General features: G+C 36.0%; 1 protein-coding gene across 1 annotated transcript; it reads right to left on the minus strand.

The window, feature by feature from the left end:
* Positions 1-31,350: 31,350 nt before the first annotated feature.
* On the minus strand, positions 31,351-38,204 carry LOC131029866 (probable 1-deoxy-D-xylulose-5-phosphate synthase 2, chloroplastic). Its single transcript, XM_057960521.2, has 8 exons — positions 37,874-38,204; positions 37,157-37,315; positions 36,853-37,017; positions 36,374-36,745; positions 33,373-33,954; positions 33,004-33,288; positions 32,172-32,456; positions 31,351-31,729 (listed from the first exon to the last, which is right to left on the minus strand). Exons 1-8 carry the CDS (start codon positions 38,033-38,035, stop codon positions 31,574-31,576), a joined length of 2,166 nt encoding a protein of 721 aa, XP_057816504.1. The 5' UTR covers positions 38,036-38,204; the 3' UTR covers positions 31,351-31,573.
* Between the last annotated feature and the right edge of the window lie 33,885 nt (positions 38,205-72,089).

Consider the following 72,089-nt stretch of genomic DNA (forward strand, 5'->3'; position numbering starts at 1 on the left):
GGGTGCTTGCCCCACGGGGGGCGCCAGAAATGTATGTGGGAAAAATGGGTTGTTAAAATTAAATATGTGAAAATTACGATAAATATCAATCCACACACACACACAGGACTTCTTGATGCAAGCTATGGAGTAACGTAGTGTTACTCAGCTTCCCAAGGAGGGTCCCATGGTTCTCTATCTCACAATGTCCCTCAAACCAATGTTTTTCTCTCAGATTACTGAGCAAAATGGTTTAGGGATGGCAAATATGAGAACGAGAGAGATTTTTAAGTGATTTTGTATGAGATGCGTTATAAGCTAGATGAGATGCTAGAAATGCAACAAACTAAATGATAAGATGACGAGGTTAGTATGAAGATTATCCTAGCATACTATATTTACTCTATGATTAACTAAAATGATAATAAATTACTCTAAACATGCATATTCGTGATTAATTCTGATCTAAAAAGAGGCTAAATGATGAGCATAAAATGATATGAAAGCTTGAAACAATTTGAGCATAAGTGTGATGCTTCAAATTTGAAAGATGATTGTTAAGAATGGAGGAATGAGAGCTCTATTTATAGCACAAACAGGGCAATGGATGGTCAGGATTGAAAGGTTTAATCAAGGGCCAGGTTTGAAAGTTGGGGATCCATGTGCACAATTTGCACCAATGAAATGGTGACAAGTGTCAACATAGGATTGGGTTGAAAGAAGAGGTTGGAGGCATTAAAGGCCTGATGAGACCTCATGGTTATCTAAAGGCTAAGGGTCAAGTCTAAGTTAGGTTTACCCACTGAATTAGGATCTAATCCAAAGATAAACCTTTGTGCAAATGATTAAGAGATAATCATGGTCAAAGCATTAATAACCTGATGAGACCCTTGGGTTGGATAGAGGTTGAGTCAAAACAAATGTTTTAACCATGTGGGAGGGTTTGAAATAACCATTAATGGTTATTGGAGACTTTGGGGATTAAGTGGTTGAAGGTTGGAAGCCTTCAATGGTTTTCAAAGACTTTAGGGTTTTAGTGGTTGAAGGTTGAAAACCTTCAATGGTTATCCAAGACTTTGGGCCATTTGAGAAGTGACCTCCCTTTGCTTAGGGATGTGACAAAGTTTAGAGGAGGGTTAGGTTAATTAGAATCGATTAGAAGATTCTAGAAGGGGTTAGGAAGGGGTTTGGGATTTTGCAAGTGGATGAGGGGATAATAGGATTTAATTGAATTATTTGATTTTCATTCAATTTGGTTGTAATTCAATAAATTTGATTTATTCAATTTAGGATAACTACTTAATTAAATTTGAATTTAATTAAAAATGGCTAGGGGGATTTAATTGAATAAAATGATTTATTCATTAAATGGTATAGTGAATTTAATCAAGTGATTTACTTAATTAAATAGAAGAATGTGGATAATTTAATTAAATTGGATTTAATCAAATAGAAAAATGAACATAAAATATTCATTTAGGAATATGGTCATTTTTATACGTCTACAGGTACATTTGGAAGGAGAGAAATAATAGAATTTTTAGGGAGGCTAAGTGTATGTCTCAGGTGGTTTTTGAAAAGATCTGGAGGGCAATTAAAGAAAACATAAACACTCTTCACAAAAACAAGTAGTGGAGTTATCTTAATATGAATGATAATGAGAAAAGTATTCTCACCAAATGGAGTTTGATTCACAAGATTTGCAAATATGACATTAAGAGTAGGAGAGAAAATGTTGTTTGGATATTTCCCTTTCATCATTGGGTTAAGGTAAATTTTGATGGTGCAGCCAAAGGCAATCCTAGGAAGTCGGGAGGGGGAGGATTCATCAGAAATACTCATGGTGTTTGTATTGCTGCAATTGCCTCTCCCTTTGGGGTTCATAACAATCATGTTGTTGAAGCTTAGGCAATGTTAAAATGCCTCCAGCTTGCTCAGAGTTTTAACTTTAAAAAAATATGGCTGGAAGGAGACTCTCTCAATATTATTCAGGCTATCAAAGGCACTAGTTCCCCCTCTTGGAACATTTACAATATCATTGAGAGTGCCAAAAAATTATTAGATGCCTATGATAGTGTTTTCATTTCCCATACTCTAAGGGAAGGTAACAAGGTTGCTGACTTATTAGATAATGAGGGGGTTTATTTAGAGGAGGACACTAAATATATCGAAGAAGTCTCTTGTAATAAGGATGTCCACGCGCAATTATTATTTGATCGAGTCCATGGTACAAGTTAAGTTTATCATTACTTTTATAGGTCCGGATATCAAAGACAGATATTGGAGTTATGTGAAGTGTCAATTGATGATCATTTTTAGGCATTGTGATTATGATAACTGGTGTGACGAGGCTAATCATTTTAATTGTTGGTTCATTGTGAATGTCATTAAAGACCTTTTCAAAAACAAGGAAATTACCCTGTTTTTCGAGCCTAGCATTTTCCAGAGTTTGAGCTTAAGTCTCGGTGTTCAGTATTTGAGTATCTTGTGCTCTGTTGAAGGCTTTGACTTGAATTACAACATGGGAGGCAATCTTAATCGAAATGAGCCCTCTAGCTATGATAATTGGAAAAGTGAACGAAAAATTTGGCGGAGGCTGCACAAACATGGTTTCACAAACTACATGGAAAAATTGCATGGTAGTAAAAATTGAGTGTCTCATGGTTTCGCCAAGGGATGGAGCAATAACAAAGTCACTCTGTTTAGGCAGAATTGGAAGCTGGATGAAGATTTGGTGGTGGAGGTTACAGGTTTACAGAAGGAAGGTACCAAATTTTACAGAGATTGAAAGTTCTCAACGGAAGCCTTCAAGAACTTCCCTAAAAGTGATGAAGAGAGGGTTCGGCTCACCAAGAAGGATAATGTATCTTACTATCTCCCTCATTAGGTAAAATCCTTCTGGCAGAAGATGTTAAGGTTTTTAATGGAATACTTCACAGTTGATGGTAGGTTTACGAAGGTTTATAATTATCATTTTGCTATTCTAAACCATTTCCGCCATGGTTTTAAGATCTCTCTGCCTTTTTATTTAGCTTCTTCCCTGAGTGAAAGGTTGGCCGACCATGTCAAAAAACCCAAATCCTATCCCATAGCTCACCAAGGTCTCATTCTACTTATTTATGAGTATTTGAAGAATAAAGCTAGGGTTAATAGGGAAGATCCTTTGGTGGCAAATGCCCACATTTCAGATAGTCATGATGATACTGAGCCTGACGAAGATTTGTCTAACATTCCACTTCATAAGAAAGGGAGGGTTGGTGATGGAGATAAAGATGACATGAATGTGAATGCTAGTTCAGAGGAGGAATAAGGGAAGGTGATTGATGATGAAGCGGAGAGTGAGAAGAAAGAGGTTGTGGGAGAGGAGGAGAAGGTATAGAGAAAAGAGTATGTTGAAGAGACAGATTCAAACCCTATTGTATTAGATAGTAGGAATGAATCTCAACATACTACGGAGGAAGTTAACCCTAAGTCTGTGAGCTCTACTCAGGGTATGGAAATGACAGATTCCATTTTGAACGCTGCCAAAAATAGCACTCTGGAATTTTTCAATTTCTAGAAATGGGTAATTGAAAATATCTCCAATATTTAGAATAAATGGAGAGATTTGGATTATAAGATTCAAAATTTGATTAAGGATACCAATATAGGTAAAGAGGATGCAGAGGTGGACACCAATGAGGTAGATGATGAAAAAGAAATACAGGATTGGCCAGAAAAAGAAATGATTAAGCGAGACTTGAAGCATCTTGAAGATGTGATTAGAACCATCAAAGATAAGGGAGAGGTTGATAATAAATTTATTATCAACCGGATTACTAAAACCGAGAAGGCCTTGAAGAAATTTATGAAACATAGCCTTGAGTTTTTGAAGGTCTCGTCTCAAAATATGAACGCCCTGGTTGATTCTCTAGAGAAGAACCAGCAGAACCAAGAGATGGTGATTATTGACGATGTGCCGACCACCAGCTCTTCTCCTCAACCTTCCAGACGAAGAACAAGGCAGACTACCATCAATTTAGAGATGAAGACTAAAGACACCCATCAAAAGAAGGATAGCAAAGACTCGAGAGAATCTACTAAGGATATGATGATGTTGGTTAAGGACGTGGAAGAGTCTATAAAGTTTTTATCTGAAATGTAATTTTGGTCTTTGGTTGCCAGTCTCTCACTGGATTTTTGTTGTCCTTTTCCTTAGCTGTTGTTTTCTCTGTTGGTCTTTTGCAGCTTTCCTTTCTATGTCCTATTCTCTCTAGTTTCTTTCATGCTTTTCTTCTCATTATGTAAGCAGGTTTTGGGTCCCTTAAAACCCGTTTTTCCTTAATAAAAAACAATAGTGCTAACAAATTCTCTCCAAAATGTTTGTGTAACATTTCCTTCAATCAACATTGTCCCAACAGCATCCAAAATCATTTTGTTCTTCCTTTTAGCAACTCCATTCTACTGAAGAGTTCTAGCAGAAGATAATTGTCTTCTAATTCCATTCCTCTCACAAAATGTATCAAACTCACCTGATGTGAACTCTCCTCATTTGTCAGATCTTAGGCACTTAAAATTCAACCCTATCTCATTCTCCACCTTAGCTTTGAATATCTTGAATTTCTCCAACACTTCTGATTTCTCCCTTAGAAAAGTAACCCACATCATTCTAAAATAATCATCAATCAGTAACATGAAATATCTCACCCTACTTGCTTCTCACTCTGGTAGGACCATATAAGTCAATATGCACAAGATCTAATAGACCATTAGATTAATACAACTTACTTTTGAATGTAGTTCTTATTTTCTTTCCCATCTGACATTCCTTACACACCAGATTACCAGGCTTCACAATTTTAGATAAATCTCTAATAGGTTGATTAGAACTTATCTTTATCATGTAGTAAAAATTAACATGACACATTCTTCTATGCCACAACCTTTCATCAATCTGGGCAATCAAACAAATTTTCTCACTAGCATTCAAGTGAAAGATATTACCTTTATTCTTAGTCCTTGATGCAATCTCTATACCAGAGGCATTTAGAATCTTGCATTTACCATTCTTGAATTTCAAATCATATTCCTTGTCAACCATCTTCCTAACATTCAAAATATTATTATTTAAAGCTTCAACATATAAGACATCATCAATACTATGCTTACCATCAAAAGAAACTAGACCTCTACCATGAATCACACAAGCTTTATCATCTCCAATTCTCACTATAACACCATCATACCTTTCCATATTCACAAATTTTCTTTTATCACCTGTCATATGATGTGAACAACTATTATCAATTACCCATTCATCTTTTTCTTCAATCTTAGCAGCCAAGGATTTCTCCTCAATAATGCAACTTGTAGAATTCACTGATACCACATCATATTCTTGATAGCAATAAATACAAATTCATCTTCTGAATTTCCATTCTCTGATTCTTCATCTATTACACCTTCATCAAAAACATAGTAACATCTGTTTTGATATCTGAACTTCTGGTTAGGCTTATAGGGTTTATCATTCTTCTCATACTTCTTATATCTATCATACTTATTAGATCTATCATGTTAATCATATCTAGACATTCTTTCAGGACACCTAGAAGAAAAATGTCCCATCTTCTTACATGAGAAACATTTCAAAGGTAACTTTCCATCATACTTACTGGCTCCCTTAGGCAATGTTCTAGCAATAAGTGCTTCAAACTCATCCAAATCCCTTTCTTTCTCTTCCATCTCTCTCTTTTCTCTTTCATATCTGGATACCCAGCATGAACTTTCTCCCAGACCATACTTATGCTTCCCAAATACAGAGGCTCTGAATGCAGTCTCAAATTTACCACGTGATTCTCCAAATTCACTCAATTTGAATGAAACAAGCTTACCAACCAACATGTCTCTTGTCATAGTAGTCACACTTCGGATTTCATCAAGAGCAGCTACTTTATGCTTGTAAGAAGGAGACAAAGATCTCAACACTTTAGCAACAATTTTATCTTCCTCAAGAGTTCAACCAACACATCTGATGTTCATGAAAAGCTCATTCACCTTAACCATAAAGGATATTATGTTTTCATCTTCTCCCATCTTTAATGCCTCATACTTTCCTTTCAAACTATGTAGCTTAGCCACTTTATCTTGTGCATCTCCTTCATACAAGGTCTTTAACTTATTCCAAATCTCACGTGTAGTCTTCAAACCCATCACACTAGTTATCTCTGAATCAGTCAAGGCACTCAGCAATGCTTCCTTATCTCTTATGTTATGTTTAGCATCCTTGATCTCAACAGAAGTAACCAGTCCATTCTGAGGAACATTGTAGACATTCTTTGTAATCTTCCAATACTCATCTCCAAGACACTTTAGGTGAACTTCCATCCGGTCCTTCCATATAGTATAATTGCTTCCATCAAATATCAGACTCTCCTTCTTGAACACATAAGTTGTCATCCCAAATCTCCTCAAATGGTCAAGCTTCTTCTGGAGTATCTATCTCTGATACCAATTGTTGGCAACAACAATGAAGGAAAATTGAGAGAGGCCGGGGGGGAGAATCAGTTTTCATCGGATTAAACAAATTAAGCACAACCTCATATCTAATCAAGTGGAGCAAGAAGAAAGATAAATACAATAACATCAACACACACGACACCAATATTTTTGACATGGAACACCCAGTTAAGAGAAGAACCACGGTGGGAACCTACCCACAATAAGATGATACTACAGTAATATGTGTAAATATTGCAATGGTGAATGCACATGCATTCAGGTACACTGCCTATATCTCACTGATCAAAATATGATGACCAAGAAGTCTCCAACCCTTAGGGAAGGTTCATTACCTTACAATAATATTCAGACTACAATCTGGATTACATGAAATGCAAAGATAGCATCTGCTAATGTTTGATGATAGATTTGGTTAAGGTCATTTGTCTACCCTGCAACAATCTCTTCTTAATAGACTATACCAAAAGATAGATTCACTTATTCCTACATACACCACTCTTTGATAATGCAAACACAACACCCACACCTAAAATATATGAATATAACACCTATTTATACAATTCATCAACCTTGACTATAAGGTCAACCAAACCCTCAACCTTTAATTACAAAATTACATCACACGATACAAAGATCAATCACCAGATCAATACAATGTCATAGATAACATATCATGGACCCAAATTAACTCCTTGAACACACATTACCACTATAAATCTTGCCAAGATCAACTGCAACACGTTACATAACAAAAAATACCACATAACATGAAGAATATCACCGAACCCATAAGATATTCAATAAAGTGCACACAGATCAATGTAGACCATAAAAAAATAGGACATGATTAGGAAACACCAATAAGAACTTCAAAATGATCCACAATAGGTGAACCAACACCACTTAATCAACTCTTCATCGATTAACACGCTAACACTCAAGAACACTTAGCAGCAACAATTCAGACTAGAAAGATAACTTGCAGAGCACCAAATCACAAACCATCTAAAATGAAGATACACATGAACATCCCAAACATTCACCCAAATCCATAACCAAAGATATGATCATATCAGAGCACAACAAATTAAATACCAAATTCTGCCAACCACTGAACACAAAAAACCAATCTCCATACCAGAATCCATAACTCGACCAAATAACCACATAGCATCATGAAATCAATAAATATTGAAGTAGAGATACTAAAGATACTTCATTAGTGAACCACAAATCCTCATCAGCAAACCAAACCAAATCAATTCTATGTAGTCACCGAAACACCAAAATGACTCTCTGTAACACCAAGACACAAGAATATGTTGACATCAATGACAACATATCCTAGCAGCAACAATATCCAATAGTAGATGTTAAAAGAATTTGTACATATTTGAAGGGAATTGTTGATTTTGGTCTATGGTATCCTAAAGATGATGATTTCACTTTGAGTGCTTTTACTGATGCTGATTGGGCAGGAGATGTGGATGAAAAAAAGATTACTAGTGGTGGTGCACTTTTCTTGGGAAAAAGATTGGTCTCTTGGTTGAGCAAAAAGCAGAATTCTATTTCTTTATCTATTGCAAAGGCAAAATATACTGTTGGTACTAACAATTGTACTTAGGTGGTATGTATGAAGTGGATGTTGAAAGATATCAGAGTAGTGTATGATGAGCCTATTGCTCTCTACTATGACAATTCAAGTCCGATTAACATTTATAAGAATCTGGTGTTGCATTCAAAGGCTAAGCATATATCTATCAAGTTTCACTTTTTGAGAGATAAGGTAAATGAGAAGGAACTCAAATTGGAGTATGTGCCTACAAATGAACAAATTAAAGACATTTTCATGAAGCCTTTTTCTAAGGTTACTTTTGAGTATCTCAGAGGGAATTTAGGGGTGATTGCCCCTCTAGATCATAACTAAGATGCATTGGTATGCATTAGTCTAGTGCATTTCATAGTCATATCTTGTGATTTGGATTGATGAGTGGAGGATACTACTCAGGGTGCATAGTTAGTGAGTTAGTTTTGTGTTTTGATTGCAAATATGTGCCTTTGCAATTGATGTCAAAGGGGGAGAGATTCATGTGAAAAACTATGTTGGGAGAGTCATGAAAAGGGGAGAGAGTAATATGGGAGAGCTGTTGATTTCATTGTCATTGATTATTTTTCACATCATATGTTTCCATCAATGCCAAAGGGGGATATTGTTATAGATTGTTGGCAATATGCTACAAATATGTTCTTGAGAGATGTTTGACAGATGTGTTGTCAATGATGTCAACATATTTCTCTGTCTGTGAGAGTGATGCAGTGAAGTTCGGTAAGTGAGTTGGTTTGTTCAACATGATGATGATCATATTTTGCAGATTAAAGGGTTTGTAGAGGATTGTCTATGGTTGATTCAGTTGAATTTTCAGAGGTCCACATGAAGATTTAAGTAAGTTATGGATATCTATGTTGTGGTTGGTTTTTGAGTTGTTTAGTGGTGATAGAGTGTCAGTATTTTGATCCGCATTGTAATATATTGATCTGCGGATTTGGTGGAATGTTTGGGTCATTGATATGTGTCCTCAATTCAGCTGGTTCGTGGTTTGGAGCTCCGCAAGGTATTTTCTAGGTTGACAGTCATTGCAATTAGTATTCTTGAGGTTCAGTATGATGATGCTAATGATTCTAGTAATTTGTGTTGATGCGAATGTTGTGGTGGTAATTCATGGTTCCTGTGGATGAATCTGGATCATCTGCCTTTTGTGTTGGTGGTCTACATTGATCGTTGTGCTCATAATTGATGATTTTCTCTAGTGCATTAGTGTTCTTCATGTTTTTGGTCGACCAGATGCTTGTAGCATGTTCTAGATGTTCAATGCATAATTCTTGGAGGTGTTTTGCATTCGAGGTGTATGATATGGGTCTGTGCTATGTTTTGGCCAACATTACTTGGTTTGCATGTGATATCGTAGCATGTGGTTATATTTTTGTAATTAGATGATGAGTGTTGAGTCGTCCTTGATGATCTTCACAAGGTTGATGTCATGTATAAATAAATTTATTATCCTTATATTTTAGAGTGTGTATGGATGAGAATCAGAATGTATGTGTGTTGAATGTATACATCTTTCAGGCGCACAAAAGAGTGAAGACGAAATTTTTTATGTGCTTAACTGGAATTGTAACTAGGCATTAAGTAGATTTTATTCTTCAGTTCATGATCTTCCGGATGTGATCGAAATCTGTTTGTAAGATAGTGATTCTTCCTTGGGTTGTATCCCTTCTTGTTTATGAGTAGTGAGCTCTTGGAAATGTGCCTGAATGCATGTGCATTTTCCATTGTAATATTTTTAACTTCTAACAGAGTATAATCTTATTAGGGGTGTGTTCCCACCATGGTTTTTCCCTTGATCAGGTTTTCCATGTCAAAAATATTGGTGTTATGTGTGTTTATGATGTGTTGTTGATTCATGCTTTCATCTTAATTATCAAATCTAAGAATAAGAGTAAGTTGTACACATTTTTGAGACAACTGATTCACCCCCCCTCTTAGTTGTCTACCCTATTTCCATCATGGTCTACTTAGGTTTCTTTGCCTATATACACATTTAATTAATCACTAGAATCTCTTGTGTTTTAAATATAGATATATCCCTTCTTGGTTACTCTTACGGACAAGCATCTTCTCCAATTAGCAGTTAAGTAGCCAAAGAGAGTTAACAAAAGAAAGTATATATGGCAATAGTAAATCTACAAATAAGCATAATGCAAGGGAACAATAAACAAAACAAAAAAGAGCATAGAGGGAATGAGAGATGAGGATATCATTTTCAACTCTAGTTGCCTATGTCGACATGCCCCACATAATCCACAAGCATTGTTGGGTGCTCAAATTTGATAAAGAGACTGGAGATCTCCTCTCAAAAGTCCAATCCTTCTCTAAACATCCATTCTCTCTTTTTTATGCATGAGGAACACAAGAAATAGAGAAAAAAATAAATAAAAGAGAAAATATATTATCTATTTGTCAGGTTTTATATATATATAACTGGAGTAGCACATATACAATGTGAAATGGCGCATACGCTGCATAGAGAAGCGCATACACCAAATAGTCTGGCACTTATGATCACCAGATTAGCACATATGTCAATTAGTTTGGCACTTACAATAACTTAAACAACTCATTAGAACCTTGTTTTAGCACATACATGACAGACCACAAAACTCAACACAAAAAAAGATGAATAATTTGACTAACTCAAAAAATATTCAATAACGGTTTCTAATCTAGACCACATAAAAACAAAAATCATTTTGCGACCATCAAATAACTCAACACCGAAAAACATAATTTTAAAAAGTCCCAAACAAATATTGATAGATTGAAAACCAACTAATACACTAAATACTCAGAATATACAAAAGTTGCCTTCAACACACACAATATCCAAAGAAAATAATAACAAAGATAAATCTATTATCCAATTACTAGACATAAGAAGAAAACACACATGGTGGCCAGAGTAAACGATAGACATTTTTCCAAAACACACATAAAGTATTTTTTTTTTCAGAATCACATTGCATAAGTAAAAGTTAGATCCAAAACCACAGATTTAGAATACAAAGAATGAAAAAATGAATCTTGAAGTAGAAGTTGAACAACAAGTCTAAAAACGGAGCTCAACAAGCTCCTTCCAACAAAATCATAAAATATAGATTTGAAAGGCAACTTAGATCTCCCAAATTATATGCAAAAAAATCCTCTTTTAATCCAAAATCCCAAAATCCAAAGGCTCCTTCAAAAAACTTTCACGACAAAAACCTTTACCAGTAAAATTGCATAAACATGGTAAATCATCACAATCATAACCCCAATAATAATAATAACAACAACAACAACTATACCCAAAAACCGAGAAAAGTAACAATAAAATTAAGTGAAAACCACCAATTACAATTCCAAGGATCAATAATAAAAAGGGGTAAGTAAATAAATAATAAACAAATAAATAAGTAAACAGATTAATAAATTATTAAACAATAAATAAATTAATAAACAAACAAATAAATAATTAGTCAAATGCACAATAACCATAAATTTGCACAACCAATATAATTGTTAATTTATTATAAACTCCCAAAAAATAAACATATATATATATATATACACCTACCATCAATATGGATTTTACACCAATAAACCATGCATACTAATTTAATTAATCAATTAATAAATAAGTTACCACAACTCCACAAAATCAACCAAAGATAAAATTAGATAAAATACCACTTAACACTAGAACTGACAAGACACCAACTATGCCTAGAGTGTGATAAGACCTTATGCCATCTCCGATTGACTTGCCATTGGGATTAAAGACACGCTCAAACTCGTGGAACCAGGTGGAGTCTACGTCTAGTAGCTACAACCTGCATAATACCAAGCATCTATACACAACATATAAACATAAGTGATCAAACAAGTGAAAGAGAATCACACCCTCCTCATTAATGAATTTTGTAATATTGTCCCTTTCACATCCACAATAGTAATGCAAACATAGCAAATATAACATCATCCACAAAATCATTAAATCCAGTATAAGTATGAAGTAGGTTTAGCACATAGCACAACATCATCATAATAGATATATACCACAACATGCATATAATAAGTTCACATAACTAACCAATCATGTTATCTAACATCATAATAGTCTTGAGTATATCGTCATCTACATAAAACTAAAATGTATCAACTATCAATATGCAATGTCTATCATCTAACTAGAACATCAAAAATATAAATAAAGCCATAAATATCTATCAAGGGTATTATAAAAGAGTGTGGTATGGGAGGGCACTACAAACCATCCTTAATAAGAACAGATTCAGCTGAGACAAATGATCTGTGTATTCTTGGGCAACATGGGTGATTGTACTATCATTGATAGTCGGGTATGTGCAAGATCAAGGTGGGCCAAAAAGTGGAAATAGAGAAAAAAATGTGCTTTCAACCTTTCCAAACATGCCAAAATCCTCTTTGACTTTTTGTTTGGGTCGCGCGAAATTTGAATTTAGTTTGGTAATACCAAACCAAATCGGTTATCCGATATTATCGGATATCCGATTTGTGATGTCACTATTGCGATGTCACCATTGTGATGTCACTAGTGTGATATCATACTGTTCAAATTTATCAACATAAAAAATATAGTTTAGTAAAATGGCCATAACTTTTGCATTTCTTATCAAAATTTTGATTTTTTACAGGCGTTGGAAAGGTAATTCATAGAACTATCAAATGGATGAGGTAGTATAATGATTTTATAGACCAAAAATTAATTATAATCATTTAAAGTTAGTCCTTCAATTTTAAAACTTTAAATACTCACAAATTTTGCATACAAAGTCTCATTTTTTTTCCTATCACCTCCTTTATCTATCACTTGTCTATCTATACTTATATAATATATTTTATATATCTCTTTGTTCTCTACTTATGTCACTTATTTTCTCATTCCATGTAGATAAATAAATTCCCAAGTTACATGCATCTTTGCATATATCTCCATCTTTCTATTCATATCTCTTCCTCTCCCACTCCATCATTGTCACTCCTTATTTCTATATTTCTCTCTAATAATCTCTCTTCTCTCTATTTATCTCCCTCCTTTACCTTATCCTACCTATACTTATATATTACCTGTCTCTATCACCTCCTTTCTCTCCCTATCTTGTCCCCTCTCTCTCTATATCCCTATAGATCTATCTTCATGTATATTTATATTTCATTATCTCTAAATCTCACTTATTCACTCCATCTCTCCCTCCATTTATCTTACTCTCTCTATCATGTTCTATCCATATCTATCTATATCTCCATCTTCACATCTCCATCTCTTTCCCTATCAATATCTCTTTTTATATGTTCCTCTATCTTTATATATACTCCTCTATACATGATTAATCTACTTCTCTATCTCTTACTCTATCGCCCTCTTGAAGTATCTTTCCCTTTCTCTACTTTTATCTCTTTATTTAGTCGATCTTTATATATCTTTTACTCTCTCCCCACATCCTTCTCTATAGTGCCTTTATATATCTCTATATCTTCCTCTTTTTCTCTATCCCTCTCTATCTATCCCTATCTATAATCTCTATCTCTCTTTCTCACTCTCTTGCACTATCTTTATATCTCTATCTATCAATATTTCTCTTCCTTTATACCTCTCTATCTCTTCCTTTTTTTATCTCTCTCTTTACCCCTCTCTATCCATTTTTCTCCATCTCTTCATATATTTATCTTTGTCTTTACCTCTCTCTTTCTCTATATCTATTCACCTCCCTCTCCCTTTATCTTCATCTTTTATCTCAATATTCCTCTCTCATTTTCAATATCTAGATATGTCTACCTCTTTCTATCCATCCTTGTCCTTTAGTTTTTCTCCCTCTCACTTCATACTCCTTAATATCTATATCTCTATTTATGTCCTTGTCCTTTAGTTCTTTTCCCTCTCTTTACTTCTTCATCTCTCTTCACCTTTATATCTCTCCTTATTTGAAAATTAGTATATATGGTCTCCTAAGGGGTTATATCATGTCCTAAGGGGTCATAGAACATCATATGACCCCTTAAGACACAGTATGACCCCTAACGACACCATATGGTCTCCTAACGGGTCATATGGTGTCATAAGGGGTCATAAAACACCATATGGCCCCTTAAGACACAATAAGACCCCTAATGACACCATTGTTACTACTTATCAAATTTCCATTAGTTTCATATCCAAAGTCATACTATATTCTAGTCGGTTAGTATTACCGAATCATGCAGTCGGTACACATAGAGAAGTTGGTATGAACAGTCTAGTCGGTTACTGAAGAAAGCAGTCACAGAACACAGTATTCACCGAGCTGTTTACAGAGTAAAGTTTCATGGCTACCAAGTGGTAAAGTTAACTCACTGAGTTGATATTCACCGAGTGAAACATTTTACCAGATACATTGAACCTGGACATGCACATGAAAACATGTTACAAGATCGAGGCACATCTAACCGTTTTTGCATTGGGAATTGCATTAGAAGATTATGTATGATTACAAGGCCAATCTAACCTATGAGATATTTTGTTTAGTTATTCATTTGAAGAATCTTTTTGTAAGATTGAAGCAATGAATCAGATTGCCGCTATAAGAGATCTATATATACAACATGATTCTAGGGTTAGAAAGATGAGATGACAAGATGTGATATGAGATACAATGAGATAGCAGTGTGTATGCATGAAGGAAGACTATTACAGAGACACAAAGAGGTCACCAAGAAGGTTATCAGTGAACAGTCGAAGAACAGAGTAAACAAAAGGGTTTACCGAGTTTCATTATGGGTTACTAAGGTATGCTACAAGCTAGGTAATCTTATTCAAAGCACATAGAATCTGCTTTAGCATTTCAGATGTAAAGTTGTAGATATTTGTAAAGATTATATTGAAATATTTTGAAGTTGTAAGAGAAACATTTAACAGGGTAAAAGACTCTAACCAAGTCTATAAATTGTAAATCCTTTAACCAGGTGCTACACTTATATAGTGTTGTAAAAATCCTTTAGTAAGGTAGATCTAACTGATCTTAATACTCCTAACAGGGTAAGCTATCAGAAATAGCTAAATGTAGCTCTAACCGAGCATTCTTTATTATTGCAGTAGTGAAGTTGTGGGTGCCATCCCCACCGCAGTTTTTCTCTCTAACCAAGAGTTTCTGCATGACCAAAATATATGTGTTATGGAGTGAATCATGTATGATTGTTATCTGTTGATTATAGTTTTATTTTATGTTACTGCACTATTCTGTTTATGCATAACAGTAAGGTTATTATCAGAGAAAAGTTTTGGAGTATTGATTCAGCCCTCCCCTCTCAGTACATTAGCTTTCTATATTGGGCCTAACAACCATATGGTATCCTAAGGAGTCATAAGACACCAAATGACCCCTTATGACACCATACAATCCCTAATGACACAATGTGGCATCCTAAAGGGTCATATTGTGTCCTAAGGGGTCATAGGACACCATATGACCCCTTAGGACACCATACAACCCATAGCACCATATAGTGTCCCAAGGGATTGTATGGTCTCTTAAGGGATCAAAGAATGTCATATGACCAATTAGGACACAATACGACCCATGACAACACCTAAGGGGTCATATAGTGTCATAAGGGGTCATAGGACACCATATGAGCCCTTATAACACCATGTGATCCCTTACGACACCATATGGTGTCCTAAGGGGTCATATAACACCATATGACCCCTTATAACACAAGAAGACCCATAATGACATGATATGGTGTCCTTAGGGGTCATATGGTGTCAGGAGACACCATATGACCCCTTAGGACACAATATGACCCCTAACGATACCTAAGGGGTCATATGGTGTCCTAAGGGGTTATATGATGTCCTAAGAACCTTTGGGACATAATATGACCCCTTAGCACACCATACATCCCCTAATGACACCATATGGTGTCCTAAGGGGTCGTAGGACACCATATGACCTGTTACGACACAATATGACCCCTAACAACATCTAAGGGGTCATAGTGTGTCCTAAGGGGTCATAGGACACCATATGACCCCTAACAACACTATATGGTGTCTTAAGGGGTCATATTGTGTCCTAAGGGTTCATAGGAGACCATATGACTTGTAACAACACAAAATGACACCTAACAATACCTAAGGGGTCATATGGTGTTCTAAGGGGTCATAGGACACCATATGACCCCTTAGCACACCATACAACCCCTAATGACACCATATGGTGTCCTAAGGGGTCATAGAACACCATATGACCCCTTAGGACACCATACAATGCATACTGATACTATATGGTGTCCTAATGTGTCATAAGACACCATATGAGCCCTTAGGAGACCATATGACCCATAACAACATAATATGGTGTCCTAGAGGATCATAGAGCACCATACAACCCCTTAGAACACCATACGACCCATAACGATGCCATCTAGTGTCTGAAGGGGTCATAAGACACAATATTACCCCTTAGGACATAATATGACCCCTAACGACGTCATATAGTGTCCCAATGGGTCATAGCACACCATATGACCCCTTAGGACACCATACAACATCATACCACCCTTTACGACACCATATGGTGTCCTAAGGGGTCATATGGTATCCTAATGGGTCATATGGTATCCTAAGGGGTCATATAACACCATATGACCCCTTAGAACACAAGAAGACCCATAACGACATGATATGGTGTCCTAAGGGGTCATATGGTGTCATGAGACACCGTATGACCCCTTAGGAAATAATATGACCCCTAACAATACCTAAGGGGTCATATGGTGTCCTAATGGGTTATATGATGTCCTAGGAACCTTTAGTACACAATATGATCCCTTAGCATACCATACAACCCCTAATGACACCATATGGTGTCTTAAGGGGTCGTCGGGCACCATATAACCCGTTAGGACACAATATGACCCCTAACAACACCTAAGGGGTCATATCATATCCTAAGGGGTCATATAACACAATATGACCCCTTATAACACAAGAAGACCCATAACAACATGATATGGTGTCTTAAGGGGTCATATGGTGTCAGGAGACACCATATGACCCCTTAGGACACAATATGACCCCTAATGATACCAAAGGGGTCATATGGTGTCCTAAGGGGTTATATGATGTCCTAGGAACCTTTAGGACACAATATGACCCCTTAGCACACCATACAACCCCTACCCCTTAGGACACAATATGACCCCTAACGATACCAAAGGGTTCATATGGTGTCCTAAGGGGTTATATGATGTCCTAGGAACCTTTAGGACACAATATGACCCCTTAGCACACCATACAACCCCTAACAACACCATATGGTGTCCTAAGGGGTCGTAGGACACCATATGACCCATTAGGACACAATATGACACCTAACAACACCTAAGGGGTCATATTGTGTCGTAATGGGTCATAGGACACGATACGACCCCTAACGACACTATATGGTGTCTTAAGGAGTCATATTGTGTCCTAAGGGGTCATAGGACACCATATGACCCCTAACGACACAAAATGACACCTAACGATACCTAAGGGGTCATATGGTATTCTAAGGGGTCATAGGACACCACTTGACCCCTTAGCACACCATATGACCCCCAATGACACCATATGGTGTCCTAAGGAGTCATATGGTGTCCTAAGGGATCATAGAACACCATATGACCCCTTAGGACACCATACGATGCATAATGACACTATATGGTGTCCTAAGGGGTCATAGGAAACCATATCACCCCTTAGAGGACCATACAACCCATAATAACATAATATGGTGTCTTAGAGGGTCATAGAACACCATATGACACCCTATAACACCATACAACCCATAACGACACCATGTGGTGTCTTAAGGGGTCATAGGACACCATTTGACCCCTTAGCACACCATATGACCCCTAATGACACCATATGGTGTCCTAATGAGTCATATGGTATCTTAAGGGGTCATAGAACACCATATGACCCCTTAGGACACCATACGATGCATAATGGCACTATATGGTGTCCTAAGGGGTCATAGGACACCATATGACCCCTTATAGGACCATACAACCCATAACAACATAATATGGTGTCCCAGAGGGTCATAGAACACCATATGACCCCTTAGAACACCATAAAACCCATAACGACACCATGTGATGTCTTAAGGGGTCATAGGACACCATTTGACGCCTTAGCACACCATATGACCCCTAATGATACCATATGGTGTCCTAAAGAGTCATATGGTGTCCTAAGGGGTCATTGAACACCATATGACCCCTTAGGACACCATTTGATATATAATGACACTATATGGTGTCCTAAGGGGTCATAGGACACCATATGACCCCTTAGAGGACTATACAACCCATAATAACATAATATGGTGTCTTAGAGGGTAATAGAACACTATATGACCTTTTAGAACACCATACGACCCATAATGAAACCATGTGGTGTCTTAAGTGGTCATAAGACATGATATTACCCCTTAGGACATAATATGACCCCTAACAATGTCATATAGTGTCCTAAGAGGTCATAGGACACCATATGACCCCTTGCGACACCATACTACCCTTTACAACACCATATGGTTTCCTAAGGGGTCATATGGTATCCTAATGGGTTATATAACACCATATGACCCCTTAGAACACAAGAAGACCCATAACCACACGATATGGTGTCCTAAGGGGTCATATGGTGTCATCAGACACCATATGACTCCTTAGGACACAATATGACCCCTAAGGATACCTAAGGGGTCATATGGTGTCTTAAGGGGTTATATGATGTCCTAGGAACCTTTAGAACAACATATGACCCTTTAGCACACCATACAACCCCTAACGACACCATATGGTGTCCTAAGGGGTTGTAGGACACCATATAACCCGTTAAGACATAATATGACCCCTAACAACATCTAAGGGGTCATATTATGTCGTAATGGGTCATAGGACACCATATGACCCCTAACAACACCTAAGGGGTCATATTATGTCGTAATGGGTCATAGGACACCATATGACCCCTAACAACACTATATGGTGCCTTAAGGGGTCATATTGTGTCCTAAGGGGTCATAGGACACCATATGACCCCTAACGACACAAAATGACACCTAACGATACCTAAGGTGTCATTTGGTGTTCTAAGGGGTCATAGGATACCATTTGACCCCTTAGCACACCATATGACCCCTAATGACACCATATGGTGTCCTAAGGAGTCATGTGGTGTCCTAAGGGGTCATAGAACACCATATGTCCCCTTAGGACACCATACGATGCATAATGACACTATATGGTGTCCTAAGGGGTTATAGGACACCATATGACCCCTTAGAGGACCATACAACCCATAATACCATAATATGGTGTCTTAGAGGGTCATAGAACACCATATGATACCTTACAACACCATACGACCCATAACAACACAAAGTGGTGTCTTAAGGGGTCATAGGACACCATTTGACCCCTTAGCACACCATATGACCCCTAATGACACCATATGGTGTCCTAAGGAGTCATATGGTGTCCTAAGGGGTCATAGAACACCATATGACTCCTTAGGACACCATACGACGCATAATGACACTATATGGTGTCCTAAGGGGTCATAGGACACCATATGATCCCTTAGAGGACCATACAACCCATAACAACATAATATGGTGTCTTAGAGGGTCATAGAACACCATATGACCCCTTAGAACACCATACAACCCATAACGACACCATGTGGTGTCTTAAGGGGTCATAGGACACCATTTGACCCCTTAGCACACCATATGACCCCTAATGACACCATATGGTGTCCTAAGGAGTCATATGGTGTCCTAAGGGGTCATTGAACACCATATGACCCCTTAGGACATCATTTAATACATAATGGCACTATATGGTGTCCTAAGGGGTCATAGGACACCATATGACCCCTTAGAGGACTATACAACCCATAACAACATACTATGGTGTCTTAGAGGGTAATAGAACACCATATGACCTCTTAGAACACCATACGACCCATAACGACACCATGTTGTGTCTTAAGGGTTCATAAGACATAATATTACCCCTTAGGACATAATATGACCCCTAACAATGTCATATAGTGTCCTAAGGGGTCATAGGACACCATATGACCCCTTAAGACACTATACGACCCCTTGCAACACCATACCACCCTTTACGACACCATATGGTTTCCTAAGGGGTCATATGGTATCCTAATGGGTCATATAACACCATATGACCCCTTAGAACACAAGAATACCCATAACCACACGATATGGTGTCCTAAGGGGTCATATGGTGTCATCAAACACCATATGACTCCTTAGGACACAATATGACCCTTAATGATACCTAAGGGGTCATATGGTGTCCTAAGGGGTTATATGATGTCCTAGGAGCCTTTAGAACAAAATATGACCCTTTAGCACACCATACAACCCCTAACAACACCATATGGTGTCCTAAGGGGTTGTAGGACACCATATAACCCGTTAGGATATAATATGACCCCTAACAACACCTAAGGGGTCATATTATTTCCTAAGGGGTCATAGGACACCATATGACCCCTAAGGACACTTTATGGTGTACTAAGGGGTCATATTGTGTGCTAAGGGCTCATAAGACACCATATGACCCCTTAGCACTCCATACGACCCCTAACGACACCATATGGTGTCCTAAGGAATCATATGGTATCCTAAGGGGTCATATAAAGGACACCATACGACACATAATGACACCATATGGTGTCCTAAGGAGTCATATGGTGTCCTAAGGGGTCATAGGACACTATATGACTCCTTAGGAGACCATACGACCCATAACAACATAATATGATGTCCTAGAGGGTCATAGAATACCATATGACCCCTTAGAACACCATACAATATATAACAACACAATGTGGTGTCTTAAGGGGTCATAAGACACAATATGACCCCTTAGGACATAATATGACCCCTAACAATGTTATATAGTGTCCTAAGGGGTCATACAAAACCATATGACCCCATAGAACACCATATAACCCCTTAGAACACCATACAACCCTTTACGACACCATATGGTGTCCTAAGGTGTCATATGGTATCCTAAGGGGTCATATAAAACCATATGACCCCTTAGAACACCATATAACCCCTTACAACATAAGAAGACCCATAACAACATGATATGGTGTCCTAAGGGGTCATATGGTGTCATGAGACACCATATGACCCCTTAGGACACAATATGACCCCTAATGATATCTAAGGGGTCATATGGTGTCCTGAGAGGTTATATGATGTCCTAGGAATCTTTAGGACACAATTGACCCCTTAGCACACCATACAATCCCAAACGACACCATATGGTGTCCTAAGGGGTAGTAGGACACTATATGACCCATTAGGACACAATATGACCCCTAACAACATCTAAGGGGTCATATTGTGTCCTAAGGGGTCATAGGACATCATATGACCCCTAAAGACACAAAATGACACCTAACGATACCTAAGGGGTCATATGGTGTTATAAACGGTCATAGGACACCATATGACCCCTTAGCACACCATACCACCCTTAATGACACCATATGGTGTCCTAAGGGGTTAGAGAACACCATATGACCCCTTAGGAAACCATACGACGCATAATGAAACCATATGGTGTCCTAAGGGGGTCATAGGACACCATATGGCTCCTTAGGAGACCATACGACCCATAACAACATAAAATTGGTGTCCTAAGGGGTCATAGAACACCATATGACCCCTTAGAAGACCATACGACCCATAACGACACCATGTGGTGTCCTAAGGGGTCATAAGACACAATATGACCCCTTAGGACATAATATGACCACTAACGACATCATATAGTGTCCTAAGGGGTCATAGGACACCGTATGACCCCTTAGGACACAATACGACCCCTTAGGACATAAAATAACCCTAATGACACTTAAGGGGTCATAGGACACCATACGACACATAACAACACTAAATGGTATCCTAAGGGGTCATATGGTGTCCTAAGGTGTCATAGGACACCATACGACCCATAGCACCATATTGTCTCCAAGCATATGGTGTCCTAAGGGGTCATACGACACCATATGACCCATTAGGACACAATAAGACCCTTGATGACACCTAATGGGTCATATATTGTCATAAGGGTTCATAGGACACCATATGACCCCTTAGGACACCATACGACTCCTTGCGATACCATATGGTGTCCCAAGGTATCGTATGGTATCTTAAGGGGTCATATAATGTCCTAAGGGGTCAAATGGTGTCCTAAGGGGTTTTAGGACACCATATGACCCCTTAGGACACCATAAGACCCATAATGACACCATATGATGTCCTAAGGGATCATATGGTGTCCTAAAGGGTCATGGGACACCATATGACCTCTTAGGACATAGTATGAGCCCTAACAAAACCTAATGGATCATATGGTGTCTAAGGGGTCATACGATGTCTTGTGACCCCTTAGGACATAGTATGACCCCTTAGCACACCATACAACCCCCAACGAAACCATATGACCTGTTCGGACACAATATGACCCCTAACAATACCTAAGGGGTCATATGGTGTCCTAAGGGGTCATAGGATACCTTATGACCCCTTAACACACCATACAACTTGTAATGACACCATATGGTGTCCTAAAGGCTCATAGAACACCATATGACCCCTTAGGACACCATAAGACTTATAACAACATCATATGGTGTCCTAAGGTGTCATATGGTGTCCTAAAGGTTCATGAGACACCATATGACCCTTTAGGACACCATATTCTCTCTCACATTATTTCTTTTCCTCAATTACCCTCAATCACCTCTTTCCTTCTATGGGTTTATAGATACTTCCCTCTCCCCCTCTACCCACCCCCTAATTACTCTCTATATCTCTCTTCACCTTTGTCCCCATCTCTCTTCTCTCTTTGTTGATACTTTCCCCTCTCCCCCTTTCCTCCTACCCCCTAATAATCTTAAACTCTCCCTCTCATTCTCTCTTCACCCCAATCATCCCCTCCCTCTCTCTCTTCGCCTTCCACCTAATTACCTATAGCTCTCTCTCTCTCTCACACTCTCTCTTCCCCCCAATTAATCTCTCCTTCTCACCTCTCTCCCCCTCTCCTTTTTTTGATACTTCCCTACGCCTCTCCTTGTCCCCTCTAAATTTTGTTGCTAAAGATGAGAATGAAATGCAGAGAGACTAGTCTAGATCTTAGGGAAGAGAGAGTGACATAGAGGAGGAAATTATGAAGAGGTGGAAATATAAGCACCTTGTAGAGCTTTAGAGATTTAATGAGGTATTCATTGATAGTTAGAGATATAGGTCTAGAGAGAGATGTATAAATATGGACAAAAGAGAGGGAGGAAGAAACAAATAGGTGGTGTGATAGGTTTAGGAGAGAGAGGTGGAGAAAGGAACAAACATAGAGAACATGGTTTATAAAAATTTATCAAACTCAATAAAATTCATAAATTTTCTATTATTAATTAATTACTTATTTAGTTTATTTTGAGATGATTGTTACAAAAATTCATGCAATAGGGAAATCATATGAAAAAGTCACGAGTTTTTTACGTTTTAAAAATGAAGGATGAATTTAAATGAATTATAATTATTTTTTAAAAAAAATAATTGAAAATATACCTATTCCATATCATAGAGCTCTTAATTACCTTTCCAACGCCTATAAAAAATCAAAATTTCAATATAAAACGCAAAAGTTATGCCCAATTTACTAAAATATATTTTTTTATTTTTTCAAAAATCGGATATCCGATTTTATCCAATAAAATCCGATATCCGATTTTATCCGATATCCGATTTTAAAACATAAATTTTTCCCTCCATATTTTGGTTCGGGTTTGCTTTGGGATTTGGCTTGGAAGTGACAAGCCTGGAAAGTCAACTGAAAAAATGTGTTTTTCAGTATTCCTTGATTTTCCAGACTTTACACTAGTGGTTGACGACTTTTTTTATAGCCAAAATTGATAAAACGAAAAGGGTTTTTTAAGGACATTCTCAGATTTCCAACAATATAAGGCTTGTCTTATTTCAACTTTAATAAATAATTATTATTTATTTTCTAATTGAATTCTGACAAAAGTCCTGATTGATAGACTGGTTGAAAAATACTCATAACTTTCAAACCACATAACATTTTTTGAATCTGAAACATGCATCACATCCTATGCTTCATCTACTATAGGGAAAAGTTAAAAAAAATTGAATTTCATAAGCTTTTGACTAAGTTAAGGTGGTCAGACGTAGGAGTTTTTGAATTTCTGAAAAGCTATAGTAAAAAATTCATAAATAATTATTTACTTTATAAAAAATTATAAAAAAATATGTGTCACATCCGGACATGAGTCTAATACTTATATTATAAATCTAATAAAAAAATATTATGATTTGATTGTGACTAGGGTGGTCAGACATACACCTACTTCTTATCTTTTTCCTGAAATTTTTGTACCACTACATTGAAATTTGAAATTTTCATCAAATAGATTTTTTTTTTTCAAAAAACAACTAGTAGCTTAGAAACTACATTAAATTTTCTATAGATTCTCTTCTTACATATTTTAAAAATAATGTTCATAACTTATTCAATTTTTCATGTCAAGTTGCAAAACTCTAATTTTTTGAAATTTCATTGCCACTTAAGGGCCTGTTTTGGCACACCATGATCCTGCACATACCTAGTCCTCATTGCATGATCCAAAGAGATCATCATCTCCAACTAGCTATCCGTACTATCAACAAATTTATCTTCATTGTTCATGAGATTCAAAGCATTGGGTAGTAGTTGGGAAACTTCATTCTTCTATTCTTCTTGCTCCTTAATTTCACCTTGGTCATTGAAGAAAGAAGGAATAGATTTTTTTTGCATCTTATCAAAGACATCAAGTTTATCTACAAGTGTCTTATGATACTTTTCATGTTTTTCAATCCAATTATTGATTTCATAAAAAACACTACTGCTTGATTCTTTTGGAACAACATAGTTGGGAGGCAATGGAAGCAATTATAAAAAAAACTAGGCTGGAGATGGATTTGAATTCCCTAACGAATAGATATGGCATCAAGATTCCCTATCACACCGTCTGGGGGGTTAAAGTCATTGAAATGGTGTGGATGCCTTGGTCGTGGTATAACAAGACAAAGTGGAGGCAAAGGTGGGGGCCCCCAATACAATGAGATAGAAGAATGGGTTGGGGTGATGAGGTGGCCTATTTGTGCATTGTATGCTTGCATGGCCAATTTTGAGGGCCATTTTTTGATGATGAGATATTATCTTTTTTTGTGTAGCTCTATTAGTGACATGACACAAAAGAACAAGATTAATAATTTTTTAAGAGTTTTTTTTGTGGTGCAATTTTTCATGCATGGGAAACCCTACATAATCTTTCACTAGGTACAATGGGTGAGGGTTGGCATGCTTGGTGTTTAGTGCAGATGCCAAACAATTATTACCTCCTCATTGACATGCATTTAATCTTGTTGATTGAAGTTAAAGCCTTAAGGCTTTCCATATTGACTAGTTTTAAACAGTTAGTAAAAGATAGGGCTAAGTCTCTAGTTTGGACACTCTCTTCTACTGTGTTATCTGTGAGGATTCTAACGATGGGTGAGGATAGGGTGAGAATTGACCATAGCACTCATATTAAATTCAGAGGGAATTTCATTGTGTGGCATATTTGTAATGAGGGAGGGGTGACACAATTTATTGAATGTATAAATGGGTATAACGAGAACCTGTTTGTCCAATTCACCAGGTTGTGGGATAATAAAAGAGTTAAGATGGGGTGTTTCTGATTTGATAATAGCGAGGAGGTCATAACCAAAGCAAAATGCCTCTCCACCAAAGGGAGAAAATGGAAAAAATAGAGCCGAGTGGCGGTTAATGAAAGTTTTTCCTAGTTCTTCCAGGACAATGAGGAGTTTGTAAATCTTCATGGACACTTTTCTATAGCTGACCTATTAGACCCATGGAACCAGGTTTTTCTTATGATAATAAAAGTCTTCACTTTAGAGGACCATAGGTTCAAAGTTTATTACTATTATCACCTAGCCTTGCTTAACCAATTTCAAAATCACAATTTGCTTTCCCTTCCATTTTTTCTATTAAATTCTCTTGAAAACTTGGTTGATGATGCTATTGAGATGGCCAAAACACAAGGTTGGAAGCACATCCCTCTCCACTAAGGCCTTATCTTCCACCTTACAATTTTCACCTGGCCCTATGTCCTCCCAAGCAATTATTGGCTATGAAATCCCCTTGCTCTGATTCGCCCCCAACTACTAATATCCTTGATTCCCCTAGCTTTAATAAAAAGAAATGCTTGCAAATCCCAATTGCTGCCAAAACCCTATCCCACCCTAGTTCCTTTGCTACTCCAACCCTTGACATGGTGGTTGACGACCTCTATTTTCTCAAATAGTTTGCTACCACCTTCATTGCAGACAAGAAAAGGAAACCTTAGAAGCCTTCCCCATTGGTGAAAAAACCCAAGATAACCATCTAGGAGGTTGTCAGTGATGCAAAGGTGGAGGTGTGTGAAGATGATAGCAAAAGTGGGAGTGCATCGCATACACTTTAACAGGCTGGTTGGGCATATGATTGGCAAAACGAAAGGTAAGTCTATTAGTAAGTCTTATAAAAATAAGCATGATGATAAAAAGTCTTAGCTATTTTTTGATATGATGTGAGTGTGTTGCTAGTAAGTGTAATATTCATAATAAATATTAGAGAGACTTAGACACTTATCATTTTTATAATATATTATAATCTCATAGTAGATCATAACAAAAATTTTAATTATTTGAGACAATAATCTTTAAAATAATATAGACCTATCTATAATTGATGATACAAAATAAAATAAATAATTATTAAATGAGTAACAATAACTAATTAAAAATTATCCATGACTTTTGTTCAATCTTATGATGTGAATCCAATAGAAAGGTGAACAAGTGTAATGACCAGTTGATGTTAAAAATTATAGTTGATAATCAATTAAAAGTTAATTAGTTTATGTGAAGAGTCAAATATATGATATTATTTATATACATTTTTAATACTTCAAATTACTAAATATTACCCATGTCCAAAATAGAAATACAATAATATTTAATTATGTGACATATATATGAACTAGATAATTTATAATATATATTATAAGTATTATAAAATATATAAACACATTTGAGAGTGGCTAGTAGTATAACATTTTTAGTATCTATACTTAATGCAAAAATTAACATGACATATTCAAAATATTATATCATTTTTTGAAAATTAAAAAGTGGGCTAGTAATAAATGTTTTAAGTACCTGTCTATCATAACAAACAAGATATGCTAGTAAGTAGTATGGTGGTATTTTTTTTATGAGTCATATTATCATGACATTGATAATAAATATAATTTGAGACATTTAAACATTTGTCTTTTTTTATTGTATTGTAAGAAATATTATTAGTATTTTCTTAATTTATATGTAGAATAACAAAAAATAAACTTTTTGATTCAATAATATTTAGGATTTAATAATAATTCAATTATTTTTAATAAAAAATATTATTAATAATAATAAATAAAAAATATATGTTATTTGTCAACTTTTATGTAAAATATCTTACTTAACAATCGGTTATTAAAGATATCTTGCACAACCTAATCATGATGGACCTAAAATATAACAAACAAAAAAGGTCATGAGTATGCAATATTCATAAATGTAACACAATATGAATCCTATACTAAATTTCACTTTTACTCAATTTCATGATATGCATCCTATACAAAGGTGAAAAAGTCTCATGTAGTGACTAGTTGATGATAAAAATTATAGTTGATAATAGTGTGATAAAAATTTAATTAGTTTATTAGTTTAGGAGAAATGTCAAAAATATATTGTTGTTAGTATAAAATTGTAAGACTTTGATTAGAAAAAGTGTTAAATTCAAAATAGCAACCAAATAGTATCTAATTATGTGACATATGTATGAACTATATAACATATGTATGAATTATATGATATTATTATAAGTATTATGAAGTATATAAAACTTGATAATAGTTACTAGTATAATGTTTAGAGTATCTACAATTAATGCAAAATGTTGACATGACATAAAGTATTATATCAATTGAGAAAAATTAAAAAGTGTGCTAATAATAAATGTTTTAGGTACTTCATCTTTACTGTTGCTAGTGGTTACCGAGTTCTTTTGAACAAAAGTTTGGAGGGTAGAGAGGTGCATTGGTGGAAACAAGCTTGGAATAGTTTCTCTTGGCCAAAGTTCAATTACTTCGCTTGGACTCTGGCTTTGAACAGATGCCTAACTTGGGATAATATTCGCAAGAGGGGATTCTTGGAGCCTTCTATTTGTGCTTTGTGTGGTAACGAGGAAGAAGATTCCTCACATCTGTTCTTCAAATGTCCCTTCTCCATGCTTATTTGGCACTATTGGTGGGGGGTGTGGAAGTGTCCGTGTGTCCATCCTAACTCTTTGGTGGAATTTTGGAGCAGTTTGGGTAGACCACCTATTTTGTCCTCCTTCCTCCAAACGGTTTGGTATATTGGGCCCATCTTCATACTCTAGCAGATTTGGCTTAAGAGGAACAGAAGGAACTTTCATGAGGCTAGCCTGTTAGTGCATCAAGTATGGAATAGAACCATGATTATGATTCGGGAGACGGTGGAAGCAAAATGTGAGGTTAATCTTCCTTTGAACAGAGATGAGGCGGACATTGTGAGCAGGTTGGGCTCGCATGAGCTGTCTCCTGCCTCCGCTTGTGTCAAAAGAGGTAGATGTGCTAGGAAGAAGGTCCAAAGGGTTGGAAAGTGGAGCCCCCCTCAGGATGAGATTATTAAGATTAACATTGATGGCTCCTCTAGGGGTAACCCAGGCCCAATTGGGGTGGGTGGGATAGGTCGAAACTCTAGGGGAGATGCGGTCTTCCTCTTTTCGGTGCATAAAGGGAGGCAATCTAATAATTTTATGGAGGGTCTTGATATCCTCTATGCCCTGGAGCGGGCCTGGGAGTTAGGTTGTAGGAAGGTTATCTGTGAGTCAGATTCACAAATTATTGTTAATTTTTTGACTAAGAAGAAGATGAGTGGGACTCATTGGCAGGTGGCAGGGATTGTGCATCAGATCCTTTAGATTAGTTCTTTAATGGAGCAGGTGTCCTTCATACACATTCCCCGGGAATGGAATAGAGTGGCAGATTGTTTGGCTAAGTGGGCCTCAGAACATGACAGTGATTGGAAGCTTGAAGGATGGGAACATCTCTCCCTGGATTATTGTCAAGTCTTGTAGAAGATTCTTGCTGAGGACATGGAGAGTTGTGATGTTGACTGAGCTTGGTCTAGGCCTAGGGTTCTTTTTTGAGGGACCTTGGGGCTTTGGTCCTCCTTGTAATTTTTTGGTCTGATCTTCAATAAAGTTTTTCCCCCTTTTATTCAAAAAAAAAATGTTTTAGGTACTTGTCAATCGTAACTAGTATACTATTTAAATGGTGATATATTTTTTTATGAGTTATATTCTCAGGATACTTAAACAATTGCCATTTTTATATTATATCGTGTGCGTGAGATAATAAAAAATAAAATAAAAAATTATTAAATATGAGTAGTAATAATTAATTGAAAAATACGCATCACTTTTGCTCAATATTATGATGTGAACCCAATAGAAAGGCCAATAAGTGTAATGACTTGTTGATGTGAAAAATTATAATTGATAACTAATTAAAAGGTTATTAGTTTATTTTTTTAAGTGAAGAGTCAAATATATCTTGTTGTTTATATAATAATGTAGACTTTAATTATAGAAATTGTCAATTACGAACATTTTCCTTGCCCAAAATAACAATAAAGTAGTATCTAATTATGTGACATGTATATGAATTAGACAGTTATAATATTATTATAAGCATTATGAAATATATTGAAAATAGTTAATAATATAATGTTTAGGTATGTATAATTAATGAAAAACATTGACATGACATTAAATATTATATCAATTTTTTAAAAAATCAAAAAGTGGGTTAATAGTAATTAGACAGTTATAATATTATTATAAGCATTATGAAATATATTGAAAATAGTTAATAATATAATGTTTAGGTATGTATAATTAATGAAAAACATTGACATGACATAAATATTATATCAATTTAAAAAAAAAAACCAAAAAGTGGGTTAATAGTAATTGTCTTAAGTAACTGTCAATCATAACAAAAAAGAGATACTAGTAAGCAACATAATATTTAAATGGTGATATATTGTTTTATAAGTCTTACTATCATGACATTATAATATAAATTGGAGACACTTAGAAACTTATCATTCTTACTATTATTATTATAATATTGTAATTGTTAAAATTTCATCTTTTGGATTAATCATCTTAAAATAATATAAATATTTATAATTTTGATGATAAAAAATAAAATAAATAATTATTAAATATTAGTAATAATAACTAATTAAAAATTATTCATCACTTTTGTTCAATCTTATGATGTTCATCTAATATAAAGGTGAACAAGTATAACGGCTAGTTATGTTAATCCATAGTTTTATTGGTTTATTTTAAGACTTTAATTATAGAAGTTTTGAAATTACTAAAATATTATCCTTGCCCAAAATAATAGTTCAATAGTATATAATTATGGTATCTATGATATATAAATTTTGAAATTACTAAAATATTAGGCCAACTTATCATCACAAGTGAATTTAATTGCGTGCACTAAAGTTTCAAGTTATCAATATACACAAAAATATTAAAAAAAAAATGGTAAAATTAAAATTTACGAAAGATATCTCTAGGCTTATTCTATATATATAATTAAATATATATATGCTAATGATATATTCATGTTGTAAACACTTAAATGGTGTGGAATTCAAATCTCCTTAAAAAAAAAGAAAAAGAAAAAGAATGTCGAAATATTATTCTTTTTATCTATCATCTTTAAAATAAATAACTATTTCAATGACACATAATGTAATGACATAGTTATGAGTTCAAATCTAAAAAAAATAAAAAATTAATCAAATCTTTAAAATAATAATATTTGAATAAAAAATATCTATTAAAAAATTTAAATAAATAATTTTTAAATTCCAACTATAATAAGACAGAGAAAGCATCATTGTATATTTTTCCATAATTTTGAGGATTTTGCCTCTAATAACAAATAAAACAATTTGGCAGGCCGGCATGTGGGTAATCCTTGACTAGGAATTTTAAAAAGAATTGGAAATTATTCTACCATATGCTGGTAACTCTATTACAAAAGAATTGGTGTTGTGTAGTATACATGGTTTTGCTATTTGTCAAATTATTCCATATTCTTATGGAGGGCAGGGAAGATTAATGTTTCAAATTACAATGGATGATTGGTTTTTAAGATTACAGTGAGTTGAGCTGGAAGAGAGAAGCGTGAGGCTTGCCCAGAAGAGAGAAAACTGTTGCTGCAATTTGCTTGGCAGACAATCCTGCTTCTTCAATTTGATCCTTTGGAGATCCATGATTGATGTATCTGTCTGGCAAAACCATTGCTCTCCACTGCAATCAGATTGTTACTTATTAGTGCCATCTAATCATTCATTATCAGACTTAACTATATGATAATTTAGACTCAACCTTCACGCCCTTCGATTTCTTAGCATTGTTTAATGAGGGGAGCATTTGGTGGAGCTTACACGATATATTTTAAGTTTTTGATTTGTTTAGGTGGTTCATCTGAAATTGCACTCTGAGTTCAGATAGATCTTATTAGAGAATCATTCTTTAATAAAATCTATCTGAAATGGAATGTAATTAATGATACCAGATTTCCATAATCCATAGATAATGCATCTCTAGATTTCTGAATTAGACTGTGTATTAGTTGATGCAAAAATTAATACACAGATTTTATCAGAAATTTAGAAATACATAGAATATAATTTCAAAATCTATTTAAAAAAAAAATGTGATCTGATCAAATGAATATTATTTAACAAACCTTAAGGTTACCATCGAGCATCCCATTCAAGGCAAGGAAGTGGGAGACATGAGATCCAAAGCCTCCGATTGATCCTTCCTCCACTGTCACAAGGATTTCGTGTTCTCTCGCCAACTGTGTTATCAATTTTGTATCTAGAGGCTTGCAGAAACGAGCATCTGCAATAGTTACTGATATGCCTTGATCATTCAGCATTCTCCTTGCTTCCAAGCAGTTTTGTACAATGGAACCAAACCCTAGAATTGCTACTCGCGTGCCTTCCACTAAAATGCGACCCTTGCCAATCTGCACTCATGGGGAATAAATGGTAGGTTCAATCAAATTTGAATCTTACAGATTATTTATCTATGGTTATATCATTTTGATTAAAATAATATATCTAAGGTTTTTTTTATTTAGTTAGTTTATTTCAAATTATATTAATAGATGGGTTTTAAACAAAATAAATATGATTTAAAATGAGTCATTTAAACAGATTAAAGTTTAAAATGTGTTGTTTAAGTCTCATGGATTATATCTCTCAAATCACACTAATAGATGGATCTTAAATAAAATAGTGCGATATAAGATGAATCATCTAAACAAATCAAAGCTTAAAGTGTGCTGTTTAAGTCTCCTTAATTATATCCAAAGAAGATGACCTTCTATCAACTAAGACCCATTTATTAGGCGGTTTCATATGAACCACTTAAACAAATCAGTGCTTAGAATGTGCTATTTAAGTCTCAAAATGATCGTTATATCAGTAAGACACACTTAGCCATACGATTTTAGATAACCATCTAAATAAATTAAAACTTAAAATATTTTGTTTAAGTCTGATGAACTATACCTCAAGAGGTTGACCTTTATTATTTAAAGGCAAATTGCCGAGGCCAAGGCCATTGCCCCTGGGGAACCTGAAACAAGAAGGGCGATCATCAATGGAAACAGCAGTGGCGACCATGTGCATGAGCTCAACCTCGTCAGAAGGAGCCATCACAACCATGTTGGGTAAGCACGCCATGTAGGCGATGTCAAATGCTCCACAGTGAGTTGGGCCATCTCCTCCCACTAGTCCAGCTCGATCAATTGCAAAACGCACTGGCAACTTTTGTAAATCTACATCATGGGCAACCTGCAAGTTCATCCTTATAAGCATAAATATTGCACATTTTGGACCTATATATTCAAAAGAGAAAGCTAGGCTAAAAGATCTTACTTGGTCATAGCCCCTCTGCAGAAAAGTGGAGTGAATGGCACAGAAGGGCTTGAGGCCTTCTGTGGCCAACCCTGCGGCAAATGTAACAGCATGTTGCTCTGCAATGCCCACATCAAAGCAACGATCAGGGAACTCTTTCTGGAAATAATTGAGCCCTGTGCCTCCGCCCATGGCTGCATGGATTGCCACTATTTTACTGTCCTGTTTAGCCTCTGCAATCAGGGATTCTGCAAAGCATTGAGTGTAGGTCAGATTGGAGGTCTTGGGCTTGAATTGTTTGCCAGTTGCTGGCTCGAACTTCATCACTCCATGTAATTTATCAGCAGCATTTTCAGCGGGAGGATATCCCTTTCCCTTCTCTGTCACCAAATGAATCAGCACAGGTCCTGTGGCAGGCATGCTTTTCACCTTGTCCAAGATGCTAACCATGGCTTCAATGTCATGCCCGTCCACAGGCCCAATGTAGTACAATCCCAGTTCCTCAAACATGGAAAATGTTGATGAACTCATCAATCCTCCTGCATACTCCTCCACTTTTGATACAATTTCATGAGTTTGCTCCCCAATGTGCTTCACCAAGCCCTGATGGTTACCATGGACCAATCACACAATTATTATCATGTTACAGTTAATGAATTCAAATATCATGTTTCCATATTCTAAGAAAATGAAAATGTGCAGGTGTAGACTGATAGTTGAGTCATTTGAAAAATACCGATAATGGTTGTAGGTTTGAAACTTAATTTATCATTAGTTTCGGTTATGGTCTTGGAGTTATATGGAAGAGGACCTAATAATTGAGAATTTTTTAATAGTTGTGACGGTCGTGGAGTTATAAGGGAAGGATACAATAGTTGAGAATTTTCTAATAGTTATCATGGCTATGGAATTATAGGGGAGAAGACTCAATAGTTGAGAATCTTCCAAAAAGTTGTGATATCATTTGTTGATTAAATGTTCAATATTTTTTTATAGCAGAGCACTAATAGTGAGTGTCTTTAAAATTGTTAGCATTCGTCATGAGTATCATAATTGAATGGAATGTATTCCTTAGGTCTAAGAAGTAACAAATCATGTGATGTCACATAGACACACCCTTAAAACATGATTTAGTGCACAACTCTTATAACTTAATATACAATTATTGGTCTACCTTTTTGGACACCTTAACAAAAAGTATATTTATATGGCATCATATTTGATGATGTGGACTTGAAGCCTTGGTTATAAGTAGGAAAAAAATTGGAAGTGATTTAAAATTGCCATATAAGATTTCACAAAAAGCATGTTGATGTGGTATCATAATTGATGATGTGGAATTGAAGCCTTATAGTAAGGGAAAATTCGGGAGCTACTTGAGATCATCACATACGATTTAACAAAAATCATGTTAATGTGACATCAAATTTGATGATGTGGACCTAGAGCTTTAGTTATAAATAGGAGAACATTTGGAAGTGATTTGAAATTGCCACTTAGGATTTTGAGAGGTGTGACATTAGGGTGTTCAACTATTGGGTTCTCTCCCTAACAACTTGTTCACTTCTAAATTAAAGCCTAAACAATGTGGGGCTCTAACACATGTTGAGTTAAGGTTCATATGGACTAAAACAATTGGGAGCGAATTGAAATTGCCACATAGGAATTTGAGCAGTGTGACGTTAGGGTGTTCAACTATTGGGTTCTCTCCCTAAACAATGTGGGGCTCTAACACATGTTGAGTTAAGGTTCATATGGACTAAAACAATTGGGAGCAAATTGAAATTACCACATAGGAATTTGAGCAGTGTGACGTTAGGATGTTCAACTATTGGGTTCACTTCTAAATTAAACCCTAAACAATGTGGGGCTCTAAAACATGTTGAGTTAAGATTCATATGGACTAAAACAATTGAGAGCAAATTGAAATTGCCACATAGGAATTTGAGCGGTGTGACATTAAGGTGTTCAACTATTGGATTCTCTCCCTAAACAATGTGGGGCTCTAACACATGTTGAGTTAAGGTTCATATAGACTAAAACAATTGGGAGCAAATTGAAATTACCGCATAGGAATTTGAGCAGTGTGACGTTAGGGTGTTCAACTATTGGGTTCACTTCTAAATTAAACCCTAAACAATGTGGGGCTCTAACACATGTTGAGTTAAGATTCATATGGACTAAAACAATTGGGAGCAAATTGAAATTGCCACATAGGAATTTGAGCTGTGTGACGTTAGGGTGCTCAACTATTGGGTTCACTTCTAAATTAAACCCTAAACAATGTGGGGCTCTAACACATGTTGAGTTAAGATTCATATGGACTAAACAATTGGGAGCAAATTGAAATTGCCACATAGGAATTTGAGTGGTGTGACGTTAGGGTGTTCAACTATTGGGTTCTCTCCCTAAACAATGTGGGGCTCTAACACATGTTGAGTTAAGATTCATATGGACTAAAACAATTGGGAGCAAATTGAAATTGCCACATAGGAATTTGAGCGGTGTGATGTTAGGATGTTCAACTATTGGGTTCTCTCCCTAACAATTTGTCCACTTCTAAATTAAACCCCAAAACAATGTGGAGCTCCTAATCGGGCTCTAATACTACATGTTGAGTTACAATTCATATGGACTAACTAGGACTTGAATCTATGACATTTTAATTACTATTGAAGTGCTCTACCAAATGAGCTACTGACCCCTCTTTGACTAATCCATCGTGAATCGGATGTGACTTATTTCTAACGAATTACTAATGAGACCACATGTTAAGCTACAAACTTGAATCTATGTTCTTTTATTTATTGGTGAAGTGCTCTACCGACTGAATTATGGACCTTTTTTGACCAATTTATCATTAGTTTAAATGTGACTTACTTCTAATAAAACCTTTTTCAAACTAAATACACAAAGCAGAACAAAACAAAAAATGAATGAAAGAAAGATTTTAATGACGTCCACAAGACTAAACAGTCTATGAGACCAAAGAAACAAATAAAATAAAGAATCATTTAGTCACCTCTGCAGCTTCTCCCAATTGGGTGGATGACTGGATGCTAGAGAGGGCTTCGACAGGGAGAGAGACGTGGTTATCGTCGTTGAGAATGATGATAAGATTGGAGTCGAGATAGCCTGCATTATTCATGGCCTCGTATGCCTGACCAGCAGTCATTGCCCCGTCCCCTATCACAGCCACCACATGATTTCCTTTTCTTAACAAGTCTCTTCCAGCCGCCATTCCCAGGGCTGCAGAAATACTGGTGGAGCTGTGCCCAACGCCAAATGCGTCATATTCGCTTTCATCTCGCTTTGGAAATCCGGCCAGCCCTGAAGTCTGTCTGATTGTGTGCATCTTCGACCTTCTTCCTGTCAATATCTTGTGTGAATAGCACTGCAGTTTTCAACACAATGGTTTTAATGCCAATTCAGTTCCGAGATCATAGAATTGAAAATTTTCTTTGGAATAAAGAAATTGGGCACTAAAAGCGATTACAATACCTGATGACCCACGTCCCAAATGATCTTATCCTGTGGGAGATCGAAGACGTGATGGAGAGCTAAAGTGAGATCCACAACACCCAGACCAGAACCCAGGTGTCCTCCAACTTTTGAGACAACTGATATAATTTCTGATCTCAGTTCACCAGCCAGCTGATTCAAATCCTACACATGCAAGTTTCACAACATTTTCAATATATAAAGAAGTTTAAAATGAACATCATCAAAAAATCTTCCATTCATTCATTTAATCAGTGGTAACCTTAATCTTACTACAGTGCCTCCAACCAAGTAAAAGGCCAACCTGGAGAGAGAGATTCTTAAGGTGCTTGGGATAAGTGACGGTGTCAAGCAAAGGTGTAAGAGGCTTTTCCACTGAAGACATAATCTTTCTTGCCATCTCCGTGACATTCAGTTTCCTTCCTTGTTCGGAGTTGCCGGCTTTTGCACGCACATTCCAGCCCTACATGCCCAAGTTCATAACCAAAAACATGGTTGAGAAAGAAGAATAAAATATTGAAGGTATCTGACTTTTACAATCTATAATATTGATTAATCAATGTTGATTTTAGATTAGATTATGTAATAGTTTTTTAATTAACATATCGATCACATTCTGTAATCAATTTTAGATTACTGTGCAAGAGTTTTTTGAATCATCATTTAAGATCACATTTTGTAGTTCATTCTGAATAAGACTATGTAAGAGTTTCTTGAATCAATGTTATGAATCTATCATCAAGATGATAGAGAGTTACAAGAAACATGAATCATGGAGAGAAGTATTGTAGAACTTTTCATGGACAACCTAAGACCTTCCTTTTACTGCTAGTTCTTGTGTGATTAATCCATCTTGTCCAGACATAACGTATTTTCAACAATTATTATAAGAGAAATAAAATTTACCATAAATCATAGAGTGTGATCCAAAACATTGATCAAAACTTTTGCACAATCTAATCCAAAAACAACATTGATCAACAATAACAGATAAAATAAAAGCGAATTGATTTTAATATACCTTTCTTCTCGCAGTCTCACAGTTAAGAGATCTGCTCGGAGTTGTCGATTGAAATTTGATCTTAATGGGCGAGCAAAAAGATGAACTGGGCGTTCCTGTAAATGAATGGGCATCGGTCGAGTGAAGGAGCGTTGCAGAAGTCACGTTACGCATTGAAGCCATGTTTTCTCTTTTGCGTGAGAAGAACCCACCACAATATTTATCGTTGTGGGGATCTTTACAGAGAAAGTCAAATATGATCTACGCATGCGATTTCAGAGTCATATATATCGTCTGAGAATTTGTTGAATGGCATCTTGAGACTCTTGTCTGGATTGTAGTGAGGTTTATCCTTTTTGCACACTACTTCTAAGCATGTGCCACTTCCCAACTCTTCTGCTATTTGTCTTTTCATGCTTGTTTTCAGTCTTTTATTAAATATGGAGTTTGGTTTCATTTTCCTTGACTCACATATGGAATCTGCACTGGAGATGCTCACAATTTGTCATCTTCCATGACTTTGAACGCTTCTAAGTCTTTGAAAAATTCTCATTCCATGCAATAGACGAGACTTCGCCACGCAAAGGTGATGACTACAGTTGTGTTTTGGTTGGATGAATGGTGATATTGCACTACGAATCATTTGCCCAGACAATGATCTATCATTCTAGCCACATCTATCATATTTTTATATTATTAATTAGATAAATTAAAACAAAGTTATTCTATTAATTAACTTTCTTTTCTTAATTATAATATCCATCTCTTTCACATGATTTAATTATATCATTAATTAAATTTTCCTTTCTCTACATAATCACATAATAAAAAAGTATGAAAGAAATTAATAAAATTATTTTATTATTATCCACTAATTTTGTTACTATCTTTCGCAAATTTAATAATTATTTAAGATATCTCCCTTTTTTCTATCATCTATCTCTCAACTATCCAACCAATTTAATCTTCACCATTGATCCCTTAACCAACTCTCAACCAATCCTGATCACTGATCATATGATCCAAAAATCTATAAATTTATCCTTATATGAGTCAATTTCAATAAGAAGGAAACAGAACACAACATGATGCTATTACTATGGGCAACCATATACTAATACTGTGAGCATAACTACCTATATGGTGCAACAAGAATCAATATGAGTAAAATTGTGACTTTAATTAATTTATTGTTGATTTCTTTCTTCTAACTAAAATTGCATTAAGTGTACATTGAAGGGTTTGATATTTGGATTTTCATTTTTCATTTCGATAGAGCCCTGAGAACTTTGATCAGCCAAGACTTGTCAAGTGAAGGGACTAGGAATGACTAATTTTAAAGTCTTTATGGCAGAATGCTCTACATTCCTCCGCTTTTACAATTAATGGCTTGCAATTTTGGATTTAATGTCTACTTTCATGTATGTAGACCTTAGTTTGTAATTTCACATATGTGAATGTACTTTGTAAAGTTTGGTTTGTCTTATTCAAATCATCTTTGTTAGACCTCTTACCTTATAATGTCACATTCATCATCTTTAGATCCAAGGTGAATAATTATTTATTTTATTTTATATTTGTAGTCTTTTTTTTAATACTATTTATGAATAATTATTTTATTTTTCAATAGTAATACAACAAAACATAAAAAAATGATGCAAAACATATTAATATTATTTTACTCACGACAACCCTACACCATTTTCCTACTTTTCTAACCTCACTCTATATTATATTTATTTATATCTATTTTTGTTGTTGTGGTGTTTGTAATGCCCTGCCAAGGAACCCAAAACAAATTCCCCAATTTCATGAAAACATAGGTTATATCAAAGAAGAATAAAACATAGTGGATGGAAAGAATAAGGACTAGTAGCATGATGCCCCATTCATAGGTGAAATGAGGAAGGATGACGAGGAGGTAGTGGTATGCCCCCTTGAGAGGACATGTGGGTTCTAAGAACACTGGTGTGCTCTCGAAATGGATAGGAGGACTAGATAATGAAAAAAAAATGAAGATGATGAAGGGGGAGTGAATGAATAAATTGGATTTTCCAAGATAAATGAGTGAAATGGGATTAATGAATGAAATGGAGTTGGACTAGACTCTCAAATAATAGATATCTCTATGTACACAGGTTCGCAAACATTGATGACGATGTAAATGCGAGACTGTAGAATCGTACAAGAGAGACCATCAAACATGCCATACCACAAAAAAAATGCCCCATTATACACCAACCAAGACATGTCAAGATATAGGATGAACAAGGCAGCCTTGAATAGGTACAGTCCTGGGACACAAGATAAAAAGTCAGAGAGAAAATCTCAATCATGCAAACAACATGCACACGACCAACTGATATCTATTGCCAAGAGTAGAACATGGATTTGGTTAGGCTTCCAGACATGGGAAGGATACATCTCGATGGGCAGGAAGATGGATTTGGATAAATTGATAGACATGGGAAGGATGCATCCTGATGGGTAGGGTACAAATAGATTAATAGATGCAAGAGAAAAGATCATGTGCAGGATCTCTAGGAGAAAGGATTGTTGTTTGGATTTGATTAACACAGTATGGATGGGTATTTGGATTACGTGTGAGTCAATATAAGCTCAAATAGATGGGAAAAGCTCAATGTGATGGGGGCATAAATGGATTGGATAAAATGGGAGGGAGATTGAATAGGATTGGAGAGGATGGGGAATGTGATATGATATGATGGGATTGGTTTGTGGATATAGGATAAACGGAGGGAGACCAATGACAAGATCACGACCAAAGGTAGGAATGAGGGATGAATTTGGATAAGATGAGGGATATGAGATGGAGGATATGGATAGGATAGTCAAGACCAAAGATAGAAAAGGAGGATGGACATAGATAGGATGAGGATAGAGGATAATGGATATGGATAATGCAGATGGTAGGACAACATGGATGAAGCTTGCCCCCAAGTGTAGAGTGCAAGAAGATGGGGGGACTACACATGATGCCTATTTCAGACATCTAGTTTCGGGGATAGTATATATGCTATATAAGACCAAGAAGGATAAGAGATACAAGATGAACTTGGATTGACTTGGTAAATGGGATGGGATGGGAGACATGGATAGGTGAAAGCTAGATAATTTTGAGGGATGTATGAGCTAGATGTGGATGGTTGATAGGGTGATCCATGAAATTCCATGATCATTTTCTCATACCAAGCTTTGAAGTTTGGATGTGGATTTGGGTAGCCATGTGACCTCAAAATGCTAAGAATGGGGGGGATAAGTTGGGATTGGATAGACTTGATCGAAAAAAAGTAATGAGATGATGTTTGATGTAGATGAGGACTAGGACTTAGCAACTTTAGATTGTATTGTTGGATTGATTTGATTTGGTTGGATTGAGTTGAATTTGATTATATTGGATTGGCCCTTGGGTTAGGAAAAGATTGATTTGGATTAAAATGAAACCTTAGCCCTTGGATTAGGACCTAAGTGAGGCGTGAAAGGATCCAAATGATTAAATCTTCTTCTAATTAGGGTGGACTTGTGTGCCTAAGAAAAATAGGGAAAAAGGATCCAAATGATTAAGCCTTCTTCTACTTAGGGTGGACTTGCGTGCCTAAGAAAAATAGGGCAAAGGATCCAAATAATTAATCCTTCTTCTACTTAGGATGGACTTGCGTGCCTAAGAAAAAATAGGGCAAAAGGATCCAAATGATTATGCCTTCTTCTACTTAGGGTGGACTTGCATGCCTAAGCAAAAATAGGGCAAAAGGATCCAAATGATTAAGCCTTCTTCTACTTGGGGTGGACTTGCATGCCTAAGCAAAATAGGGCAAAGGATCCAAAAGATTAAGTCTTCTTCTACTTAGGGTGGACTTACGTGCCTAAGCAAAATAGGGCAAATGATCCAAATGATTAAGCCTTCTTCTAATTAGGTTGGACTTACATGCCTAAGAAAAATAGGGCAAAGGATCCAAAGAAAAATAGGGCAAAGGATCCAAATGATTAAGCCTTCTTCTACTTAAGGTGGACTTGCGTGCCTAAGAAAAATAGGGCAAAGGATTTAGGGTTTTGATCAACCCAAATGATTAAGCAAAGGTACTTGGGGGAGATTCTTTCCCAAGCACAAAAAGCCAATTGACGATTGATTAAAGATAAAGGTCTAAATCAAACTTTCACAAAGTGTTGACTTTGGATTAGGATTGATGATTGATGATTGAATTAAAGGAATATTGATTGATTGATTGGGATTTTTGGAGATTTGATTAGGTTGATGTGCTAAGTCCTCGAAGGTGAGAAGAAAATGATTATGGATGGATGGAAGGAAGAAGAAGGGGAAGGCTACTCGGGAATGGATTGATTATGGGATAAAGATATTGGTTGGGGATTGATGATCATTTGGATGGATTAAAATTGATTGGGAGGTTTGACTTGAATGGTGGTAGTGAAATAGGGTTTTGACAGTGATAAAGTGAAGATTGAATGGTTTGGTCAAATATGGGAATGTTTTGGATGCTATCTACTCTTGGAAAGAGAAATCAAACAATAAAAAGCACATTGGCCAAAGAAACACTTTATGACAAGCGTGAAAGTGAAAGGGGGCTAGATTAGCCCAAACAGATTTTACAGGTTTTGCACAAATAAAAACACGCTTGAATACATACAACTTAGGCCTAAAAGTGGAAACCATTCAATAGGCCTCTCGCACAAGAGATACCTCAAACAAGAAAATAGATAGAGATTTTGGTAGCACCGACTCCCCCTTACAGTGCACTCACTTCTCGGGCATGCTAGATTCTCTTACCCCAAAGATCCAAGGATCTATTATATTGGGAATTCCTATCTCATCTTGAGTGGGTACATGAGAGGTAACTTCGGGGTACGATCCACATCCCCTGCACTATGAATGTGGGATTTTGGGCTACTAAAACAAGGTTCTTAGTGAAATTTCTGAGGGATCACCAATCCAATGATGAATTCTCGAAGAAAGTCACTTAAGGCTCTAACTGAGCTTATCAGTGCAGGGAAGGCCCCCACATACGTCGAATTCACTCAACACTCTAGCCGCCTGACCAACTTATTTATATAGCAGCTTGAAAAACCCGCTCGAGATTGCACTGGGAGTGTCGATATCCTTGACGTGTCCCAATTCGAGATACTCTTGTGGGGTGATGAAATACCCAATCAAGAAATACCCCTCAACTACTAAAATGAAAAGGAGGGTGTTGTTGATCACTTGTTCTCTTACACCCAAGATCCACGAAGGTGAGGGGAGAGGATACTAGAGTGAAACAGTGGGTCCAACCAACACTAAATGTGCCATTGCACAAGACACAAAAGATAATTGTTTATTTTAGCCCCACATATATATGATTTTCTAACTAGAAATGCAACAAAACAATCTACTTTAGTGGAAAAAGATGTCTTGGACAAGTCTGTTGCAGGAAAATAGATTAGTAGTTTGGAGATTATGCCTTGGACAAGCGAAGGTACTTGCAACCAATCAAAATTTGATCAATAATAAAAAATTCCTAAGGACACAACGCAAGCGGTGATCCACATATCAACATGTTGAAGTGTGTGCATAGGCGTTGAAGCACCTGCGTATGCATTAGAGAAGATTCACACACCTAACAAAACAAAAAGCGGGAACCTTTGAAATTTGAAAATTTACAGAACTTAAATTCAAAATTTATCTAACTCACTCAAGCTGAACTATATCGCATGCACTGCTCAACAGAAAATTAGTTAACCGAATTTGAAAATTCAAAATGGTGGGCTTGCTGGCTCAACGGAGGCGTTGAACCAAAGTGCAAGAGCTAATTTGCCTGTGCAGGCATTGATTCACCTGTAAACCCGAGAATTTAACTAATAGCCTAAAGTTAATGAAAAATAGACTAAAAATCTAACCTTGAATTGTTTTTAAGTTCTTTTTAGATCCTTGTTTACTGTTTTTGTGTGATTTTTTATTAGTATAAGACTAAAAATTAAAAATTTAAGCTTAAAACCAAGTGTCAAAAGACATTGGGGTGGATGCACTAATGTAGGGGTGAACGTGCTGATTTGTAGAATCTGCAAAAAAATGATGGTCATAAAATTCAAACTTCAAATTGGAGGCGCTAAACCGCAATGGACACATTGAAGCAGTGGGGGTGACGTGCTGAAGTGCAAACTGATGCACTAAAGTGACAATCTTGGAGCTTAAAACACTTAAAACTCACAAAAAGGGTTAGAAATAGGGATGTGGATCCCACCGGGCATGCCAAAATGAAGAGGTGGAAAATCTAAATCCTAATGGTTAGTGTATAAACCAAATAAAACACAAAATAATACATTCAAATATACAAGTAAACCATTATACCTTAGCTTCTACTCTTCCTCCGATTGAGCCTTTGATGAAGTGGAATGCGCCCAAATGCCCCACTTGATTCGAATGGCTCCAAGATGGGATGTGGATTGCTCTCCACTACACAACAAGATTGGATAATGTTTGGTAGATGGATGGATTGGTTGATAATGACTAAGTGTGGGATGATTTGGGCATTATGACGGCATGATGGATGATTTTGATTCCCAAATGGACAACATAAGATTGGATAAAAGTGGATCAAGGGATGAAATGGACAACATAAGAATGTATGAGAAGTGGATCATTCTGTGAGGAGAGGAGACTCCAATTTATAGATTGGAGGAGGCCAAAACGAATTGCCAAGATTGATTTTGGAATGAAGGGTTGAGATCGATTTGAGAGGGAGCACATGTATTGAGAGGACAAGGTGTGGGATTCAAGAGATATGCCATAAAGGCATTTCTTGTCTCCACACCTCTCAAGGTTCATGGGGAAGATCTCCCAAGCACATTGGGAAGATCTCCCAAGCACATTGGGAAGATCTCCCAAGCACATTGAAAAAGAAATATAAAGTTCCTTGGGGGGAGGGAGGAGGAATAAAAAATTCCAAAATAATAGGATGAATGGGGAGATTCAAAGAATTTGAATTTCTTTGAAAGGATCGAGGTGATTAGGGATGTGCAAATGATTAAGGGGATTGATTAGGTGGCTTAATGAGTGATTAGAGTGCAAGTGGGAAAGTTAGGAGGATGTGACATGGGGAGAGAGAATGAGGAGGAATATAAAATTGGACAATTTAATGATAAGCATGCTTTAAGGAAGAATTAGTTAGGCTGAGTGAGGATTAGAAGAGGTGATTTGTACGAATCACTTTAGTTAGGTTAATCAATTAAAATTAATTAACTAAGTGGGGTTTAGAAGAAATAATGGTTGAGGTGAGTTTAGAAGAATGGGCAAATAATTAATTAATTATTGGACTATAGTGATAAGATTAATAAAATTCAATTTAATTAACCTTAAGAAGAAGGGAGTTAACACAATTTAGCTAGTTATTATGTTGACAGACTTAAATTAATTAAATATTAATTTAATTAATTTTAGTTGTCTACATGTTGACATGTAAATGGCTATCAAATTTAAAATAATACGCTTGAGATTTTTTTAAACATGTTCACACCATTACACTCCACCCCTTTCCATCTCTATAAAATGTCTATCGATATAATGAATAAGGTGCTAAGGATGACTAATATTTTTATAGTGGATTAAAGATTAATAATTTAAACAAATTAAAGGTAAAGCTTAGAAATGATAAGAATTTGACTAGAAAATTTCTTAATAAATATTTATAAGTTTTTGTACTATTTGGATAATACATAGTAATACATCAATAGCTAAAGGCATGGAGTCGAGAAGTTTAATCTTGAAAAAATGCTATGTTTAATTTAATTTTCTAGAAATTGCATTTTAGACTAGAGAAACAATTTTGGTTCATCACTTATATCAATTTTTGTCATGGTGCAAAAGAGTTTTAGTTTACTTTCACTAAATACTTTAAATATGTATATTAGTATTATTTCAAGCCTATTGGTACTGAGAGAGATAATAGGATTTGAAGAGAATTTGTAATAATGTTGAAAAATAATGAAATTTTGTAAATCTAGTAAATGAAGAAGTAAAAGGGAATTGTAGTAGTCGTAAAGAAGATAAATCTGACATTAGAGGCACCAATCCTATTTTAATTCTTGTTTTATTAGCTAGCAGAATAAAAATATTTAATTTGAGCACTTTCTTTATATGAATAAAATTAAAGATTTTTGCAAGGCCCCATAACCTTAAACAAAGTCAATAGATTAATAGAGATGACATAATACCAAAAACACAACTCAAGGCTTTTAAACAACAAAAAGTAAATTAGAGATACAAAATTTATAGTAAGAATGTCAAGTAATAGATATTCAAAGGTCAACAAAAAGATAGAACTGTTGATGTATTTTACACAACATACCATACCTAACTATATAATACATCATTCAAGATATGTTCAATCTTAGGGAAGGATTTGGATTATGATTCAATTAATGTTAATGTTGTTTGAAATCTATTAATTATATTTTAGGGACATATTTTATAATATTTCAATTCTAATAAATTAAAAAAATTATTTTTATTTTTTATTTAATTATTTTTTAATTTAAAAGTGTTACTATTTCTTATATTTTTTTTTAATTTTTATTTTTTGATTAGTAATGGGTTATGATTTTATTTAGAGTAAAACCAGGGAGAAACTTGGACCTAACCAAGGGTAGTAACAACCAGGGATACCACCATCCCGAAGAGAATGTAAAATAGAGGGATCCATTAACAGATCACGTAAAACAAAAAATGACCAAAACCTACATGTAGTACAAATATTATGTTTTGATATTGGCACCTCCCTTTGAATGGGAACGAAGGACCATATCATATTCTTCATTTTTCTCTCTCTTTTCCTTTTCATAGTGTGCTAGCCTTCTTCAAGCCTAGCTATCTCAATCTGCCAATCCAAAGAATAATCCTTGGAAAAAATCTCTCGGTCCATCATACTGGAAACCTCATGTTGGAACTTACCATGTGCTATCACCAGAGCCTCCTCGATATCTTGGGATCCCAAAGGCTTGCATTTCTACCTTCCCTCTGGGGTTACAACTCCCTTACCCAACAACAACGCCTTATCACACCCACTCGAAACAATTTTGACACTATCCTTTATTGCTTGCCCATCTTGAGGTAGAGGATTTGTAGATTTTTGAATCAGTTCATCTAAAAAAACCCGAGAAAAACTCTTTTGCATCTCATCCTTCTTCCCATTCTTCTTCTCCACCGTATAAATTTGTTGAGTAACATCTTTCCACCAAGAGGTCATCTTAAGCATCCTATCTTTGGCACACTGCGCAGCCATGTGCCCTATTTGGAAGCATCTTCTACACCTAAAGGGGACCCCTTCATGGTCCAAAGGATACACCCAACAACCTTTTGAAGTTTTAATTGATATTTCTATAGGAAGCCCCTTAGAGACATCCATTTCCACCAAAATATGAGCAAATGTAGAGTGGGAGAGATTAGAAGATCCTTTATCTATCATCAAGAAACTTCCTAACGAGTTTCCAACTGCCTCAAAACATGAATCAAACCAAAGATGTAAGGGGAGATTAGGAAGCCTCACCCATAGTAGGATCTTGTCAAAGACTTCAATAGTTGGACAAAAAGCTAGATGCAAGGGCTTCAACATCAAGGGAAACTTGTCCTCCCAGCTCCAAAAATATTCACACAAAACCTTATTTTTGTCTTGACTCTTCCAAAAACCATAGTAAAAAAACCTTTTGCTACAGGGTAAATTTGTATGCAAGTCATGCAAACCAAAAACATTACTCAATTATCATAGGGTAAATCTAGGATAGGCTCCCAATTATCATAAATCTAGGCATGCAAGTCATGCAAACCATAGTTAAAATATTTTTTTTATTAATATTTGAATTTTTCATATATTTTGACTTTGCATTTAGTTTATTCTATTTTAATTTTTAATTAAGATTTAAGTTTTAAATTTGTATTAATAATGCCAAATTTATTGTTAAGTTATTAGACACAATACAATATCCAAGATAGGATTTAAATAATATGAGAACATACCATAACTAACTACATAATACATCATTCAAGATATGATAAATCTCAGGGAAGGATTTGGATTATGATTCAATTAATTTTTTTTGCTCGATAAAAGGCCGAAGCCGAGATTTGAATTCTATTTAAATATTTTCAGGATTTGATCATGGCCCAAACCACGTGGGGATACAATCTGGGAGCCACCTCCCCAAATTACCAATATCCCAAAGACAAAGACCCATACATAAGTCAAACCTATTACATCAACTGACACCTCATGAGAAGAGTGGGTGAATTGATTGAATGAGTGGATCCTCTTTCATTGTTCACTTGTTCTTCTTCCCAAGCTCCTCTATCCACCCATCCTCATTCTGAATAACATATTGAGGTGCCTTGACAATTTCACAAGAGGAAGCCACATTTCCTTTCCTCTAACGAGGAGAGTCATCAATACAACTACTCTTAGTAGGAGCACAACCCTCATATTCATTATTTTTTATTAAAGGCTCTGATTCCCCTGAAAATTTAAACACCTTGCTCAAATCCCCCCTAGGATTAATAACAACAAACTTTGCTGTAGACTAGCATAACTTATCCTTGAAATCTTTTCCAACATCCATCTCCTTAAGAGATTTTCCAGAGTCCTTCACGGTCTCTCCCAATTGAATGTTGGAATTCTTCTTTTCCACTACATAATGAAGGGGAGAGACATCTTTCCACGGGGTGGCCACATCATTTGATTTTTTCTTAACACAATTAATTGCCAAATGACCAGTTTGGAAACACCTTCTACATCTAAAAGGAATGTTTTCAAAATCTATTGTCTGCACCCATAACCCCTTTGCAAGCTTCAAAGACAGATCAACAGGAGGTGTTTTGGAAGAATCCATCTCTACAAGAATGCATGCATATGTAGTATGAAAATAATACAAAGAACCCTGATCCACTCCCAAAAACTTCCCTATTGCATTACCTATGGCTTTAAAACAAGCTTCAAACCATAACTGTAAAGGAAAATTAGGTAGCCTTACCCATACTGGTATTTTATCAAAAGACTTAGTAGAAGGGCTAAAATTAGGATACCAGGGTTTCAGTAATAGAATGTGCTTTTCTTTGCAACTCCACAACTTCTCATAGAGGACTTTATTTTTGTCCTGCACATTGTCGAAGACCACTATGAAGAAACCCCAAGCACCAAGGTAAATCTAGACATCACCTATTAAGATGGGTTTCTAGTACTCAGAAATCTATTTGTTTAAGTCAGCCAAGCTTGGCCAAAACCCTTGAAACCACCCAATCAACCCCATTTCTACAAAATACAGTTCATTCTCCTTCACCTCTTCGGATATCTCTGCATCAAAGATCACCAATGGCCTAACAAGGGTCGATTCTTCTCGAGAGAGGGATAGCTTTGAAACATTGGAAACTCCCTGATTGAAGCTCCATGTAGACTCAGACCTCTCATTCACTCCAAACCCCTGTTTGGAATGAGAACCCTTCCAAGAGATCTGCTTCCCATATTAAGCTTTATGTTTAGAAAGAGATACAAAATTTGTATTTTTTCTATGAATGTCTCTCCTCCTGGCAATGATGGGGGCAACACGTGCAAATCCTTTGACATCACGCCCATCAAAGCCCAAATCACTAGGAGCTAAAACCCAAGAGGAAGCACTAGACGTCACCGAAGTGGAGACCCTATTCAAAACCCTAGCAAATGACAAAGGACACATCAACAACATCACGAGAAAAATTTCAAATCATGATTCAATTGATGTTAATGTTGTTTGAAGTCTATTAATTAAATTTTAGGGACATATTTTATTAATATTTCAATTATAATAAATTAAAAGAATTAGTTTTATTTTTTATTTAATTTTTTTTCAATTTAAAAGAGTTACTATTTCTTTTTTTTTTAAATATTATTTTTATTAATATTTGAATTTTCATATATTTTGACTTTGTATTTAGTTTATTCTATTTTAATTTTTAATTTAGATTTAAGTTTGAATTTTTTTTAATTATTTATGTCTTTTTTGATGAAATTGAAAATAATAATTAAAATTTATTGGATTAATTTAATTTATGATTATTTATCTTTCAAAAATTTTAATTTATTGTATAACAATTATATTTTAAATTTTTATTTTAATTTATATAATATATTTAATTTATATTGTTGTCTCTCTCTATCTCTTTATCTTCCCATCTCCCTCTTCCTCTCTCTCTATTACTTCATCTTTCTATCCATCTCTCTCCTTATGTGTCCCTGTTTATGTGTGTCACTCCCTCTTTCTATATCTCTTTATTTCTCTATCCCATGTTTAGCTATCTCTCATTCTCACTCACGCACTCCTTGTTACTCCTACCCATATCTATCTCAATATGTCTCACACTTTCACACATGCTCCTTTTTTGTCCCTCCCTATTTGTATCTCTCCCCCCTCTCTCTTCTTGTCTCTATTACCTCCTTTTATCTCTCTCTTGCTCCCTATAGCTCTATCTTCCCATCTCTCCTTCTCCCTCTCTATCTATATCTCATTATCTCTATCTCTCTTATATCTACTCCATCGCTTCTACTCTCTTTATATATTCTTCTACCTCTCTGTATATATCACTTCCTATAGATTTATCTTTTTATATCTCCATCTTCCCCCTCTCTCTCCCCCTTAATATTTTCCAAGATATATTTATTTCTCTATCTCTCCTTTCTATCCTTATCTCTCCCTCTCATTATCCCTATTTCTCACTCTCTCCCTCTCATTATCCCTATTTCTCCCTCTCTCCCTCTCTCACTACCACTCCCTTCTTTTATATCTCTCTACTTCTCTCTCCTCTCTCCTTTCCTCTCCCTCCCTCTCTCCCTATTTATGTATAGATCTATCTCCCTCTCCCCCTATTGAAAACTTAACATGGTCTTGTTGGTAATAGAACCTAGTTATATTCCTGATTAGTTTTTGTTTTAGTCATCTTTGGAGCCATATAAGTAGATGCATAGTTGATTTTACATTGTCACTTCTGAATTGAGACCTTAATTGCACAAACATCTATTGGAATCAAGGAACACTGAGAGGGGGGGGTGAATCACTGTTCTATTGATAAATAAAATTTTCAAACTTGTTCTCAGACCACCAAAAGCAAATGAAAGAAAGTAAAATGGAGAAATACAAGATAATTGTAGTGCCTATAAAGTGTATACCTATTCCTGCAACACAAAACACTCAATAGATCATTACAAGCATGGTTAATGAATTTAAAGCAAAGAAAGATAAAACCATACCAAAGTGATCTATCGCCTCCTAGTAAATGCAAGTATGAATTTTGCTCTCAGATCTGGCCATGCAAATTCCAGTGACTTGACTACACTTAAATGGAGGATTTAAATGATAAATGATGCATTTAAGCTAGCAATGATAATGATTAAGCTACATGATTCCATATTTATGCTAGAAAATAAGTTAAAATGATATTGCTAAGAGCTATATGACTATAGTAACAATGCTTGAATGCAAAATGAGATGGGATCATTATTGCTCCAAAATGGAGTCTATTTATAGGATTTCCAAGGCCAGGGGTGAGGTGGCAGGAATCAATGGTCAAGATTAAGTCTGAAGATATCAATGGTGAAATTGGAGGAGGTTGAAGAAGAGGTTGGATGAAAGGGAACATTGTCATCTCCATGGTGACAAGTGTCAAGAAGCTTCTAGAAGAGGTTGGATGAAAGGGAACATTTTCCATCTCTATGGTGACAAGTGTCAAGAGGCTTTGCACATGAGAGAGAAAGTGTCTAAGGAAAGGGGACATGGTGGTTAGGATGTGCAAGCTAGAATGGGGTTAGGTTTAGAAGGGGTTAGGCTAGGTGGTTAGAAGTTAGGAGAATTTGAATTTAAAAATTCAAATAATAGGAAAAGGCTAATTAATCTCAACAACTCATAAATTGATTTGTTTTAATTAATTAGGGGATTTAGAAGAAATGAATTTGATGATGAATTTGATGAGGGGAATTAATTAATTAAAGGGGATTATGAAAATGAACCTATTAAATAAATCCTTAGATTTATTGATAAGTAGATGAAAGGGGGAATTTAATCAAATTGCGTAGTCAATTCAATTAAATTAGGAAAGGGGATTAATTAAATAATTGCTTATTTAATTAATTATCTTCAGACCATTTTTAGGTGTATACATTTTGCCCCTCTTTGAAGTGAGGTGTGATGATGCATTGATTCAAAGAATAATCCCATTTTGATGATGATATTGGTTCCATAGGATGCCCCAGCTATTGATTGATAAATTGTGATACGATGATGCCCCCTCGGGAGATCAATTAAGATAATTGATTTGTTGGAGTGGTTTGGATCTTTGCGAAATTGATGTCCCAATTAGATTATGATTTGATGTCTGCAACTGTAATTGATGAAAATGCGAGTTCTTCATGATGTTGGCATATGTGTAGAGTTTGATGACATGATGATATTGTATGTTGTCATTGATGTCAATATGCTAAAGTATGAACCGGTATATTGAAGTAAGCAAACTGGCAAGGGAATCGATATGATGATGTGAACCGGTATATGTGAAAAAGTGAAGCAGGATGTTTGTTCAAAGTGAACCGGTATGTTGGAATGTGAACCAGTATATGGTAAGTTTTATATCGGGGTTTCATTTGGTATGACTACTGATTGGTAGTCTCAGCTTCAGGGTTTTCAGTTGATGCATATCAAGTTTGTGTGATTTGAACGATGACATCCTATGATGGGTTATAATTGAAATAAAGATTAGATTGTGTTGCCATGTCATCCTTGTGCGCGTGAAGGATTTCCTTGAGGATCTTGCATGGAGATTGATCCTATCTACCTCGGGAATGTGCATAGTCTCTCTAAATGATGGAGAGTGCGTGATGGGTTATCAACTTCCAGAAGCAGCAAGAACGAACGATGGAGAAAATCTTGAGATGTGTTTAAGATTGTTTTATACTATGCAAAGTGTTTGAATGGTCAAGATTGGACCGATTGTATTGATAACCTAAATGTTTAGGGTTTAGGGTTTATGCTACTGACCTATCTGTTTCCTATAAGGTCGATGATGATTTTCATTGTGAAGTTGTTGGCAAATGTTATGTGTGTATCCAAGTGAAGAGATACTTGATTCTTGCCATACCGGAGGAGTGTGTTGATACCTGCAAAGTGTGATTGCAGAAGTAAAGGAGCTAAAGAGGATCTGCCTTGGCATTGTATGTTATTATCAGATCGGTGTATTACCTATTGACTTCTAACCATTTCAACAGTTGGAAAATCCCTTAACCGGGTAGCTTTAACAAGCTTTTGTGTAAATCCTTTAACAGGGTGACTCAATTCAATGAGTTCTTCAAATCCTCTTGCGAGGTAACCTTTAATAGGGTTCTAAACGTTTAACTGGGTATTTAGCCATCCCTTAACTGGATGATCCCTAGAAGGATCGGTTCCTAGCAGAACCTATTATAAAAGTCTTTAATCGGACTAGGCTCCTAACAGAGCGGACTTCAAAAGAGTTCAAAGAACAACTTGTGGGTATTCATCCCCATCGTGGTTTTTCCCAATTGGGTTTCCACATGAAAAATCAGTGTGTCATGTGTGATGCTTTTCATGTGATGGTTTAGTGTTTTATGTTAAGTGGTAATGCAAGTTGATTCAATGGTCATAAGTATTTTTGATGTATTACTTGCTTAAGCTTTTGGGTGAAGTTGTGATAAGGTATTTGGTCTTGAATTGATCTAGGTGTTACCAGTTCATGTGTTTTACTATCTCACTGTGTTGTTACCAGTAGTGCCCTATTTTAGATCGGTGATCCTATTTACTAGTTAGTGCAGTCTTTGCAGTCAAAGTGGTTTCAGAGAGATTTTGTCTATAGTGATTCACCCCCCCTCTCAGTATCTATTGAGTACTTACTATTCATCATTATTGATCAGATGATTGATAAAGTTTGATTGATTTTATTGATAAGATTGAGATTCAGTCTATTTTCAGGAATGACACCTCCTGTATAAGACAAAGATGATCAAAGTGTCTGGTTTCAGGAATGATATATCCTGTATAAGACATGATCAGAACGTCTAGTTTTAGGAAAGATACATCCTGTATAAGACATGAGAGAATCGATTTATATGTGATTGATTGATAGAATTGATAAGATTGATTAGATAAAGAACTGATAGTTTGTTGATATCAAGTTGCAGAAAGATTTAGATATGCTGATGTTGGTTCTATTGAGAGTATAGCATAAGATTTTTACTGGGTCGACAATATCTGGAGAGATATGAGTCATCAGTCTGATTGTGTATACACTTGTGATGATACCTTGATGATTCGTGTGATAGATTTAACCTTGGATAAAAGGAGCATGTGGGATCCCATGCAAGAATGGAATGCAAGCTAAAATGCTAATGAAATGCAATACAACGACCAGACCAGTCACTGGATTATTGCATTTTTATCATCATTGAGATTTTGAGATGTGGGAAGTGAGTGCAAACATCGATGGTATAATTAAACCATGATGACTTGAGCACTATTTTCCTAATTTTTTATATGGCAAGTTAGGACAAGCATCGAGGTATAATTGAACCGAGATGACCTGAGTGTTGCTGGCATGAAATAGGCAGTATGAATCATTTCAATACGCAAATCAGAAATGTCTTCAATGATACTTTGATGATCATGTCCTGAGATAAATTTGCACATATTAATGATTAATTTTTAGACAACAGACAAGAAAAATATCATGTTTCTTCCTTGTTCCTCTAGTCACAGACATCCTGGAGTTACTCAGAAATCATGATAGCGAAAATCAATATAGTGAATAAAAGCTGAACAATCATGTTAAAATCATTATCCAAAAGATATCATCCATGCGTTTAGACTGACTTTCTGATAGTGTGATGGTTGATAATTTGATCTCATGTTCAATGTTGGATATGTCACAGTTTTCGCTTGATAAGAGTTGTCTAACCGTTTGTTCTACCTGTCTGATTAAGCTCAAAAATGATTAAGAGGTTTTGCCCCTAGCTAAGTGCAGGATTTTGCCCCAAGCCTAGAAACAAATTCGTTATGATAAACCCGATGATCCAAACCATGGTGAGAAACCACTCGGGATGCCTGCGTTTGTACAAAGGCTTTATTATGCATATGAACGACATTGATCGAAAATGAATGCAAGCGAAAAGATGCATGAACTAATAGATTGAAGAGCTAGCCAACAGATAGCGCCTATTTGCCAGGTTTTCACCATCTATTTTTATTGCACTTTTTCTTATATTTGATTTTTTATTTATTTTTCTTCTTTTTCACTTTTTTGGATTTTTTTGTTTTTTCACTGTTTTTTATTTTTTTCTGCTTTTTCACTGTTTTTGATTTTTTTGATTTTTCAGACATAGAATTTCTTCAGGTGCATGCTATTGATGGGTTCTTCAAGTTGATCTCCATCCTATGTTGATAGCTAATATGCTCCTGATCCAAATACTGTTGTGACCACAAATGGTCCTAACCAGTTTGGTTCAAACTTTCCTTTCTTTTCTCGATCTGCCTGGTTGCATGGATTTTCCTTTAGTACTAGTTCCTCTACTTGAAAGATTCATGGTTTGACCTTGTGATTATAGCTCTGGCACATTCTTTGTTGATATACCTTTAAATGATCAAAATCATTTTGTCTTCGTTCATGGATTAGTTCTAACTCTTGTAATCTAGATATGCGTTGTTCTTCATCTGGGATGAGACCTTTTAATGATACTCATAGAGAAGGTATCTCTACTTGTATTGGCAGTATTGCTTCTGATCCATAAACAAGAGAGGAAGGTGTGGCACCTATTGGTGTCTGGATACTAGTACGGTAGGCCCATAGAGTAGGGTTTAATTGGATATGCCAATCTCTTCTAGCATCATTCACTGTCTTTTTGAGGATTTTTAGAATAGTTTTGTTTGATGCTTCTACTTGCCCATTTCTTGGTGGATAGTAGGGTGTGGAGAATCTATGTTGGATCTTGAATTTCTCACATAACTCTTGTACATCTTGATTCTTGAATGGTCGCCCATTATCAGTGATAATGGTCATTGGTATTCTATAGCGACAAATGATATAATTCAAGATAAATGAAGCAATTTGTTTTCTTGTGATATTTATGAGAGGTATTGCCTCAATCCATTTTGTGAAATATTCTGTAGCTACAAGGATGAATTTGTGACCATTAGATGAAGAAGGATTTATCTTTCCGACTACATCAAGACCCCATTGACAGAAAGGCCAAGATGTTGCCAAAGAATGAAGTTCTTGTGCTGGTGCATGAATCAAATTCCCATGGATTTGACATTGTTTGCATGTTTTAGCTATTTAAAAAGAATCTTGTTCCATGGTCAGCCAATAATAGCCCAAGCGTATGAGTTTTTTCGAAAGGGTAAGACCACTTGAATGAGTGCCACAAATGCCATTATGGACTTCATATAAGGCCTTCTCAGATTCTTCTTGTTCGATACATCTTAAAAGAGTATCGTCTAGACCTCGTTTAAATAGGGTATCCGCAATGAGAGTAAAATGGGAGGATTGGCGAATAAAGTTTCTCTTTTGATTTTTTGATAAGTCGGGAGGTAAGGTGTTATCTTTCAGGTATGTGTAAGTTTGGCCGTAACGTGAGGAATCATACCCCACAAGCTGACAGATAGTTTGGGAATCAGGACAATTATAGGTGGGGTAAAACAACTCTTCCGCCAGGAATTCATAACGCTGTTGATTTTCCTGTGTCTGAAGTAGAGAAGCAAGTGTAGCCATGGCATCTTCTGCTTTGTTGTCATTTCTTGGAATCTGTTGGAAAGTTATTTCTACAAAGTATTTATTGATATCATCAACCATCTTTCTATAAGGCATTAATTTTTTGTCCTTTGTTTGATAGTCATCATTAATTTGATTTATGACGAGCTGAGTCTCCAAAGACTTGAAGTTGTGTAATATTTCATTCTATAGCCATTTTGTTACCTATAACCAAAGTTTCATACTTTGTTGTGTTGTTGGTGCATGGAAAGCTTAATTTGTATGCTTTTGGGATTGTATGACCTTGTGGTGTGATGACTAAAATACCTGCTCCTGATCCATGTTGTGTTCTATTATTGATGCTTTCTCTTGGACTGATATTCAGGTGATGTACTATAAGATATGGATCAAACCCTGGAATGTCTGCATATGACTAGGTAAAATTGATTTGCCATCCTTCGAAGGGTTCCAAATATTTTTGTCTTGCTAGTTCTGATAGAGAAGTTGTTGGATAATGATAATTACCTCTGTTGTTTCCATCAGGATAGATGACCTCTTTTGATAGTATTCAAGTAAGGTGTCAAATCTCCCATCTTCCGGTGCCTCGAGGAGGTTTTCACCATTATATACGTCCTTTATTTTTACTTTTTCTCGATCTAATGTTGCCAAGAAATGGTTTTTAGTATTAGACCTGATATTTTTTTCTTTATGTTCACTTTTGTGACTAGGAGATTTGACATGCATTTGACTTGAAGATACGTTAGCAGAATCCCTGGTGAAAGTTGTTGTGGGTTTGATTTTGTGGGTTTGATTTCATTAAGATATAAAGATATGGCATGGTCATTAGGAAAGGTATCCATGGTGGTATGTCCTTCATTTTCCCAGTCCATAGGTTCAGGATGGATTAAGGATAAAGGATCCTCATGTTGAATTGTTTCAAAGATATTAGGGGTCATGATAGAGATGTCAAGGCTTTTAGCATGTATTTCCATGTCTAGAATGATAACCTCATCAAAATGACCTCACACAAGTAGCTCCTGATCGTCCTCAGTTATGTCCATGTCAGTCGAATATGATTCTGATTCAAGTAGGCTAGTTCCTAATGTTTGTCTTGCATATGTGTGAACTATATTGACTTCTACATCTGCTTCTTCCCTTTCAATTTGAAGTTGCTCTTGTTTGTTTTTCCATGATAGCAAATATTCTCTATTCCCTCGATCGCTTAGCTACATTTGTTTCTCCATGTTTGATAAAATTGATGTAAATGATTGTTCCTTGGATTGTGTTCTTGAATATGTTGCCTCCCTATTATGTGAAACAATGACCTCTTGAGCTGATTTCAGATTACTACAACACTGCAATGGATTTGAGTCTGCTGAGACAGTGATTTCCTACCCCTTGTAGGGAAATTTCAGGCACTGGTGACATGTTGATGGAATAGCCTGTATGTCATGTATCCATGGTTTTCCCAAGAGTATGTTATATGGTAATTCCATGTCTATAACTTGGCATGCTGTGTCTTTTTACAAAGGTCCCACTCTGAGGGGTAATACCACAATTCCTTTAGAGTAATGTTCTTCTTCATCATAGGCTTTAATGGTGATCTTTTTCAGGGGATCAACTGTATCTTCTGAATAACCCAAAGCACAGACAAGACTCAAAGAGAAAATGTTCAAGCCATCTCCCCTATCTATTAGGACACATTTAACGAGTGTTTTATGAATGAAGACTTCAATTTGCAAGGAAGCGTTATGGGGATGTTGCAATGAATTAATGCTTGGATATGAAAGAGATGAGCTTTGAATAGGATCCTCTGAAATAGGTTTAATGGGTATATTGTTTGGTGAGATCGTTATGGAAGATTTTTGCAAGTTTTCAAGAGGTGTAGGAATGGATGCCTTTGGAGAGTCAATTTTCTTATGGAGGGATGAGCCATGGCTAGACATAAGTGCATGATTTTGATCTTTCTCAACCAAATCCTTTAGGGATATCTTTGAGATTTGCATAAAAGAGCCACCTTTCTTTGGAGATGTATTTGAATCCTTGTGAGATTTTGAAATAGTTGGATTTTGATTTTGGACTTGTTTGATTTATTTGATATATTGTCTTGTTACTTGTATTTTGCTTTGGTATGTCATGTTGATATGATTTTCAGCTATTGCAAATGTTTTTGTTTCTATTTTAGGGGTTTGATTGTCTAAAATTTGTTTTGATAACTGATCCACTATCAATGTAAATGTGATAGCACAATATGATATGAAAAGATCATTCAAGTGTTTAAAGTTTTGCAAGTTTTTCGATCTTCGATTTTGGAGTGCAATGATGATGATTTGATAAAAACCAAGTCCAGTAGGAACGATATATCCTACGATGTGGGACAAGATTATCCTGACCAAATGTTTCAGTTTCGTGATAGAGGATGATAGATCCTAATGAGAAACTATGTCTGAGTGATTAGTTTATCAAATAGGGCGATAATGCACTTTGAGATGTTTAGATCTTGAACTTGTTTGGGGTGAGCACTTGAAAATCTTAAGGTGTTTATGTTCTAAAGTCTAATTTTGATGGATGATAACTTGACCAAGCAAACCAAGAAGACAATTTAAGCATAGAATAACAGATAACAGGTGTTCATGATTACTACAAACTAATCAAGCAAAATGACAGACCTGAAAAAGTCATGCAAAGTGGCAGCTTTGGACTGATAAAAATAGAGACTCGTATGATAGATTATAGCCCCAAACGACAAGAGATATAAGACCAAATGACAAATCAGAAATTTCATGTAAAAAGCTCAGTTTCGTATGATATTTCTTTCTGAACCATATGACAAAAGATTAACCTCATATGACAAATCACCAGAGAGTACGACAAAGAACCTGACTCGTATGACAGATAACAGAGCAGAGATAAAAAAAATGTTTGTTTTGCCGAATTTGGATTAGTGAATTTTGATGTTTTGCTTATGTTTTTTCAGTTTTAGATGTCTATTTTTTTTCATTTAGGGATGAATACACAGCAAACACATGATGTGATAAGTGACTCCAAGCATGCTAAACCCTAAGGAATTGGCTGAGGAGAGAAAACCTTTGCTTGCAAACTTAGGTACACACCCAATAGCTAATCAAAATACGATCGCTGAGTCTCACGCAATGGATTCTCAATGCCGTATTATCTAACTCCAAACACTAATGGGGGCATGACATGGCAAGTATCTTGGGAGAGTTACTATCTCTCTTGCACAAAGATTATCACCCTTTTGGAGGTGAATTGGGTAGCTGCTAATTTAACCAGAACTAGTAAGGGATCCGTTTGGCATGTCGGATATAATACTCAATTAAGAGGTCTCCCAGCCTTGAAAACCAAGGTTTTCTATACCTGAAGGTACGGAGAAGAGCTATTCCCAAGCACTGTAATTGACTTGATTTTCATCAAATCACATTTATTTTATAGTGGGTTGGATTACTTGGCATTAGTCGTTCCCACTTAGGTCATTCCCCTCTCACCGGCCTTAATGGCTAATAGTTATTAACTCCTCGGGAGGGCAGGCCTGCTAAAGAAATGCACTAATGAAAGTAAAAGATGAGTCTAGCTTTCTGATCACCTAAGAAAGGTGAGAGCATACTCACCTATCATCAAAGACACAAAATACATGATTGCTCATTCCTTTAGCAAAAGATAAGTGTGCCTAAAAAAACTTTAAGGAATACACAAAGTTTTATTGAATTATTTTAGGCAACCTGCAAAATAGATCCATTAGTAGTCATTGATGCATTTTAAATTATGTCTTTGACTAGCGTATCTTCAACAATCATCCTGCAGAAAAGAGTTAGACTACCAAAAATCTCATAAACAGAACAGAGTTAGTGTTAGTGGTAATCAATTAAAGTATCAAACCCTTAACATGTAGTCAATTTAAAAAAACCATAGAAGTAGAGTGTCATATGACACACCTTACCCACTCATGCGAGTATCTTTCTGAGACCATACGAGTCAGGATGAGAGATAGTACAACATTAAAATTTTCCTAAAGGCTCATATGATACATGATCTCTTGTCATTCCGACTCACAAAGCATGTCGTACTAGGCCAGAAATGAGTTCATACGACATTCTGATCCAGACCCAGCAGAGATGAATGTTGATGAAGCTTGAGAGGCCAAAAATGATAATTCTGGCCCCACGGTGGGTGCCAAAATATCGTGCCTGTGAAGTGTATACTTGTTCCTACAACACAAAACACTCAATAGATCATTACAAGCATGATTAATGAATTTTAAACAAAGAAAGATAAAACCATAGCTAAGCAATCTATCACCTCCTAGTAAATGCAAGTATGAATTTTGCTCTCAGATCTAGTCATGCAAATTCCAGTGACTTGACTACACTTAAATGGAGGCTTTAAATGATAAACGATGCGTTTAAGCTAGCAATGATAATGATTAAGCTACATGATTCCATGATTATGCTAGAAAATAAGCTAAAATTATATTTGTAAGAGCTATATGACTATAGTAACAATGTTTGAATGCAAAATGAGATGGGATCATTATTGCTCCAAAATAGGGTCTATTTATAGGATTTCCAAGGCCAGGGGTGAGGTGGTAGGAATCAACGGTCAAGATTAAGTCTGAAGATATCAATGGTGAAATTGGAGGAGGTTGAAGAAGAGGTTGGATGAAAGGGAACATTGTCATCTCCATGGTGACAAGTGTCAAGAAGCTTCTAGAAGAGGTTGGATGAAAGGGAACATTTTCCATCTCTATGGTGACAAGTGTCAAGAGGCTTTGCTCATGAGAGAGAAAGTGTCTAAGGAAAGGGGACATGGTGGTTAGGATGTGCAAGCTAGGATGTAATTAGGTTTAGAAGGGGTTAGGTTAGGTGGTTAGAAGTTAGGAGAATTTGAATTTAAAAATTCAAATAATAGGAAAAGGCTAATTAATCTCAACAACTCATAAATTGATTTTTTTTAATTAATTAGGGGATTTAAAAGAAATGAATTTGATGATGAATTTGATGGGGGGAATTAATGAATTTAAATTAATTAACTAAAGGGGATTATGAAAATGAACCTATTAAATAAATCCTTAGATTTATTAATAAGTAGATGAAAGGGGGAATTTAATCAAATTGCTTAGTGAATTCAATTAAATTAGGAAAGGGGATTAATTAAATAATTTCTTATTTAATTAATTATCTTCAGACCAGTTTTTGGTGTATACAATAATCAACCACAAAATCATAACACCAAGATTTGTATGTGGAAACCCAAAAAGAGAAAAACCACGATGGGATTAGAACCCATAATATTCATATACTATGATCAGGAGTACATAAATATTACATAAGGAGAATGCACTTGCATTCAGGCACACTACCTAGAACCAAAGGTTCAATTATAATATGGAAGTCACACTGACTTACAGATCATTTACAATCATAACTACAATGATTGAACTCCAAAATAGCATCACACAATTCTTGGATGACTTTCAATTACATGCAAAAAGTCTGACTGTAACTGCTCTGCAACTCTACCCTGTTCTGCTTATCAGTCAACTACCAAATCAAGAATTCACACGTGAAAATGCACCAAATAGGTTTCTTGATCACTACTCGTCCATAACACTCCTCAAAAATATCTTCTACATTGGTCATATATATCCGCAATCACAAAATGAAACTTTTATCAAGTCGACCATCCATATCATGCAATGTAACGTGTAACCAAGTGTCAGCTTAGGCCATATCTCTAAAACATGTGTGGGTCCACCAAATGATGTCAAAATTATTTTTGCATGTTAGCCCTATCATCCCATGCATGGATCTGACCATCAAAATCATCGCAAATATTTAGGACCAAAAGTGCTCTGCTTCCCTAAAATATTGGTGACAAATTACTAGACCACACCCTCTATCGGTTACCAAAATCCATAACTATCGAATAATATTTACATGAAGAGTTGCCATCAATGACAACCCTAATCCATTAACCATGCATTGGTATCCACTGAATGAGTGTCAATTTCCAACAATCTCCCCCTTTGGCATTGATGGCAACACTCATGAAAAACAACTAAGTGTTGTATAGTGGATCAAAATTTTGAAGACTCTCCCTTATACCAAAAACTCTAAAACTTGTATCATTCTCTATACATTTTTCACTCTACTCTCCCCCTTTGAGAACAATGTCAAAGCTGGGATGCTGCGCAAAAGCTCATATGCAAGGGTATATACTACATATTATATATATACTTGAAGATATCTGCAAAAAGAGTCTTCAAAAATCCTAAGTGGGTATCCCACCCATCCTTCAAGTTGTCTAGAACTATGATGAAAGCACTAAAAACATAAGCATATATATCCACATCTTTCAGGTTTGTCGGAACTGGTTGTGCCATTGACTTCATGCAATCTACTTTATTACTCAGCATGGTGTGCTTTTGGGGGGTGATAAGGTTCTAGAGTTCACCAACTCACCTCAGTATCCTATCCTTTTCTGAATTTAGGCTCGAGATTTGATCAATTAGAGCCATCACTTGACCTTCTATACAACTGGTAAGAGTTGCATTGGAATCAAACGGCTGAGATATACCATCAAGCCTTCCCTAGCAAACACTGATATGCTTATCTATATCTGATGTGAATTTGGGCAATATAAGGCATGACTTATATATATTTCCTCCTTCATTCAATGCCTCAGAGATTGTCTACAGTCCTTGGTCCAATCTAACCTTGTCATCTTCAATCATCTTCTAGAATATCTGCATACACACCTCCTTAAATCTATCCAATACTTGCTTGGTGGTTGCCTTTTCCAATGACTCAAAATTGGTACAGATATTGTTATCAACTATAACAACTTGCAAGAGGGGTTAGAGTTTAAATCTAGTTGTAGTTCCGGTACCACCTTATGCAAAACACTTACAGACATTTCAATCAACTTTTTGTCCTCACTCTCAAACTTAACCAAGTCCTGACTAGATTGAGCCTGAACTGTTGCAGCAACCATCAACCTTTCAACTGGAGATATTTGACCAATGTTAGGAGGTCCATCAAAGTTGATGGAGATTTGAGGTAAAATCCTTTTCCCTTTATCCTTCGGTGTGTCAATTGCCATGGTTACTAGGACACTATCAACTTTCTACTTTCCCTTATCCACCTCTTTGCCCTTATCTCGTGCCTCTCCTTTATCCTTTTCTTTTTCTTTAACCTTTTTACCGATGTCACAAACTGGTGTAGTATCATCTTTTTGTGTCTCTTTGGCTTCTACAACTTTCCCTTCAACCATCTCCAGGTTGTCCTTGTCAACTAGAGGATTTTGACTATCCTTTGCATCAAGGGTTATATGGGCTTGATCTTCCAGATCTGGATTTGTCTGAGCTTCACCCTTCTGATTACTAGGAGCACCTATCTGTACTTTCAGAGGGGAAGTATCTTCCTTCTGAGAGCCATCATAAAACTTGGGGTTGATTGGAACCCGATTGTTCTTTAAGAATATTTTCCATATCTCTTCAATTTCTTTTCTAACTTCCTCAACCCTGCCAACCATAAGCTTGTTTACTCTATTTTTTCTTCGAAATTACTTCTTGTTGGCTAGCTCCATGAGTCTATCAACTTCATATCCCATTGGCATTATCCATACTATCCTTGGCTCTACTACCTCCATATGGCATTGGTCTTTGTCAACCATGAAACAAATAGTATCTCCATATTTGTCCACTATTTCCTTAGGGGTCCTTTCCCTATTCTTCATTCTGCCTTGGAAAGTTTTGAAGAAACTCCATAGGTCAGGTGTTTGATATTCTTTATTTCCCAATATTTGCAAAACTTTTTTGATCTGATTGGCTACCAGTAAGTCAAATGCCCATTGGACCCTACCTGTCCTGGAGATTTCATTCATGAAGTATAGTGCTAGACAGATAATCCATGAACTAAATTTGAAAATATGCTTCTTGTTTGATTTGGTTTTCTTCAAATTGCTCAAGAGCTCTTCAAAAAGAACTGTGCACAAGTCATACTGGATATCCACTTTCACCATCTAATAGGATGCATATATTATAGTACCAGAGACCAAATTCAATCTACTAGACTAATAAACTTTGTACCCAATAATCATTGATGCAAATTTGACATCATGCTCTAAGATATCATCAATCGTCATTGACTTGCTATCATATTGAGCATCGGTTAGTTTATTGATGATTGTGTTTGTTATCTTCCTCAAATTAGGTTTTCCACTGGTTTGGTGCAGACATGTGAATGCATGAATGACCTGCTTGGTTATTTTATAGGGTCTGTCCAGCCATATGAATTCATCGTGGACACAGCTCAAAATATATCTTACCCATTCATCTTCACTGAACGTTGGTGTGTAGGGGAAAAAGTGACACTAAGAAAACATGCCCTAATCTCACTTTCAATCACACACTTGTGGAATACAAAAGAGCCTAGAGGTATCACACAATTGGCTACTTCTTTTTGTGGAAGAGAGAGCCACGGGCTACCTATTAGGATTTCTATTCCTTTGTTGCAAATGATAGATAGAATGATGCAAGTTCAACTATTAACCCTAAAGTGTAAGTATGAACTAGTAACTCTGAAACTGCTAAAATTCACTGAAATGGACAAGGACCAGGGCGCTCAGCGCCCCTGTCCCAGGGACCAGGGCGCCCAGCGCCCCTGTCCCAGGGACCAGGGCGCCCAGCGCCCCTATCCTAGTAGGACCAAGGTGCCCCACACCCCTGTCCTAGCTTTCTAGGTTGGAATTTGGTGTGAAGTTCTGTCTCGGTCCGCTCCCGTCGGATCTGCAACTTGCGGCGTCCTTTGAATTCAGAAATCTGCACTTATATCTGAAAAGGGTTGTAGGTGGCTATATAAGGTTTTTCCTTAGTCAAACCCCCGCTTTGGTGATTTCCACCTCCATGAATAGCCAAGTTGTATAGTAAAAGTTGTGTGTGCAGACCTTGTGTGTGTGCAAGATCCTAAAATGAATGTAAGCAAACTAGAGCAACCTAGAAAGTAAACCCTAATTGCTTGTAAATGATAATGTAAATGCTCCAAATCAAGATGCAAAGTGATCTAAAGCATGAATACAAATGATACAATGAGGCTTATGCAAAGACATGAAAACAACATGAAATCATACCCAACCCCAAGGGAGGGGTACAAGCCAATCTTCAGTCGGTAATCCCCTATTGCTCTTCAATGTCTTCAAAGCCCTAAATGGATGAATGAAATTGATGAATGCTTGATGGATGGATGTTGAATGTTGTTGAAGTCTCCAAAGATCTGCTCTTTCGCTGCATAGAAGGTCCCTAAAAACCAAAATTCGGATCCTTTCAAATGAAGAAAGAGAGCTCTTATATATGAAACCCTAGGTCTTAATTTCAACTTTTGGCCAACCTAGAGATTGAATCTCCCACCAATTTCTTGGGGTTAAGCTTTATTTTATGATTGGATCGCGCTCCTAAAATTTTGGGAAAAATGTCTGGGACCGTGTGCACTCCGGGCGCCATGGTCCTGACAACTTTTTACCAAATTTTTAGGGCCGTCGGATATGATGATTTTAGAGAGAATCCCGAAGTTACAGGTGATTTCAAGATGTTTTGACCCCTGAAATCAAGCCCCCAAGTTCAAAATAGGACTTAATTAGGATTTTTGATTAAATGATGTAGTGGAGGAATAAAATGAAAGGGGCACACTTTAATGAAAGGGCCCAACTTTATGATGTGGAAGATGATGAAATAGGACCTTAGACCTAATTAATTTAATTAATTAAGTGCTAAAGGGGAAATGCAATGCAAAATGCAAAATGCGCCAAGGCGGGTGCTAAAATAGGTGTGAAATTGTACCACCCTAGCAAGTGCGTACAATTTACGATGCTACATTTAGCCCCCACTTTAGCGGTCATATGAACACTAGGTGCATATGCAAGCTAAAGTACAGAAAAGTAAACATTATTTGAAAAAGGATATATCCATAAGTTGTTGGATGAAGCCCCCAGCGGCATCTGCAGTACTCAGTTAAGAACCACAACCTACAAAACCACATGTTAGATCACAAAATCACCTAATGCTTACTAAGGAAGGTGATGAAAATTCAAGGGTAGCTATATGCCCCCCCTGTTTTGGCTTGCTAATTTTAGTGAGTTGAAACAGGGTATCATGTTTACCACTTCGAATTTTTAAAGAATATTGATGACAGAGGCTCACAAGAAGATTTGATATGAGATCAAAAATTAATGGAGAATCATTTGGTAAGAAAGAGGACTAAATCTCAATTCCAACACAACAAAGAGTGTGAGGATTTGAGAGTTCTCTAACACAAGATGAAGGATGTAAATGGAAAAAAAATGCAAAGAGAAGAAAAGAAAGGAAAAAAGCATGAATACACACATTGGTGATCCATGAGAAGAATAGTGAGAGAGAAAACATGGACTTCTCGCCCCTAGATCTTGTCTAGGTGATCCATGGGAAAAGGACATGGAAAACTAGCCCCTAGAGTTTGTCTAGGTGCTCCAGGTAAGGGAGGAGAGTGAGAAAGTATAGCCTTATGCCGCTAGTTCCACTCAACCTCGTGCATGTGTGTGTAAGGGAGGTTAGAAGCACCTCATAGGAGTCTATGCCCGAGTATGCTACAACCTGTATATGCATAGTACAAAAGCGTGACATCTCGCTCTAAGAGTCTGTGCTCTGGTTCCGAGAATGACCCATTGCTCAAAAAGTGTAATGTTTATGTCATAAGAAAGGTAGAACAAGGATACCTACCTTCATCACAAAAGAAGATACCCCAAAAATGCAACAATGTTATAGATCCAAGCAAGAGAGTTTTGCACTCTTTAAGCAAGGATAAGATAGTTGAAAAGGGATATCTTGTAGTATGTGTAAAGGAGATCCTTAGAGGAGAAGAGATCTTTGTACAAAAGACACCTATCCCCGAGAGGAATTGCCTTAGACAAATATAACATCTTCTAGAATAAGACAAAGAAGAGAATAAGAATGCAATACTTCCTTCTTTTGCGAGGTGAGAGTGATTCTTAATGAAGGATGACGCTCTTTTTAACCCAATTGGGAGAGTGAATTCATTATGGATGTATTTTACCAAGTGCAAAAGAGGTTGTAGTCAAGGACTTACACCTCTTGTAAGAGAGAATCCTTGAACAAACAACAACAAATGCATACAAGGAATAACATCAAGTAATAAAGTTCACACCATCCACGAAATAGGAAAAAGTGGATCCTTAGATAAAAATAAGGAAAGATCATTGCCTCCCAAGGATAAGGACAATGAGAAGGACTTACACAATCCTCTAGGGAGAGATTTAGACATAAGAAAAATGTACTACATACTCACATGAGTTCATGTAAGCAAGACATTAGTGTATATAAAATGCTCCTCACAAGAAGTGGGTAGGATAAGAAAGAGAATACACATCTTCTCCCATATCTAGGAAAAGAGGATTCTAAAGAAAAGATGATCAATATTTCCACACTATTACCCCAAAGGGAAATTTTAACCATAAAAAGAAGAGATGTATGAAATCACTCTTGTCCCCATAGGAACAAGAGATAACATAGAAAATTAGGCTATTATATTGCTTCCAAAAATATGATTGCACTTGAAATTGTACCATCATGAATGACAATGAGCCCCCAGTAAATGAGCTACCAATGTCACATAATGATGAGCAACATAATAGCCATTAATGTTATTTAAAGACATGATAGATTAGATGAGGTATTTGAATATGACATGCTAAATGCTCAACTATAAGTGAGATCAAAAACATGTATAAAGTGATAAAAATTGAAGAAGAAAAGTCACAAGAAATCTTAGAAGAGGGATGAGTGTAATTTATTAAAGCCTTATCCCTGGAGGAAAGGAATTTATGATGAATAGGAGATAAAGATTCATAATTGGATTTAGAAATTTGAGGGGAGTCATAAAGAGATTTGTTCATCGCCAAGATTTCCTTATGAGGGGAATGAGAGTTGATAGAAGTAGAAGATGATTTAGTTGAAGTGAGATCATCATCACTACTAAATATAGCATTCACATTGAGAGATGGTCTTTTAGATGCTTTGGTGGGCTTAGAAAGATTATATCCAAGTCCAAATGAATATTCATGCATGTTATGTTCTAAAGGAACTTTAATTCCTTGTTCATTTGCACCACAACCATTTCCACTATAGCCACTCTTAGCCAAAATATGAAAACCATGACCATAACGATTAGCCATTTCAGAAAGAAAAGGTGGTTTTTCATAAGACAAAGAATCAAATTCTTCAGAATTAGAGGTGTGAGGAGAAGAAGTTTGAGAAGCAGCCACAAAATTATTGCTCATAGGTTCAGGTAAGACTGATTGATCTCTAGTTTCTTCCTTCTTTTTAACTTTAAGCTCTCTAGGAGGAACCCTATACTCACCTACAAAGGTGGGATTGAAATCAAGAGATCCCCAATCGTCTTCTGCGAGAACCTTCTCAAGATCAAAAGCCTTTTCATGTGTAGATTCAAGTTGAGAAGAATCTTCTTCAGGAACTTCAGACTCATCCAAAGAATTTTGATTATCAGAGGGTAATGATTCATCCATAGGTATCTTGTTTAACGAGTCATCACTAGAAGAGGAAGGCTTAGAAGAACTCCCTTTGGAAGTAGATGTTTGCAAACAAGCTTGAAAATTAGTATCACCTATCAAGGTATATGTCTTATTATTATAAATAAATTTAACTTGTCTATGCAATGTAGAGGGGACAGCTTGCATACTATGAAGGCAAGGTCTCCCTAATAGAAGATTGTAAGTCAAATTACCAGAGATGACATGAATAGGTGTAGGTAAAGTAATAGGACCTACTGTAATAGGTAAGGTTATGATACCCAAACATTCTTTACCAACATTATCAAAGCCTCGAATAGAAATAGAAGAACGTTTAATGAGAGAATGATCCACATTAAGCTTGTCCAATAAATCAATACTACAAACATTAAGGCCAGATCCATTGTCCACAAGGGTTCGTCTTATAGCACTTTCATTGATAATAACTACAATCATAAGAGGATCATATTGACTTTGAATTTCATGAGAAGGTAACTCATCTTGTGTGAACACAATTTGAGCTTTGGGTTTTCTTGTAGAATCAATCAGGGAAGCCATGTTATTATTATTATTATTATTAGGTGTCACTGCAGGTGGGACATCTAAATTTTTTAAAGCATCTTGTAACATCCCATGATAGGCAGGTGAAGTTTGAACTAAATCCCAAATAGAAATCTTAGCCGGAGTAGTTTTAAGTTATTCAATAAGATCATAGTCCTTACTAAGCATTTGTGAAATATGAGGAGCTTGAGGAAGAATAGGTTGGGAAGGAGGAAGTGAAGTTGGGATAACTGGAGGAGGATTAGGTTGCCTATTGTTTCTTGTGTTATAGGTATGAGCAACTGCATTATAACTCTCTCTAGTCAGTTGCTTAGCATACTCATAAGGGCTCTTAGTAGAATAACCTCCTTGCACAGTAAAAATAGGTTTCTTAGGAGTGCAAAAAGAATCATTAGCATAAACACCTTGAACCACTAAGATAGGCTTATTTAAAGGTTGAGAATTTTGAGAAGGACAAGCACCTTGGACAGTGAAGAGAGGTTTGTTAGGTGTTTCATTTACATGTATCAAATTGATTGAGGATGGTTTAGAGGAATGAACAAAAGTGTTGGAAGAATTATTGATAGTCTTCTCTTGCACTAAAATCTTATCACGGATTAAATCAATTTTAGGAGAGAGACAAGGGGTAGACATTGATGTTCTAGTAGGAAGAGTAATACTAGGAAAGGTCATATCATCCTCTATCATCAAAGGATCTACATGGGGAATAAACTCTCTAGGAGAAGGATCAACATTACTCTCTAAAGTCTCACTTTTGAGAGGGAGATCTTTGAAAGAGATGTTAACCACCTTGCTTTGAACTAGGGTATCCTTATGAGTAGAACCAAGTTGAGGAGAGGGAGATGCTTTATTTTTAGAGGGAGAATAATTGAGATTCAAGGAAGGTGAGAAACTATCAAGGGAGTTTTCAATCTTGATTTCATCCCCTTTGGCTAGGGTTCTCTCATGGGGTAGAGAATAATCTACACCTTCTTCTAATGGTTCATCCCAAATAGTGAGGTGGTTGAAAGGAATGTTTGAAGTATTGTCAATTTTGGGAGAGGAGATAACATTGTTTATTAATTCCTCATCCTTAGGAGGGAGAGAATCAATAGATGTGTTAAACTCATCCTCTTTCCTCAAAATATGTTCAATATGATCTTTAGGGGAGAGAGAATTAAGGAAATTTCTTATTATTTCATCTTCTTTCTCTAAGGGATGCTTATGGGTAAGACAAACTTTAGGAGAAGGGTAAGCATTTATCATTAATTCATCATCTCTAGTGGGAATTTTGTTGGAAAAGGAAATGCCATCACTAGGAAATGTAGGGATAATATCATCTTCTTCCACAAAAGGATCCTCATGAAGGGAGTGTTTTTTAGGAGGAACATGAACATATTTCTCCAAAGATTCATGCTTAGGAAGGAGATCTTTGAAAGAAGTGTTCATAACCTCTTGTTGCACTAACATACCCCCATTGGAAGGACCAACTTTAGGAGAAAATAAGTCAATGTCCATCAATACCTTTTCACTTAGAGAGGCATCATGTAGGGAAGGTGAAGTCACATTAAGAAAGGTGTTTATGATATCATTCTCTTCCTCTAGGATAGCTAAATAGGAATGGCACATTTTAGGAGAATTGTCAAGATCACTCTTAAAGTCTTCATCCTTAGAGCATGGGAGAGTCTCAAAGGGATTGGTAGCAACTCTTTTAGGCACTAAAATGTTGTTATAGATGGGGGGAGGTTCTTTAGGAGAAGGAAAAATTGAAACAAGGGAAGCTAACCCATTATCACATCTATGAAATGAATGCATCATGACAACAATTTTCCTCTTTCAAATGATAACACATGCAAAATAGAAGGAAATGTTTAATTTTAACCAATGCAAGCACTTAGAATGTAGATTTAGAAAATGAAATTTATGATTCAAATGAGTTCCTAAATCAGATTTGAAATTATTGATCCCAATTAAGCTATCCACAAGTTCAACTTTGAATTGAAAAATTAGGGTTTTAGCAAAAATTTCCTCTAAAATTTTGAATCTTGCAAGAAATTAAAACTTGTAAATACAAATTTGAATTTCAAATAGCATAAACACTCAAATTTGAAAACATAAATCAGAATTAGAGAAGATTGGAATTCACGTCGGGTTCACCAAAATGTGTAGGGGAAAAAGTGACACTAAGCAAACATGCCCTAATCTCACTTTCAATCACACACTTGTGGAATACGAAAGAGCCTAGAGGTATCACACAATTGGCTACTTATTTTTGTGGAAGAGAGAGCCATGGGCTACCTATTAGGATTTCCATTCCTTTGTTGCAAATGATAG

The sequence above is a fragment of the Cryptomeria japonica genome, chromosome 3 (assembly GCF_030272615.1).
Source record: "Cryptomeria japonica chromosome 3, Sugi_1.0, whole genome shotgun sequence".
Lineage (NCBI taxonomy): Eukaryota > Viridiplantae > Streptophyta > Pinopsida > Cupressales > Cupressaceae > Cryptomeria > Cryptomeria japonica.

Bases quoted from the DNA above. Each gene is read 5' to 3' on its own strand.
- LOC131029866 (XM_057960521.2), bottom strand. From the start codon at position 38,035: ATGGCTTCAATGCGTAACGTGACTTCTGCAACGCTCCTTCACTCGACC. The intron at 32,457-33,003 runs GTATAGTTCATC...CCATGAGTGCAG, and splicing joins ATAAAGGTCAACCTCTTGAG to ATTGGCAAGGGTCGCATTTT. The intron at 31,730-32,171 runs GTTTGTTAAATA...ATCTGATTGCAG, and splicing joins TGCTCGATGGTAACCTTAAG to TGGAGAGCAATGGTTTTGCC.